Below are 64,882 nucleotides of genomic sequence, written 5' to 3' on the forward strand. Positions count from 1 at the left end.
AGATGCATCTCCACCTAGTGAAGGAGAGAGACAACTCCACCTATTGAATGAGGGATTATTAAGGCTTCTCCGCTTACTAAAAGAGAGAGGTTTTCTCCACCCTATTGAAGGAGTACATCGTGATATCCTCAAGTGGGTTGTTTGAGGCAAGGACGTAGGCAGGGATTGCCGAACCTTGTAAAAATACAAGTTTTATTCTCTCCTCCCTAATCTTTTTAAATTAAGTACATTTATATTTATTTATATTTGTTGTGAATATTGATTGCATTTACGTAGTTAGATCACGTGCTTAAACTTTGCTTAAAATTGTTAAATATTTGCATAAATTTTTTAAACACCCAATTCACCCCCCTCTTGAGATTACACCTCTACTAACATTTATGAAGGCAAATTGACACGTTGCATCTGCATGTCTCCCCTTCTCTATTTATTTACCCAAAAAGATAAAAAAAAAAAAGAAATTCCAATAAATACGTTATGAGAATAAAATATACAACATAAATTTATCAATCATATTAACATTTTATTTCCCTTATTTATTTATTTTTATGAAATAAGTGTGAAAACTTAACAACATGAAATAAGACTAACATATTAGTCTAAATCTAATTTCTTACAAAAATATTGTTGAAAATATATTTGTGAAAGTTATCACACATCGAAAAATTAAGTAGAGGATGGGTGATTTACATACATGGACGGTTCAAAGACTTTATAACTTAAGTTTTTTGATGAAATTCGTGCACACCCACACATATCTAACATGTGCAAAGACTTTTAAGAGCTAACAATTGAAAACTTCATGCATAAAACAAAAATCATAATGTATCAGAGCAAAGTTCTCAGGGAGAGATATATAGATAATGGTTGACTTGTACACATAGATGAGTTCAAGAGCTAATAAACTATTGGGTCAATTTACTCGTGTATATCTAACTAGTGCGAAGACTTTTCGATTCGCATAATAATGGTATTAATTAAATACTTACATTCTCACTAGATTTAGCAAGATATAATCAGCATTCCCTATAAATAACACATTAATTATCCCATATCCTTGATTCCATACTAACTAATTAGAATTATGTAGATAATTAAAAAAAATTTGTTCCAAATAGCCTACAATCATTCAAATATTAAAAGCTTAATTTAGTTTTAGATTTGTTCAAAACTAATTCTTTTAAGTCAAAATTGTTTTGCAATATCTTAATTTTCACTCCATTTGATGTAGCTAGGTGTCACGATCCGACTATTTTACCGATGAGTCATACTGCCTTATTTGGCTTACAATGAAATAAATAATGGAAAATAACCCTACACTAGTATTTACATGATGGAAACCCATCCCAAACATACGAGATAAGCGGTCATAAGCAAGCATAATGTCCTGAACAAGCTTAACTCGTGACACTAGGCATAGTAAGACATTGACAAAATAAGTTGGCTCATACATGAATAATCCAATTATAAATTAAATATTGCTAAGAAAAACTCCACATTACAGCTTCTTTCAACAACCTTTAACAACCAGCGACAACATTATTTATAATTATGAGTTGCAGTTATAGATTGTGACGCCAATTATAGATTGAAAGGATAGCTTAAACGTCCATGACAAATTGTCAACTGTGATTATAATATCAAACAAGTTACAAATCCATGTCAAACTCCATTCAAGTAATTGTCATTATAATTATAAATCATATGGCTAGAATTACCATAAATGTAATTTATGATTAAATAATAAGAGTATGAATAAGCTAGTATAAACATTTGCATATACATGTTTTTGCATGAGCAAAACTGATTCATAACTGTAAATTTATTGATATAAAGATGGGCTCGGAAAGTCAATGATAAGCAAGAAGAGAATAATTTGAAAGAAGAAAAAGAACTCCCGCGAAGTGTGTCACTAAACCTTTCTCTAATAGGTCTTCCCCTCCTTCCTCACTATGCTTGACTTGAGTTGGGAAGGATCATATTAATATTCTTATTAAAAAACTCCCCGTAATGCTTGTATTGATGATCTTTATTCAATTTTATTTTTGTTTTTACCTTTTAATCAAATTACCATTTAGTGCATTCAAATTACATATTAGTAAGAGTCGATAATAGTTGAGATAATTTTACACTCAATTTATATTTGATAGTTTCGTAATTGACCCACTTTACTTGTTTGCTATTTATACATAATTGAAAACTCATGATATTACGAATATCAAATAGCTAATATTAAGATGGCATCAACAATAATTTCAAACTTTATAAATACTGATTGACATTACATCAAATTTTAGTTTACCCAAATTTAAACTTAAATTTGTAAGAATATAAAAGGAATTTAATATATTTTAATATTATATTTCCTTTAAATATACACAAATTTTAATCAAGCCGCAAAATCAATGTTGAAAATGTAAGATTAGATTTGTTAAATTTTTTCAATTTTTCCTTACCGAAGCGCTGCCGCTGCACACCTCACTCTCAACGCTTTCTCCTTACCACAGTCGCCGGAGCTCGCCAGCTTCCATCGCTGAAGGCAGGTAAAAATTCTTCCTCCGTTCTATGAGCTAGTTGAAACTCCATTATCCCATATCCATCCACCCTGCCCATCTCGACCTCCGTCTCCGTCTTCCACCGCCACCGGGAACGCCATTTTCCTAATCTCTTATTGCCTGCGAATAACCGCTGATCTCCCACTATCACCATGACATCATCCCATCTATTATCACCACAGCTAATCTCCCTCCCTTTCTCTCTCTCTCTCTCTCGCGGACATTTCACTAGATCAGTATCCGTTTTTAGCTGATATTGTTTTATAATTATACTTTTTGATTTTAAAGATTTAAGCAGTGGCATGAGACTTTTCTGCTTCCTTGTTCATGGTCATTTTGCAGTATGACAGGGGAGGAGGAATGGTGTGTTGTGACGGGGGGAAGGGGCTTTGCTGCCCGGCATTTGGTGGAAATGCTTATCCGTTCCGGGATGTTTTCAGTTCGAATTGCCGACTTGGGCTCCTCTATCAAGCTAGAACCGTACGAGGAGAATGGAGCCCTAGGTGAAGCTCTTCGGTCAGGCCGTGCTCAGTACGTGTCTGCAGATCTTCGAGACAAGGCGCAAGTACGCGAAGGTTAACATCTCAGTAAACCTGCAGCTTTCTTAGTACGCCCGCTCCGTGTTCGAAGTTGTGCTTGTATGGCTAGATTGGTATTTGGTTTGAATCTATGATGATTTTTCTCCCTAACCTTGTTGTTCCAATTCTGCAGCATTTCAGGGGTCTGAAGTTGTTTTTCACATGGCTGCTCCGGATTCATCTATTAATAGCTACCAGCTCCATCATTCTGTCAATGTAGAAGGTTAGGCCAAAGTCGTTATAACTTTGGAATGGGTTTTAACGTAAAAAAAAAACCAGATTAAAAAAAAAATCCATAGAAGGGGTGCAGGGAAGGGAAAATAAAAGCTTTCTAAGACTGTAGCTGAAATTAAACTTTGGAATGCTTGGGGACTCTCGCTTTGTTTTAACCCATCAAATGTTTGTTTTATGTTCTCTTACAACAATGGTTTCAGGAACGAAGAATGTAATTGATGCATGTATCGAGGTAAAAGTAAAGAGACTTATCTACACAAGCTCTCCTAGTGTGGTCTTTGATGGGGTTCATGGAATATTTAATGGGGATGAATCCTTGCCTTATCCGGCTAAGGTATTCTCTTTTGATTTCAAAGCATACTTCTCATTATTATTTTTAATTCATGTCTTGATTGATAGAGCTTTTTATTTTTTTGAAAAAGATATTTTTTTGTGCTCTTTGCCTCCTTCAGCAAGTCTCAATTCCTTATTTATTCGCCTGTTCTAGGAAAAGATTCACTATTTTGTTGAAAAAATAATTTCAGTATTGTTGTTACTTAGAAGCTACGATCAGTTTGAAAAATAAATTCGTATATACTTGCCTACACTGATATGAATGAACTTGCATTTGTGCATGTTTGTCTGCATTTTATTTTTATTTTGCCTTGTTAATTGTGTCATAGATTGATTTATTCACGTAGGACTTCATTTTTCAACTTATTTTGCCATCTCTAAGTTTGGATTTCTTGTTCCAATCTGTTTCAGCATAATGATTCATATTCTGCAACTAAAGCTGAAGGAGAGGCATTAGTCATCAAGTCAAATGGTACTAATGGCCTTTTAACATGCTGCATACGTCCTAGCAGCATTTTTGGCCCTGGTGATAGGTTGTTGGTGCCATCTTTAGTTACTGCTGCAAGGGCTGGGAAATCCAAGGTAATCATGTTTGTTGGCCCCATAAACTTCTATTTTGTTGCCATACATGCGTCTACTTTTCATGGCATACAAGCTCAATATGAAAAATGGTTATTTTTATCCCTTTTACGTTCTGCTAATGCTTTTTCTTTTACACATTTAGCATCAGGAAAGCTTACTTAAGCTTCATGAACTGCATTTACTGTCTTGCTGTCAACTAGTCAATTTGAAAGGCAAAAGAGTGACATACTGTCCTAAATGAAAAATCCTCAATTTTTCACAATAGTATCAACATTCATGTAGAATTAATTCATGGCATGGTAGATGTAGCTCCAGCTACCCCATCTATAGAACTGCCTCTGCTATATTTGCGGTGTATTTTGCTGACATTCCCAGTCTCTACGTCTGCTAATATATATTTTGGTTGCTGTATCATCATTCTCTTTAAACATCTAATGTTTCTTGGATGAATGATCGAGTCCATGGCTTTGAACTCTTCTTCTTTTTTGGAAGAAGCAGAAGAATATATTAGCATCAGGAAAACTTATAGAAGCAGATCAGCAGGTAGTTGCATTCAACCCCTACTTAGTGCAAAGCCTCCTATTACATTGCCACCAGATTAGATTAAGTCAAGATGACACTGTTCCATGCCAGATTTAGGTTCAGTCAAGTGCCTGTGAATGTATGAGAAATGCTGCTTATGAAATACTCACTCCTTTTTAAACAGTTTCAATTTGCTGCATAAAATGAACAGGGGTACCAACTATTTTTTGAACACCAAACTCTGTCCTCCAAAGAATAAAAGCTTGGATAGTTCACCCTACGGACTTGACATAAAAATTCTGCTCCTGAAAATTGGCTGGCTGCAAAACCAAATATAGGAATTTGTCTGAAATATTAGTAGGCAGAAACTCTGCACAGGAAAAAGGAAAATGAAGAGATCCAAGTAGGATTTGTCAAGACTTAAGACTCTTTAAGCTTCATTTCAATATTCACTTTTCCCTCGTGTCCAGGTAAAAATAGGATGAGTGAAATGGAAGTCATCCAAATCAGTTTGGGCAAGAAATCAGCAGAATTTTGCAGGCTTATAGAAGAAATGTTGCAATTAAGTTCAGTTTTAGTAACCCATTACAATCCAATTAGCAGCGCCAAATTGCTGAGAGAGATGAAGCATGCAATTTGAAGCATGAACTATAGTTACCCAGCATCACCAATCAGAATAAGCTCCTTGCAGCTAAACAGTAATTTGCTAAGAGTTAACCATGACAATTTTAACATTCAAAACACAAGATCTGGACCAATTCAAAATCCAAACCCTCCTCAATGGAGCCTTAGAACTGTAATTCTGAAGAAAAATCCAGTCTTTGTGAATAGATTTGGAGATCTGGGAAAATTTATTACTTTTAACTGTAGTCTTACACACCCCATAACTTTAATAAGATATTCCAACAAGGTATATTCATCATTGATCGGAAGTATTGGGAATTTTCTTTCTCACAAGTTGAGTAATTTGTGTCATAGCTTCCCCTTTTTCCTAATCCTTTGAGGAGCAATTTTCTGTGAGATACATTCTGAGGTTCACCCTTACTGCAATATATTGTATCAACTTTTAGGGTAGTAGAAGACGGAGAGTTTGAATCGGAGGATTTACGAGTTGAATTAGGAGAGTCAGATATATTTTAGCCAGCACATACTGACATAGACACGGACTTGTTAGCAAGAGCAGGTTGCTGCAATATCCTTCTAAGAAGTTGCATTATTGGCATGATGATTACCAACATATTTGTCTTTATTACTCAGATCATTGTACAGTACTTCAAATGAAATTGAAGTTTCCATTGCAAAATTACACACAAGTTTTTTGGATGGATTCAGCAATATCTGCACCTTTCTCAAAAACCAAAGGTTTAGAGGGAGTCTTTTGGACTGGCATAGTTGCTAAACTTTCAGCTGTCTCACTTACATGCTTTAGAGCCTTTTTTTTAATCCCATTTTGCTTTGGATGATAATCTTTGTCTAAAAAAGTGTATCCCTAGCCCCGGGCCTCAAGGCTCCCTGCTTTGCGAGGGTAGGGGGAGGGTCATTACAATGTACGCAGCTTTATCCTTGCTTTTACGTAATGAGAAAGTTTCCTTGGATTTGAACCCATGACCAATTGGTCACAAAAAGGAGCAACCTTACTGTTGATCCAAGGTGTGCCCTCATGATATCCTATGTCTAATGACCAAAAATTCCTCAAAGGCTACACCTATCAGGGTTCCAAGCATATTCCACATGTAATATAAACGAGGTGGTAGATACTTATTAGAAGGAAAAGAAAAAAAAAAGGTGATGTGACACTGAGAAAGCCTTTGATCATGTTAACTGGAACTTTCTTTTCTATACTTATAGGAAAATGGGTTTTGGGGAGCAATCGTGTAGTTGGATAGCTCATTGCATCAACAGACCAATTTTCTTAGTGTTAATCAATGGGCGCCCTACTAATTTCTTTCACTCTAGAGGATTGAGACAAGGGGACCCTTTATCCCCCTTTTTGTTCATTGTGGTGATGGAGGTGCTGAGCTTTGTGTTGGAAAAAGCTACCGAAGAAGGGCTAATCAAAGGCCTATGGCAGGTATGAAAGGTCCTTGGAGGTCACACATGTCCTGTTTGCATATGACACTTTCATATTTTTTGTGAGGATGACCCCCTCCACATTCTGAATCTGAGATGTATCTTGGTAGATTTTGAGGTGGTTTCAGGTTTGAAAATTAACCTTGGTAAAAGTGAAATCATTCCGGTTGGAGAAACTGTTGATGGGCCTCTCCTTGCTAGGCCTTCTGGGCTGCAAGGTGGGAACTTTCCCTTTTTACCTTGGGCTACCTCTCAACACCAAATTCAAAGACAAAGGAGTGTGGGACCCCCCATCATTGAAAAATTTGAAAAGAAAAGGCTGGCTGGATAGAAGAGGAATTTTAATTAAAAGGTGGTAGACTCACTCTTATCAAAAGCACCTTGGAAAATTTCTCTGTTTATTTCATGTCTCTCCTTCCCCTTTTGGATTTAGTTGCCAAGAGACTTGAAGGAATTGAAAGGAGGCTTCTTTGGGGGAGCTTTGGGGCGGAATTCAAATTTCACCTCGTCAATTGGGGCATGGTGAAGCAAGCCATTCATTTAGGAGGCTTGGCTTTGAAGTCCATCCACATTTTCAATAAATCCCTTTTAGGGAAATGGTTGTGGAGATTCTTGATTGAGAAAGATCACCTTTGGCAGGGAACCATTGCTGCAAAATATGGAACATAATGATTGGATCTCTGCTAGTAGAGGACCACATGGTGTAGGGGTGCGGAATTTCATCAATAAGGCTGGAATGATTTCTTTTCTTGTATTAGATTTCAGGTGGGAAATGGGGACAATATTCATTTTTGGCATGATGCTTGGCACGATCAGGAAGCTCTCAATATCTTATTGCCAGCCATTTACAAATTGACCTCTGACAAAGATGCCTGCTCAGTTAGCACCTGAAACCTCAGATCAGGGGCTTTTTTGGAACATCCCCTTCCTTAGAAATGTGGAAATTGGGAACTCAACCAGCTCACAGACCTCTACAGATTCTAGCACCATTATAGTACGGATCTTCCAGTTTGGGCCTTAGATGAGAAGGAGATCTTCACTATTAGATCCTTCTACCAGAAGATCTTTCCTTTGTAGTTAGTAGTCAAATAGATTTAATTTCCCTTGGATTCAGATTTTGGAGATAGCTGCCCCCACAAAAGCTGCCTTTCTTGCCTGGATGGCAACTCATGGTACGATTCTTGACTTTGGATAATTTGCAAAGAATGAGACTGTTAGTTGCCAACAGATATCCCCTTTGCATGAATGACACAGAATCAATTGAGCACATCCTCCTTCATTGCACTTGGACCAGGAATCTTTGGAATATGGCGTTAATTCTGATTGGACAATGGTGGTGTCATCTTTAACTCTGTGGGAGGGGAACTCTGGGCCTGGAAAGGGATTTTGGGCAACAAAAAAGAAGAGATAGGCCATGTCCCTCATTCCCCTTGCAATTTTATGGTGCATTTGAAAAAATAGGAATAGGAGAGTGTTCAAAAGTTCAAACTCAACACTCCAGATCTACAAAGAGCACTGGTTTATTGCCGTCAATAACAGGCATAGTGGGACTATTGTTGTGACTATAATGTAATTTTTGATTTTTGTGACACCCTTCAGGGTGCTTAACTTGCTGTATCACGGGCTGGCATCCCCTTGATGCCTTTTCAATAAATTTTCCTTTACTTACGAAGAATGAAAATATTATAGTTTCATTATCAAAAGGCTTTGAACTTTTATTGTTGTATAATATTTTTTCTTTCAACTCTCTCTCTCTCTCTCAATTGCTCTCTTGCACAATTGAGCATTCGCTGATATATCAGGTAAACTCTTGTCATGTGTTGCAATAGCAAAAACTTATTTTCCAGTTCTACACCTTTTCTAGATTTACAATGTTAATTTAACAAGCTCTTTTTTTTTTCTTAAATTTTTCGATAAGGTAGCATATATTTTAACTAGAAAGAAGTGTTTTGAGGATAAACTAGTTCTAACGTGTCTAAGTTTTTGGTGAATTCATTTGGCTAACATGTTATTTAACATGAACAGATCTGTAATAAGGTCATCATATCTGTCACGAAATTCTTTTGAGTGCTTAATTCAACTAAAAAAGATATTAATAGCATAATAGGTTTGTTATACTGTCCTTTTCCTCATCATCTAGTTATACAAGGGCCATATCTTCTATAATGTTTGTGACTAGTGGCCTTGTGTCAACCACTTAACCCCGTGGTCATTTGACAGGCATGTGGACAAATATGCCCCAAATGCCAAGGCAGCATCAAGAGATGGTTTGTCATTGGCTATCTCGTGGATTTCAGATTATTAGCTTGCTGCTTAGGGTCACATTAATTCTCATTCAATGGTTGTTGGGGTGCCTCGGTGGACACTTGGCTTGGTTAGAGATGGAAATGATTGGGGCCATGATATCAGACCACACACTATTACATTGGCAGGTTTTGGCTATAATGCAGGATGGATGGGTGGTTAATCGGGTGGCTTGTGAGATGCATCATATGTCGCGTGTCTATGTGCTCAGGTGTGAAGGGCAGCTTGATTGAAGAAAATCCTTGCATTGCATAGAGAATTGACTCATCGACCATGTGTTTTGGCACAAGACATGGGGTAGATTGTTGACATGTTGACAGAACGGTTACTTGGCAGTTTTGTGTGATGGTTGACTAGCTCTCCCCGTGTTTGTGGGAATTTCATGGGTTTCTAACACCTTGCAGTATTCCAACCATGCAACAACAATTAGATTGGGTTAGTGCCTTTTTGGCACATGTTTGTTGCATGACTTAAACACTGTGGAATTTGTGTGGGTGTTCCTGCATGCATATGGAGTGTGTTCCATTTGTCTTGATGAAGGACTAAAGGTTAGGAGACGTGCATGCTTGTTTTATTTACATGTAGGATAATAAAACAACTAGTTTGATTATGTGGAATTGGTTGAACCAAGCAGAATATAGTGCCATCATAATGTGAAAAATTTGTGGGTAATTCAGATCCTTTGAGAATTGATATCAAAGCTTGGTTTGTTTATGGCGAATTCAGGTTGGTGGGATAAATTGGATTGAGTGGAATACTTTCTTGGTTTTCTGTAGACAGATGACACGGTTCCGTTAGTAGCGCAATGTGAATGTTTGACCAATGAATTGGTTGGTTGCTAGAGTGTCATCTTGATTTCGTGGTTGTGACAAAAATGAAATATCCTCTTTGTTGAGTGATGTGACAGCCTTGACAAAAACTGTTAAATGGAAGGCTAGGAAGATTTCGTGAGACTTTATTTGGCAAACGGGTCAATTATTTGGGGCGTTCTGTCATTGTCGTAGGCCCTTCACTTTCATTCTTTTGACGTGGATTGCCCTGTGAAATAGCAATAGAGCTTTTCCAGATATTTGTAATTTGTTGTCTGATTAGACAACATCTTGCTTTGAACATAGGAATTGCTAAGAGTAAAATTTGGGGAAAAGAACCGATTGTATTCTATGGATGGGGAAAATACTCATGTGAAGACGGCCATGTTTGTAGGCTTTGGTGCAGGTGAAGTTTTCATAAGGTTTAGGTTCCCGAACTGAAATCATTTGAAGGTACTCGAAGTGCAAAGATCATAGAGAATTTGTGGTGGGACATGGAACAATATTTCAAAGTTGTGTGCATTCTTGAGAATGAAAGGGCTGTAATTACGTTGATTTATTTGAAGGCAATGCAAGTTATGGTGATACACACTCGAACAAAGGACAACACCAGTGCGGGAAGGCCTTGAATTGAAATGTGGGAAATACTAAAGGAATTAACAGATCAATTCCTCCCCTACATGTGTTGCAAGCAAGAGATGCACTGAAACCATTGAAGCATACATGCATTGTTTTTTTCATTGTCAAGGAGTTAGGTTCTTTGATGTTGGATCTTATGAACCTGTCGGAGGAAGACAAGTTGTTCACTTTCTTGTTTGGTTTATAACTGCAGGTGCAGATGGAATTGTGGAGATGGGTGAAAAACCTTGTACTAGTAGCAAGAGATGAGTTGATGGATTTTAGAAAGGTCCAAAGTCGAGCCAAAGAAAGACAAAGGCAAGGCCAAGGAAGACAAGGGAAAGAAAAAGGAAAAACGAGACAAATCCAAGGCACAAGGAGTAACTAGAATAAGGGAACGCAAGTTTTATAGAATCCCAATTCGTTGCTTCATCTGTAATGGCTCTCATCGAGCTTGTGGCTGTCCTAAGCGGCGGAAATTGAATGCTATGATACCTTTTATTTTCAAATGATGATGGTTATGATGGTGAATTCCCTCACGTGTCAATATTTGAACATTTCAATCCTTTACAGTTACTGAATCCTCTTACAGCAGAAATGTCCCTTTCAAGAAATGAACTTATGTATGTTGAGTGAATATCATGGGATTGAAGTTGATGCAATAGCGGATTTGGGTACCACTCATAAGTCATAACTGTTGTAGAGAAGAGAGTAACAAGGTTTGGCCTTAAACTCTCTCATTTGAGTCAAATCCAGGCTGTAAACTTTGAAGCCAAGCCTATTCAGGGAATGGCTAATGCTGTTTTTGTGATAGGATAGTGGAAGGAAAGTGTACTTCCATGACTATGCCCTTGGATGACTTTGATGTTATCTTATGCATCAAGTTCTTTGTGAAGGCTAACAACCTGTTTAGTTAACATTTGTAAAACTAATAAATTAAAAAACTTAATTAGAAAATGCTCATTTTCATCTTTAGATCAAATAATATTATAAAAATATGATTAACATATTAAAAATACAAACGATACACATTAAAAAAATTACTATAATAAAAATAAAATTTATTATAATTATTTTTCTTAATTGTTCTATTTTCAAAATTTACTTTGCAATAAAAATTTTATTCGACATAACAATTGAAAAATAGTAAAAGTATTTTGTGGTTGGCTTTATTATTATTTTCAATTTATGTATATTTTTATTTTAATTATATTCAAATTCATGTGATCATTTAATTTTGATTCTAGTTTGAAAATGTATAAAATGAATAATTTAATAAGAAAAAACTATTTTTGGATATTGAAATTTTTGACAACAGGTTGCTAAAACAGCCGATAACGATAAAATCTAGTTTTTAGTTTTTTGGTAAACAATTGAAAACCAACAATAGAAACAGAAAACTGACAATATAAACAAATGCATTTATATAATCTGTTTCTTCACTATGGAGAAAGAGAATAAGAAAACAGAAAACTATAAGGATACCAAACAGTCCCAAAGGTTGTTAATTTGTTTTTTTATCAGCAAAAAGAACTTTATTTACAAGGCATTAAGGAGATGCCAACTCATTAAGCAAAGAGAACAAGGATCACCCACCCTCCAGGGTGTCACAAAATTCAAGAATTGCATAATGATCATTCAAGAACTGTCTATTTTTCCAGCTGGTAACAGTAGCAAGCCACTACTCTTTTCTAATTTGAAGAGGCGTAATTGATCCTTTTGAAGGCTCTCCTTTTTCATTCCTTCCAAGTACACCAAAAGATGGCAGGGAGAAATCTGAGGTCATATTAATGCTCCATCTTGTTGGAATTTTGTTTCGGATAAGCATGCTTCTTGCTTTTTCCTTGACATGTATAACGACCCAAGCAAGAAGGTAGGCAAGCAGAAAGTTGGTATAATGTTAGCATTGCAAGTGATTGGTGGATTGAGAAAAAGGGATTTCACATTCTTGGCTGCTCTTGTGGAAGTTAAATGGGATCAATCGGTGTAACTCCTTGATGTGGTTGCAAACTTGTTGGGAGAATTCTCCATGTGATGAACTCCCAAACTCTTTTCCACTGTGACCTTGATCATCAAATTGAGCTGGTGCTGGGTGCTAGAACCCCAGCACTAGCCCCTTAGAAGATGGATCTTTGGAGTTCGCTGAACTTAGGAAGTAGTTGGATTTTTGTCAAGTTTTGGACTCATTGACCATTCCAAAGCCCCATTCAAAAGAGTGAGCCCCAAAAAAGGTCAGAACACAACTCTATCCCGTAACAAATGAGGAGAAGTTTTTTAGCCCTTGAAGTCGGGTACTAAACAAGGTTATTATCAAGAATTAGTACTCTGTTCCAAATTGGAGTTGCTATTTGATTGGCTGTTTAAGCCTCGTACATCACATAACTGGAAGGTCAAGGTATTGGCAAGTGCTAGATTGCAAGGGGGGGGGGGGGGGGGGGGGGGGCCGCCCACAACTAAAAGATAGCTTGTGTTACCAGTGGCGCTTTTGAATTCCTCGTGATGCCATTTGGTTTAACAAATTCTCCTTCTGCTTTATGTAATTTAATTAGTGATGTTTTCTATGATTACATTGATTATTTTGTCATAATTATCTATATGGCATTGTAATTTAAGGTGGTTCCTTGGAGGACCAGTAGTATTTAAAAAAGGTGCCGATCAAGTTGCAGGAAAATCAGATTCGTGTTAAGAAGGTGGGCTCTTTTGCCAAGAAATGATGTTCTTGGGGCATTGGCTAAGCAAAGGGCAAGTCAGAATGGATGGAAGGAAAGCCCAAGCATTCTTGATTAGCTTGCACCTTCAAAGATTGTTGAATTGCATTTGTCCGAGGGTTGGCCAAGCATTATCAGAATGCTTGTACAAGTAGAACCAGTGTTGCAGTTGCGTGTATTCAATTTGAGGTTGCTTCATTAACTAATTTGTCAAAAAGGATAGGAAATGAGTATGGACAGAGTCATGCCAGGGTGCCTTTGATGAATTGAAGATGGTTGTATAGGTAGAACTAGTGTTGCAGTTGTGTTCAATTTGAGGTGCATATTGATGCTTCCTAGAGCTATTGGGGGTGCCCTTATCGAAGAAAGGCATCATATAGCCAGTGAAAAGCTAAAGGATGCTGAGACAAAGTACTCTACTCATGAGGAGATGGTTGCAATCATGGTCTTAAATTTCCATGAAATTGTCGAAATTTCCGTCGAAATTTTCTATTTCTGTCACCCTCGAAATTGAAATGGCAGTCGATTTCCGTTTTGCATAATTTCCGTTGAAATCTCATTGAATCATCCGAAATTTATCGAAATCTCGTAATTTTAGTGAAACTTGTCACAATTTTAACTATACAATCAAATTTTAGTGAAATTTTTGTCTTAATTTATTTTATTGAAACAAAAGATAGTGCTTTTGAAATTATATGAAAAAATAACATACAGTAACATTTTATTTAACCATTCATATCTAAATTATCATTATTTGTATAATAAATAATAATGATTTATGAATTTCATTTGTATTAACTGAATATGTTTAATGTACATTATCTTACAAATATGTTTGGTACAACTTTTGTAATGTATTAGTCCTAAAACTTATATTATTATGTTTGTTAACCATTTCTAAAGTTTCACAAAGAATTTCACAAAGAATTCCATGCTTTACTACTAATTTCCGTTATTTTTTCAAATTGAAATCAAAATTGACATCAAAATCGAAATTTCCGTTTGGCTTCAATTTAAGACCTTGGTTGCAATGGTGCATTGTTTAGAGATATATAAACATTATCTCCTTGGGACTACGTTTACCGTGGTGATTAATAATTTGGCTAATACCTCTTAGACCAAAGCTAGCCTGTTGGCAATAGGTTTTTGGATGAATTGATTTTGAGTTGGTTCATAGACTGGAAAGGTAGAATTAGGTGGGGCTCGAATGCATTAATTAGAGGGCTATGTGGCAGCCCTTACTCGGTTGGAATGCAGCTCTGCTAATTGGATCTAGGATGCTGCGAAGATAGATGCTGAATTAATGGACTCACGGTGCAGAATGGCACTGTGCATTGTTACTGATTGGATGATGGGTTGGTGTATAACAAGGGTAGTAGAGATAATGTTCGTTGCGCTAGTGGGCTTCAAAATGAATTGTTAAGAGAAGCGCATGATGCACAGTGAGCTGGACATCTGGGAAGTGAGAGGAAACTTGCTTTGTTAGCATGATCTGTCTGTTGGCCCAAGATGGAAGAGGATGCATAATTTATATAAAAACTGTCTTGTTTGCCAACAAGATAAATTGGAGAGACAAAGGAAGCAAGATTGCTGCAACCTATACATCTTCTGAAGAAGCCATGGAGAAACTTCCTGTGCATTTCATTGTGAGATTGCCAAAGGGGAAGGACTTGCATTCTATCTTTGTTGTGGTAGTCCAATTTTCCAAATATGAATTCTTCATTGCTGCCCCACATGCTTACCCTACATATGGGATTGCAGAATTATTTATCAAGCATGTGGTGAAACACTTTAAGATGCCTGAGCATATTGTCAGTGATTGAGACGCGCGGTTCAATGGGAAATTCTGGATTCACTTGTTCAATTAGATGGAGACTGGATTGAAATTCTCTACAAGCAATCACCCTTAGATAGATGGTGAGATAGAAAAAAAGAATGCTTTGCTTGGGGAATATTTGAGGCATTTTTTTAACACAAGTCAGAGAAATTGGGTTGATTTATTGGATGTATTCCAGTTTTGTTATGATCGGCATAGATCTTCTTGAATGAGCCGATTAGAGTTGGCTTGTTCAACCTCTCACTTCACATAAGTACTTGTGCAGTGTGTGGTGGGAAATGTTCTCCTGCATAAATGAGATGTTTGAAGATGCTAGAGACACTTTGTCTAAATGCATTAGTATGCAAACAAGGAAAGAAGATATGTGCAGTTTGAAAAGTGGGATTTGGTATTGTTAGAATTTGCACCATAGATATGGAAGATAATTAGCAGTAAAACAGCTGATGGGGATTGATTCCCAATTACAATGGACTGTTTGAAATGCAGTAGTGATGTTGCCACAGGTTGAAGTTACATGACAAGCTGAAAGTTGATCCCATCATGTCAGTTTCCCCAAACCTTCCCATCCGGATCTTGTTAAGTGCAGGTAGGAGACAAGCAGAATGAGCCCTGCCATTAATTATAAAAAAAGTTTGATAGGGATGTCAATAAAATTTTGGATCACAGAACTGAGGGGCATTGTAAGAAGAACGGGAGAACCTACTACTTAATGAAGTGGAAGGGCTGCAGGAGGTGGAGGTAAGGCTGCCAAGCTGGGAAAGGGATGTACCATTATGAAAATATGAGAAGATAGGGAATTACCTTGACAGTCTCTCAACAAAGATGTTGGTGTCTTTTGGTTTGTCGGCACTTAATCACTTAGCATGGCTGAAACACGTGGACAATTAGCCCTTATGCCAAGGTGGCATCAAGAGATGCTCTGTTATGGGCTACCTCCTGGGGTTCAAATTATGCTATGTTGCTTGAGAGGAGCACATAGCATTCTAATTCAATGGTTCTTGGGTGCCTTGTTGATGCATTGCTTGGTTAAAGATGGATGGTTGGGGCCATTTTCATTGACCACATGCTGCAGGATGTGTGGGCTGTTAACATGTTTGTTAAAATTGCAATCTGGATTGTGGTCAGATGACAATATCCTACATTCTTTCATATTTTAAAAATATTTATTAAAGTACTTTTCATATAGGCTGGGTTTTTGTCCTGTATAATTTATACATGAAATGGACAACTTAGAAAATGATTTAGTTTATTTATATTGACAAAATTATGACTCAAAAATTTACTTTTTGGTTCAAACTTGGTGCAAACTTTAAACATTAAGCATGAAGATAGGTAAATAACGCATTGATGCATTTAGCAATAATAAACATAATGTAGTGATGATTTTATTGATGGCCTTGATTAAGTCATTGATGATAGTCTTAGACTCTTAGTGATACCAATGAGACAAATGGTGGCTTGGATGCTGACATTTAAGGTAGAAGCTAGCTTGATAGTATATCTTTTGTTTGTCAAGAAACTTTTTTCAAAAAAGAAAAATGGATATTCATGTTCTATGGTTTGTTGGCTGATTTGTGTTAAAAATTATGTTCTTATTTTTTCAGAAGTGGTTATTTATTTTTCTTCGCAAGCTTGTTTGATTGAGTTAGAAATGCAACAATTTGAACACTTCATTGTTTCTTCTTTTGTAATATGAGGGCCCTATCGTAGATACTTGTAATTTTTGAGTCTTCAACACTTACTAGCCAATTTTGTAGGTTTGTATCATATAAGCTGATGAAAAAACAACAAAAAATGCATTTTATATATTTACTTATGGCATTAGTAGAATCTTACGATCCTCGATCCAATTACTGTCTTATCCTGCAAATCATCCTAGCAATTCTATGTAGGATCCTGATTTTAATAACCTTGGCTGTTAATCTGATGGCTTGTCAAATGCATCATATGTTTTGAGGCTACGTGTTCATGTGTGGAGGGCGGTATGATTGAAAGGATCTATGCACAACATAGAGAGTTGACTTGTAGATCATGTGCTCTGACCAAAGGCATGAGCATTTTATTTACATGTTGACGACACTAGGCTGTTTTATGTGATGGATGACCAGCACTCCCCTTGTTTGAGGGAATTTTGTGGGTTTTCAGTTCCTGGCAGTATTCTAGCCATGCAAAAACAATTAGAGTGGGTGAACATCTTGTTGGCACAGGCTGGTTGCATCTAGCACAATCTATGTTGTTTGGGTTCCCAACTACAATCCCTTTGATAGTTGGGGGTTGCCTGAAACACCACGGAATTCGTGCATGGGTGTTCCTACATGTATGTAGAGTGTGTGCCCTGCATCTTAATGACAGACTAAAGGTTGGGAGATGTTTCTCCTGTAGATTCTGTGTTCTCTGTGTGCTTGTTTGCCTCTCTACTTGTAGGATAAGAAACCAATGAATTTGATTATGGAGAATTGGCTGAACCAAGAGGGACTTGGTGCATTGTAGTTGGGAAGACTTTGTGGGTAATGGAGACCTTGTGAGTTGTGACACCTTAGCACATGCTCTTTGTTGCAAATGGCTGAACCATCCTTACCCAGCCTTCAAGTAAGACTTTCTTTCAATTTATGCTTTCCTCTTCTGCTTTTTTTGTACATTGATTACCAAATTACTTCATCTGCTATCGTTCTTTTTCAGTAGTCTCTTTCTGTTTGTATTTGTTATTGGTATTATAGTCTTGCTGTTTGTAAGCAATTCTCTTAGGTGTCTTTTGCTTGTGATGTTCTCCCTGCAAGTTGTGTTTATTTGTCAGAGGAAGTTGAATATTTTGACTTAGATTTTCTATGCTATTCTCTCATATACTGTATGTTAGAAAGTTGGACCTTGTGACCTGGGTCATGGAGTCGAGCAAAACAAAGACACTTAAATCACTCAGGACTATATTTTTCTAGCTTATCTTACCATTTAAATGACTTCTATCTAAAAATGTACAGAAAAATCTCATGTATAATCTCTTGGATTGTAAGTCTAGAATACTTTGACTGCCTAAATATGTGTCAGCCAATCAAATCACACAATTTTTTCCCTTCTATTGCCGAGATGTGTTTGCTCGGACCTATCAATGGTTGGTCAAAAGATATTTCTTGATCATATAAAATTTTGGCTGTGGATAATTGAAGAGGGCTGTACTTTCATTTTCTCCCCTCTAATGAAATTTCTTCTCTATGAATAATTGTTTGTGTGTGTGCGTATACACACTTCAGTGAGCAAAATCTAATGCTTTTATTTTATCTTTTCATGTCCAGTTCATAATTGGTGATGGCAATAACATGTATGATTTCACTTATGTTGAAAATGTGGCACATGGCCACATATGTGCTGAGCGAGCATTAGCATCAGGAGGGGTTGTTGCAGAAAGAGCTGCAGGGCAGGTACTGTTTTTCCACTGTTTCCAAGTTCTACTTTTTTTGAAAAAAAAAAAAGTAAAAATTTCAGTTGCTTAAACTCTTTTGTAGCTTGCATTACTGCTGTCCAGAAGCCACAGCATTTTAGGGTGTATCCAGGCTTCTGGGTTTGCCTTCATTTTGCTAGCATTAAGCAAAGTGAGGTGGGAACTTTAGGGTTTCTCTCAATTGATGCTGGTGTTAAGCAAAAAGTGTAGTACGTTCATCTAAAGATTCCTCTTAGATTGTGCTGAGGTTGTAATTGCTAATTGCCATGGCATATTTTCCACTTGGATGCAAGCATTCCTTTTGTTAGAATGTGGAGATGGTGAGGTTCAAGCTGTTGGTGGAAATTCGAATGCAGAAGTCCTTATGAAATCACATGAAATAGCAGTATGGCACCATCTACATGCAGTACAAGGGTTGTATTAATATTTAGCATGAGTTAAACAAAACCTTCCACTGGACAAGGTAGATGCATATGGGTAGATATATGGGTGCACACCCTAACTATTGGTTCTTGTGTTATGGTGAATAAATGCATATAACCTCAATAGGAAGAGTGCCTATTTGGCATTTTCCCTTGGAGAGGTATATTTAGCCAATCCTTATAAACAGTAACAACGAGGTTCTTGGTGGTAGACTGGTGGGTGCCAAAATGCTATATAGTTCTAACTGTGGGTTGACATTGTACATGACATACAGGTGCTGGATACCTTGTGGCTGGGTTCTCAATTAGGTGCCCTGTCACCTAGAATTAGTAATAAACCATTGCAGATTCTTACTGTGTCTTGTGTTGTATTTTTGTCAGGCTGGAGAGTTTGGGAACTGGTTTTGCATTCTTTGATCTGGCATGGGTGCCTTCGGTTTGTTGGCACTAACATATGATAATTTTGCAGGCCTATTTTTTAACTAATATGGAGCCGATCAAATTTTGGGTGTTTGTCTCGCTTATTCTCGAGGGTCTTGGCTATGAAAGGTACCTTCCCCTTTTCTTTCAGTAGACATGTTTAGTTGTTGCTAAGTTGGTGTTCTTCTTCTAGGTTGTTTTCGGAAAATGTACCTAGCTCTTGGTAATTGAGTATCTTTTAATTCCAAAATTCCAACATTTAAGGTCAAAGTAAGTCGTTCCTTTGAATCTTCGCTAGTTATGCCTTTATCTATCAACTTACCATGAGGTCCTAGACTACTTTACTGTTGCAAGTTAATCAAGGGCTATTGATTGCGGAAAGCTGTTAAACATTGAAGACTTTAATATGCTTCTTGTAATATCCTGCAGGGAGTAAAATATTGTTAGGGATTCCCAAATCAGTTTGGATTTTTAATTAATGTGGTAGGATTCACAAATCAATTAAGATTTCTTTTAATGTTATGATTCCCAAATCAATTAGGACTTCTATTTAATGTGCTAGGATTCCCAAATCAATTTGGATTGAGTTCATTAAGGACTTGGATTGGGATTTTTACATTCCTAATAGGAGTAGGGTTCCCTACCCTATATTTAACTCTATGGGGCTTTTTCATTCTAGCAATAGCATAATTTAGAGCCTTTGGCTAATTTGGAGGATCCCCTCAAAGTGATCAATCCTATTTTCTCTTTCTATTTTCCATCCTTTAAGTTTCCCCAATTTCTCCATAAAAAAACTCTAGTCTTATCAAATATTCTAAACTGTTATAATTGTTTATATATTGCCCCCAGCTATTAAGAAATCTGAGTTAACGACAAAGATGAATTTCATGATATTGCCTACGATTTTTCACGAGGAGTGAGTCTTTTCAGATCTTTGTTGTTGGTTGTGCTTTTACTTGTACTCTTATGAACAAGTGTCATTTTATTTATTTTTTATTATTAGGTAATGCCACGTAGATTTAATTGCTGGGTATGAGTTGATAACAGTTTGGGGACTAATTTGTCTTATGTTCTTGTACTGAAAGTCATTCTATATTTTCATGTCTGCTAGCCATGTTTGGGAAAGGAATCTCTTTCTATCCGAGTCAAATTACAGTGTGAATTTTGAATTCTAATAATAATTAGCTTAGTTTTGGAAGTTGGAACAATAGACATGGAGTACTACTTGTTTGCAAGTCTAGAGTCCAAAGGTGGACTGGTATGTATTACAGTCTGATAAAACATGCATAATCCTCACTTTGCAAACTCTTGTCTGATTGTGAATAGGCATATTGCTAAGTTCCTTTTAAAATATAGTTTTAATGCCGTCCTTGCTGAACCACTGAGGGTTGTCACGTTATTTGAATGCCCTAGGAGTCAATTCCCTCTTTTGTTGGATTTGTTTTTACAATTATCCTAATCTTTTTGATTATCGCAGAACCACCCCACATATATGTCTAATCCACCTCACAAATATCCTTAATTATTGTAATATCTTCAGAGTCAAAGACATTAAATATATGAAGACGTATTATTTCAAAGTTCATTGCATGTTGTGTTGTTAATTCTCAAGTTTGGGGAACAAAAAGAGAAACTGTGCAAGTCTCTTGTCTATATATTGATTATCATACCTTTGTAAGTGCACAAAGGTATTGAATCTTCGGGTTTTGTTTCCTCTTAAGTCTTTTCTCATTCATCTATTGAGACTTTCAACCTTAATTCTTTTCCTTTGTATCATGCCACTTGAAAGGCTAGGGTTCCTTTTAAGATCTGGGCTTTCATCTGAAGTTTGACCCTTAACAGGATTCAATACTAATAACTTGTTACAGGTAAGAAGATCCTATAAAGTCATCCGCCCACATATTTGTATGTTGAGTGAGAAATTAATGAGACTGATGCACACCTCTTTTTTCATTTTCAGGTGGCAAACCAAGTCGGGAATGTTCCTTTCTATTGTTTTGCTGAAGTGTGGGTGGTTCCTCAAAGTGTGAAATTGATTTCTTGATTGTGAGATTCAGGGGTTTTAGGAAAAGTAGAAAAGGGGATTTTGCTGTTCAATCTTTAAAGGGATTGGAGGGCAGCCTTATTGTGGTTAGATGATTCCTGGAAGATGTCTTATCCTTCACATATTGCACTTATGTTTCGTTTTGTTTATTGGGGTTCCATTTTGTCAATTTTTTATTTGTCTTCTTCTCTCTTGGGTCATTGCTTTATGCGTTCTTGCTGAAGTAGGAACATAATCTTCCTTCATCATAGAAACTTCTCTTACCATTTCTTCACGTTTTTGTTCTTTTAACAGAAAGTAGTTTAGTGACAAATCATCATGAATTCATGATATAATAGAAACTTCTCTGACCGTTTCTTCACATTTTTGTTCTTTTAACAGAAAGTAGTTTAGTGACAAATCATCATGAATTCATGATATATATATAAGTATCAATGCTTAATTCCTTTTTTTGACTGATATCATGTAGTTTGCAGGCCAAGGATAAAGATTCCTGCTTTTGTCATGATGCCGATTGCACATGTAGTGGAATGGACCTATAAGATGTTAGCTACATATGGGATGAAGGTTCCGCAACTGACTCCTTCAAGAATTAGACTCCTCTCCTGCAGTAGGACTTTTAATTGTTCAAAAGCAAAAGAGCGTCTTGGCTACATTCCCATTGTACCACTTGAGGTTTGTCAGTGTTCCATAGCAATGAGAATGATGCATTTGATTTTTGTGCCATGGAATGAGAACAACATGTTTAGGGTCTTCATATACATTTAAACTCTAGTTACGGTACTGTAGATGTTTGGTGTACTTGAATAGAGAAGAGTTCGAAATTCTTCGAACTCTTAATAGATCATATTTTTATTTTTTTATAGCAACCCCAACTTTTTTTTTTCCTCCCCCGCAGAAAATTTTTTTGGAACCTTCTATTGGTTTCAGTTGCTGCTGGTGTCCATTAACCTGCAATTGATAATAATATGGGAGGTGCCAATACCCAATAGCTGCAATGGTCCACAAACTTGATCCTTCTAACTAGAAACTTAATTATTCCAATGCATGTAAAGGGTTTTCTCAGATTAATTTTTGTGTAATATTTTTAATACACAATGTAGCCTTATGTTGGATTAGCGTATTTGCCAGGCAATGCATACAGAGAGGGCCAGCACTATTTATAATTGTACATTATAGTAAATTTTAGGTAGTTAATGATAATGTTTACAATGTGATTCTAATTTTCCCTGCAGGATGGTTTAAAGAAGACAATTGAGTCGTACTCACATCTGAGGGCTGAAATTAGGCCCAAAAAGGATGGGCCATCTAAAGCTTATATATATTTAGGAAGCGGAAGGGGTATGAGTTTTCAATTCTTATTCATTGCATGAGTACTTGACGTCCATTCCAGCTGTACTAATGTCCAAATTCTGGTTATGCCTGGTGCATTCTTGCAGTTACTTTTGCCATGATGAGCCATGCACCATTCAAGTGGTGGCTAATCCATGGCTGCCATACATGGTTGATATATTGGTTGGATGCTTTTGCTTACCCAATTAAGTCACTGATTTGAACTATGTAATTAGGTGAATAAGATTCCAAATTCATGAAGAATGTTTAGCTGCATTCTAAAACAGCCACCAACATAGCAGAATCCTGTCATCTGAATTTTTAGACCTGCACAGTGACATGACGTGAGGCAGAAATAGTGTGACCCAATGTTTTAAAAAGCTCAATTGAGGCTGGCTTGAGGCTCACCTCGAGACAAGGCATGCCTAAAGTGCCTTAAGGCTTAGTCTAAAATACTGAACCCAAAAATGGGTAACACATTTGGACAAAAGGCATGCCTTTTGTGCCTTTTTAGTTGAGACTCTATGCATTTTGGGTGGGTATCTCAAATTAGATTTGGCTAAAAAAGTTTAATTACATGTTTATATAAAAAGGATGTAATTTGATTTGATTGCTGAAACTCTTGAACCACAATCTTTCCAAAATGATTGAGGGTTGTATCTTAGATCTGAACTTTATAATTTTGTAGCTATCTCTTATCATGATTTACGTAATGAATTCAAGTTTGCATTTTTTGAATGGTGAACAAGTAGTTTACAATATATATTTGATTTTTTTTTTTTACATTTTTACTCGTCATTTTCTTAATTTTTATTTATTTTATAAAATATATGTAATTTATGTACATATTTTTATCTAATAATAAAATTCTCAAAGTCTTACACCTTAAAGCCTTAATGCTTACACCTTGTCTTAGGTTAAAATGCCTCGCCTTATGCCTTCACCTTTTAAAACATTGGTGTAATCAAAAGCTTTTAGGATGGGAGTAGAAGGTTGTCGTGCTCATTTAGTGACTAGAGCATTAAGATTTTGTACATACGAGGCAGACTTGTAATGTGCATGACAGTCAAAATAGAGTTACTGTTGATGAGCTACATAATTGGACATTTTATTTTGAATTATTAAATAATATTTATGCATGTAAGACAGCATCTGAGGTCTGCACTGATACCACCTCCTTGTTGGCCACCATGTCAAAGAGCTCATTTTGGTGCTGGACAACAGCTCCAATATGTAAAATACATTTACATTTTAATGTTGGATGTTTGAATGGTTCATTGTTGGGAGATACAATTTTTTAGCTGCGTACATTTTTGTTGAACTAGGATATAACAATTCTTCCTCAATGATTAATGTCTATGATGCAAGTAAAATGTGATCAAAGTTCTAGCATTGTGAAAGCTTAAGACGATATAATTAAAGTACTGCCATACTTCTCTTAGTCTATGTATTGATATATCAACACATTTCCTGCTGTTTCTTCTTGCAGTTGCTGATATGCTTCTCTGGAAGGATAAAAGGCAGACACTTGCCATGGTTCTAGTATTGATTGCATTTTACTACAGCTTCATTGCATCCAGATATACAGTTGTTGCTGGAATTTCTAAGCTTTTGTTGGTTGCGGCAATATTCCTGTTCATCCATGGCAATTTACCTGAGAAAATGTATGGATGCCTATTTTCATTTTATATGCCACTCTGCTGTTGCTGGAACTTGACCAGATCTTGTGGAATCATGATAAATATTTGATGATACATTCTGTACCTGGCTATAGATGTAATTACTGGATTGTCAGCATTATCCCTTGTGTTTTGGTTGGCCATATATAGATATGTACATATATATGCATACATTCATGACACGTGTGCAAACACAGATACATATATATATATATATATATATATTAAAACTGAGTGGAATCCTAACTGCCTGTGAAAATTCTCTACTGTTCCAGTTTGGGATATACAGTTGAGAAAATTCCTTCGTCAAATTTCCACTTCTCAGAGGAGATGTCAGGCCAAGTTGCTACCTCGGTTGCCTCATCATGGAACACTACAGTTCACATTCTTAAAACCATTTGCAGAGGGGATGATTGGATGCTGTTCCTCAAGGTATTTTCCATCTTCTTTATGCTTTCTATGTTTGTATTTTTGTATTTCTTCTAATTCTGCAGAAGCATTTATCCCTTGCTTTTGTTTTATTTTTTATTTTTTAAATTTGAAAAATAAGCAGTTAGCTGTGCCTCAATGTAGGAAGAACCTGATTTTATTATCTATAAATTTATATGTGTGTGTCTTTGTAGGATGGACCTTAATGGCCAGCAAGACTTGGTGTTACTGAAATTAGGGGCTTAGTTTGGGGAATCAGATGCCTGGCAACCTCATGGCTTTCCCAAGGGAATGCAGATTACCAAAGAATTAGATGGCCTTGTTTTGTGGTCATAATGAATTAGGGGAATCCCAGCCCTAGATGCTCACCACCTGTGTTTCTCGTGATGAATCAAATGCGAACATCAAGGATTCCCAGCTCATGTTCCCAGGAATCCTCAAAAATTTCCTAAACCAAACAGTTAGATGTCCACTACACATCATTGTGCGTATAAATATGGGCATTAATAGCATTTAGATATGTTTGAATTAGTATATGATCTATGCTGTTGCCAAACACGTGAAAAATATTGCCCCTTTCACTGATTAGTTTTATCATTGAGTTTATATTCCAGGAAAGCCATTAATATAATTTATATTTTTTGATGAAAAAACAATGCATTTGCAGCTTTTCTTTCGTTCAATAAGCCACAGAAAAATGGATAATTTTCTGATAGAGCCCCTCCATTTGGCATTTGGAAGTCTTCTGAGGTGAGATTGAACAGAGCTCCATGCCTAATTCACATGCATGTGATCACATCATGCGTAGGTGCTTCCTAAGTGGACCTTGTGTATGCTGACCGCATAGGGTCAGCCCCAATGACTTGCTACAAGTCAGGGCATATAACAAGGCATTATCTTCTGATGTCCACGTTAAATGTTTTAACTAGTAACAGAAATGAGTATCACACTCATCATTTTACATTGATCTGTGCATGGTTAATTTAGATTTGACTGGTGTTTTTAAGAAGATTAGTTAACTGTGATGTTTTTGAGGAGCATTGAGCTTGTCCTGCAAGTTTGGAAAATTTATTACTTATGCAATTTAGTGTCTTTGGAGAGCAAAAGGAGGCACAAAGGTTATGGTGTTGTGCTATATTTGCTGTGACTTGGTGTATCCAGTTGGAGATAAATGCTGGGATTTTCAAGGATCAAGCTCTGCGGTTGCAGTTATTGTAAATTTGCATTTATGGTTTCTACTTGAGTTTCATTTCCTGGGGCTAGGGCTTTTTAGGATTGCCTCTTTCCTGCATTCATGTGTGTGTTGGTGGGCTCTACTTTGTTTATTTTTATTACTTATTTTCAGTTAGAGGGGGATATCCTAGCCTCCTGTTCTAATTATGACTCCCCTCCTTGTCGGATTTCTAGGGAATAAATTAGGAAATTCTATTTTTTAAAATCTGAAATTACTATTTCAGTTTCTAGTAGTTTCAGTTTCCTGCTTTCTAGCCTAGAGATCTGCTGATTTGATTTGCTGATTTTGTGGTGATTTGATTTTATGATTTTGTGGCCTTCCTAATTTGGTGGCCTTACTCTACTATTTAACTTGTAATCGTGTCTCTTAAAATAATAAGAATGGTTATTCTTCTTCTAAAAAATCCTTCATGGTATCAGAGCCTCGTGCTCTTTCTCTATTTTGTTCTTTCTTCTGATGATGTCTATAAGTCGGCGATGACCCGCGCCCAAAGAAATCCTACCGGCTCTTCCAGTACTTCCGAAACCATTCCGCCCAATCCCACTATTCCTCCCAGGTCTGTATCTGCTGATTACTATTCTCAGAATTCAGCCCTTTATCTCACGGTTACAAAACTCAATGGGCGCAACTATCTTGAGTGGGCTCAGTCCGTAAAATTGGTGATTGATGCAGAGGCAAAATAAGGTATTTGACTGGCAAAATATCGAAACCTGCTGCTGGTGACCCTGATCTAAAAAAGTAGAAGTCCGAAAATTCTCTTATTATTGCTTGGCTAATTAATTCCATGGAACTTGCCACTGGAAAACCTCACCTATTTCTTCCCACTGCTAAATACGTCCGGGAGGCCTTTCGAGATCTTTATTCGGACCTAGAGAATTCTTCTCAAATATTTGAGTTGAAAACTCGACTCTAGAGATCCAAGCAGAATGATCGTGATGTTACTACTTATTACAACGAATTGGTAACGTTATGGCAGGAACTTGATCAGTGTAATGATGATGTTTAGGAGAATTTGAATGACCACGCTCGCCCCAAGAAGAGAGAGGAAAATGACAGGGTTTACATGTTTTTAGCCGGCCTTAATCGGAGTTTGGATGGGGTCTGAGGCCGCATTCTTGGCAGGAAGCCATTGCCCTCTATTCGGGAAGTTTTTTTTGAAGTTAGACGTGTGGAGTCAAGGAGAAAAATCATGCTGCGCAACACCGAACCTGGTTTTAACCTGGAATCTGAGAGCTCTGCTCTTGTGTCAAGGGTGTAAATTATGACAACGATGGGCGTAAGAAACCGTGGTGCGAGCATTGCAAAAAACCATGGCATACGAAGGAGACGTGTTGGAAGCTTCATGGTAAACCAGCAAATTGGAAGTCAAAATCCAAGCAAAACAGTCACGCCTACCAAGCCACTGGTGAAGAGACTCAGGAGCTTTCTACCAACTCAGATGCAGTCCCTTTTACCAAGGAGCAATTAGAGCACCTGTAAAAATTGTTTCAATCTCCAAAACTGTCCTTAACTCCATCTTGTTCTTTGGTACAGAAGGGTAACTCTCTTGCTACTGTGTTTTTAGGTGTTATTCCTAATTTTGTTCATTCTTGGATTATTGATTCTGGTGCAACTGATCATATGATTGGTTGCTCCAAATTGTTCTCATCTTATAGTCTGTGCGCAGGCAATAAAAAGGTCAAAATTGCAGATGGTTCACTCTCGGTAATTGCCGGGTTAGGAACTATCAAACTCACTTCATTGTTAACTCTCCATGATGTGCTCCACGTTCCAAATTTGTCTTGCAATTTGTTGTCCTTAAGTAAAATTACCTCTAATCATCAATGTCAAGCTAATTTCTACTCTTCTTATTGGGAATTCTAGGAATTGACCACGGGGAGGATGATTGGCAATGCTAAGAAAAAAGATGGACTCTATTATTTTGACGATGGACCTAACTCGAGTAGACAATGTCAAATTACTTTCTTAAATTCTGTTTTTATTTTCAAAGATAATGATATCATGTTATGGCATTATAGGTTAGGCCATCCTAGTTTTCAATATTTAAAATACTTGTTTCCCAATTTATTTCAGAATAAAAGCCCATCTTCTTTTCAATTTGAAGTTTGTCAGTTTGCTAAACATCATCGTGCATCCTTTTCCACCCAACCCTACAAACCAACTATACCATTTACTATGATTCACAGTGATATCTGGGGCCCATGTAGAACATCTACGTATTCTGGCAAAAAATGGTTTGTGACCTTTATTGATGATCACATGAGATTAAGTTGGTTTTATTTGATAAAGGAAAAATCTAAAGTGGAAACAATTTTCAAAAATTTTTACACCATGGTGCAAACACAATTTCAAAAAATTATTCAAATATTGTGGAGTGATAATGGTCAAGAATATTTCAAAAACATTTTGGGCCAATTTTTTCTTGAAAAAGGAATTGTTCATCAAAGTTCTTGTGTCGACACTCCTTAACAAAATGGTGGCTGAAAGAAAAAACAAACATTTATTGAAAGCAGCTCGGGCATTGCTTTTTACCAATCAGGTACCTAAATATCTTTGGGTAAAGTCGTTCTTACTGCTACATATCTCATAAATAGAATGCCTAATAAGGTTTTAAGCTTTGAAACACCTTTTGATGTTTTTCATAAGTTTTATCCAACAAATCGGCTGTCTTTTTCTTTACCAACTAAAGATATTTGGTTGTACTGCTTCTGTTCATATTCATAGACATAATCGAGGAAAACTTGAACCCCGAGCCGCAAAATGTGTGTTTGTTGGTAATGCTCCCACTCAAAAGGGGTATAAATGTTTTGATCCCATTTCTAAAAAAATGTTTGTTACCATGGATGTTTCATTCTTTGAATTACATCCCTATTTTATGCCTCATCTTCAGGGGGGAACCAAAACAAAGATTCGGTTGTGTTTCATGATTTTTTCCAAATTGAAGACTTGCAAAATGATCCTTCTCCATCTTTGATTATTCAACTTGAAAACCCAAGCTTTATTATACCAGGAGAAAGTGAGTCGAGTTTTTTAAATACTGAAAAGGCAGGTCTTCCTACATTGCCATCTCATGATGTTCATGATCCTATAATAACTAACAAAGGAAAAGCATTGGTACCATTTGACATTGTCTACTCGCGATAGAGGACAACTCAAAAGAAAGGGTCTTCCAATCCTTTACATTGTCCAGAATCCGTAAACCCTCTAGGTAATGTCCTCATCGAGCCATTACCTCATGTTCAGTCCATTTCATCTTCGAGTTCTGAGTCCTTTAGTTCTAAACCGGAGTCTGGTTCCAATCCTGAGTTCGATGGTTCTGAACTTCCCATTGCTGTCTGGAAGGGTGTGAGGTCTTGCACCCAACATCCATTGTCCAATTATGCGTCATATGAAAATCTCTCACCTGTTTTTCGTGCTTTTACCTCACAATTGTCTTGTATGGAGATTCCTAATACTGTGCAGGATGCTCTGAAAGTTCTTGAGTGGAAGGAGGCTGTCTTCGAGGAGATGAAAGCTCTTGAAAAAAATGGCACGTGGGAGTTAGTTGATCTACCAATAGGAAAGACAACTGTAGGGTGCAAATGGGTGTTTACAGTTAAGTATAAATTTGATGGTTCTCTAGAACGGTATAAAGCTCGATTGGTCGCCAAAGGATTCACTCAGACCTATGGCATTGATTACTTGGAGACATTCGCCCCAGTCACGAAGCTAACTCTGTAAGAGTTCTTTTGTCACTTTAAGCTAATCGTGACTGGCCTCTGCAACAGTGGACGTAAAAAATGCATTTCTTAATGGAGACCTAGAGGAAGAAGTGTACATGGATGCACCTCTAGGATTTGGTGAAAAGTTCGGCACAAAGGTGTGTAAACTGAAGAAGTCCTTATATGGGTTAAAACAATCGCCAAGAGCCTGGTTTGAGAAATTCACTCAGTTTGTTAAAAGTCAGGGGTATACTTAAGGGCAAGGTGATCATACGATGTTTATAAGACATTCATAGGATGGGAAGACAGCAATACTGATTGTTTATGTAGACGATATAATTGTCACTGGAGATGACGTACTTGAGATGAACTGATTGAAGACTTCCCTCTCATCAACATTTGAGATCAAGGACTTAGGATCTCTGAGGTATTTCCTTATAATGGAGGTTTCTCGGTCAAAGAAAGGGATTGTTGTCTCCCAACGGAAGTATGTCCTTGACCTCTTTAAGGAGACTGGGATGAGCGGTTGTAGGCCAACAGACACTCCAATAGATCCCAATCAAAAACTTGGAGATGACAAGGAAGGTGATCCAGTGAATACAACTCGGTATCAAAAGTTGGTGGGAAAGTTAATTTACTTATCACATACACGGCCCAATATTGCTTTTGCTGTGAGTTTGGTAAGCCAATTTATGCATTCACCCTACGATAAACATCTTGAAGCAGTTTATCGGATTCTCAGATACTTGAAAAGTACACCAGGCAAGGGTTTACTCTTCCAAAAGACCACATAGCAGAACATAGAGGCATACACTGATGCAAATTGGGCTGGCTCAGTTATTGATAGGAGATCCACGTCAAGATACTGTACTTATGTCTGGGGAAATATGGTCACATGGCGAAGCAAGAAACGAATGTGGTTGCAAGGAGCAGTGCCAAGGCATAATATAGGGCTATGGCTAATGGAATTTGTGAGATGCTATGGCTGAAGAGAATTCTTGAAGAGCTGTGGATGCCGGTGAACAAGCCAATGAAGTTGTATTGTGACAACAAAGCTACCATAACTATTGCTCAAAATCCAGTACAACATGATCACACGAAGCATGTTGAGATTGACAGACACTTCATAAAAGAGAAGATTGATAGTGGAGCGGTTTGCATGCCTTTTGTTCCTACTTCTCAACAAATAGCCGATATCTTCACCAAAGGACTTTTCAGACCTAATTTTGAGCTCTTTGTAAGCAAGTTGGGCATGATAGATATCTACGCTCCGACTTGAAAGGGGGGGGGGGGGTGGTGTCATATTTCTAGGGATTAAATTAGGAAATTCTATTTTTTAAAATCTGAAATTACTATTTCAATTTCTAGTAGTTTCAATTTTTTGTTTTCTAGCCTAGAGATCTGCTGATTTGATTTGCTGATTTTGTGGTGATTTGATTTTCTTATTTTGTGGCCTTCCTAATTTGGTGGCCTTCCTCTACTATTTAACTTGTAATTGTGTCTCTTTAAATAATAAGAATGGTTATTCTTCTTCTTAAAAATCCTTCAGTCATCTATGCATAAATTCTTCTTTTATAAAAGAGAACTTGATTTGACATCTAGGTTGTTTCGAGGTTTCGTGGTTCCATTTGAAAGAGGAGAAAAATGGTGAGCCCCCTCAAAACTTGTTTGCTCTCCACTTCTGAGTTAACCAGTCTTGTGAATTGAGGAGAATTTATTTATTTATTTAAAGTGATATCCACGAGTATCTAGGGATGATTGATCCCATCTTTGACCAACTTCATAAAATTTACCTAAACATTGATTATAATCAGCACATTTTCAATTTTAGAGTTTAAGTTGTCTTACCAAAGTTGAGCAAGAGGCTTGGTGTTGCATCAGTTGCCCCCGTCTTTTGTCCTTGGAAATGCAAATATGATGTCACTTTTGTTGTTCTTGGGATTTTCCAATACTTGGCTGACATGAACCCTTTTGCAAACCTGTCTATATTGGAACTATTGTCAATGTAGATTCACCAAAGATAGGGAAACCCAAGGACCGGGTCTTGAAATGTATCAGAAACATGATTAAACTTGATTTTGGAACCCAATTAAGTTAGCATGATAATACCTATATGCATACATGTGTGAAGAGAATTTGTTATTTTAGTAATTAGCTAGTCCTGAAAGATAATGTAGTAGATGTTAAAAGAATAGGGGATATGATCATTAAAATCCAAGATAGCTCTAGGCCTAGAGATAATAAATGTCATTAGTAGGTATGCTCCCCAAACAAGCTTAGTGTTCGGGCTTGACAGTGTGACCTCGGTTAAATGGGGAGGAGAGATGTTTTCACTCGTCTTCGTTAGGGATTCTTTTATTGGATGTTGAATTACTCGGATGATGGCTTGTATGGTTGTCTTGTTGATTGAATATAACAACTAGTTCCACGTATCATTGAGTATGAAGGTTGCTTGTCTTCATGAATTCATTATTGTTGGAATTGATATTTCATAACTATGAATGGCTTCCGAAAACCTCTCGAGTGTTCATGACAGCTGAATTGAATGTGTAATTATTGGCCGACTCTGTCGAGGGAGAGCCTAGACAAGTGCCGTGCAGCTCGTTAATTGGGTTTAAATTAGGGGTCCGTGACAGTTGGTATCAGAGCATGGTGTGCATGAGTTCAGTGTGTGTGAACTTTATGAGTTGTAAAATGAGAATTTAAAATTTTGTAAAACTGAACAATGTGGAGGCATGTAAGGCGAGGGATGACTCAAGAGAAAGGCGTGTCAATAGAGTTTGAGGCCGCCAAAGAGAAAATTGATTTTGAAAATAGAATTGTGGAACTTGAGTACCTCACTCCATGTATAAGAACCCTGATATTGAGTAGCTAAAAGCCTCGAGAATAGGTTGAAATACATTGAGGGCAGGATGCCATCTCCCAACTCATGAAGGAGAAAGACAAACAGAGCTTGTGGTATTCGAAAGGAGGATTGAGCAGTCGGAATCGCATCGAGGGCGTGATGCCATACATAATCCCAAGGGGTAGTGCCAATAGAGCTTGAGGCCTCCCTACGGGAAGCAGACCAATAGAGCTTAAGGTCTGCCAGAAAGTATTGAGCTGTCGCCGTGAGTAGGCTGAAACACATCGAGGTCGTGATGGTGCCGTCCATCATCCCAAGGGGTAGTTCCGATAGAGCTTGAGGCCTCGCTACGGGAAGCAAACCAATAGAGCTTGAGGTCTGCTAGAGAATATTGAGTTATTGGAAGCTCTGAGTAGGCTGAAACATATCGAGAGCGTGATACCAATCAAAATCCCGAGGGGTAGTGCTAATAGGGCTTGAGGCCTCCCTATGGGAAACAGACTAATAGAGCTTGAGGTCTGTCAGAGAATATTGGTGCAAATAGTCACAACACGCATGGTCTCTAGGATTACTCAACTAGGCCCGAATATGTGTGCACTCACGCTAGAGCTTTAGGATTTATAATATACAATTACCCAAAGATGATAGAAGGGGAAAAAAAAAAAGATATCCATCAAAGACTATTACTTGATGATGAAGAGAATAACTATGGAAGAAAGAGAAGAGTTATGTTTCTTTGGTTGTGTTTTGGAAAGGGTTGGATGTAGCCTTTTTATAAGCTGCATAGAGAAGTAACTTCCAGCTGGTTATTGCAGCACATTAATGGTAGTTGACTGTTCAAATACCACCATTAATATCTAGCTGTTGGAGGAAATTAAACAAAATAAAAACAACTGAAAATAACAGCGAGAAAAAGCTGCTACCATTAATCCAAAAAATAAAGAAACAAAAAACTGCTAGAATTTAAAACATCTTCAACAAGTGGTACATTAAAACATATGGTATTGATTATTCTGAGACTTACACTTTTGTTGCTTAGTTAAATTCTTTTTGTGTTCCAATCATGTTTGTTTTTAATTTTGATTGGTCTTTGTACCGATTTTTGATGTGAAGAATGCCTTTGGTATGGTGATTTGTAGGAAGGGGTGTACATGGAGCAACTTCTTGAGTATGTTGCTCAGGGGGAGAGTGATAAGGTATGTAGGTTGAATAAGGTCATTTATGGACTTAAGAACTCTCATCGAGCTTGGTTTAGCAAATTTAGTATGGTGATTTTTGCATTTGGTTTTATTTAGTGCTATTCTAATCATTTAATCTTTGTTAGGAAAAGGAGATAGGTTTGGTGCTTTTAGTAGTTCATGTTAATGATATCATCATCACCAGTAGTGATTAGAATGGGATTGCATTTATTAAGCAGTGGCTTCAAGTGAAATTTTAAGTCAAGGGCTTAGAGTAATCTGCGTTATTTTCTTGGCATTGAGATTGTATGGTGTAAGTATCTTGAGGAAAATACACCGTGGAGATTCCAAGAGATTGGTATATTGGGAGCTAAACCAATTGATACTCCTATGGATCCTAAGTTGTTTTTAGGATGTTGGATTGGACTTTGAAGATAAATGTTGATATATGCAGTTAGACAAGTTGATCTATTGGGGAAGAATCAACGTGAATCAGATTTTTTGAGGAACGTATCGAGAGCGAATTGGATTTGGTTAGAAAATGTGTGGTTGGTAAACAAGGATTGATTTTTTAGCAAGGTATAGAATGTATCGTCAAATATTTAATATGATTGCACAAGATCTAGATTTGCTCAAGTATTAAATTCTAGCCAATTGAAAGGATCTTTCTGATCAATCCAAAGATCATTTGGATTCCATTAGTAATGAGAATTTAATATCACACATTGATCAATCGAAGATAGATTCAACAACTATAAGAAAGATAAATTCTTTGGGATCCTTCCTTTCTTCAAAAAGAACAAACAAAGATAGAGTTAGACCAGTTCTCGAAATGCCTTTCTGGATATTCCTCAATGTCCCGACTTATCATTAGACTTATCATTTGCTTGGGATGGGGGGTGGGGATCAATTTTTTATGGAAAATCCCAAGTAACCATATTGGGATTAGGGTTCTATAGTAACTCAAGGGCTCCCCTAGAAGATATATAAATTTAATAGAAATTGTTAGACCATGGGATACTTCGAGGCAGATTGGGCTGGCTCTGTCAAAGGTTTACTATTGAATATTGTACATTTGTGGGTAGTAATCATGTTGGTGTCGCAAGAAACAAATTGTTTAAGAAAGATCCAGTGTTGAAGTAGAATATCAAGCTATGGTTCATATCCCTAATGAGCTTGCATGGTCGAAATCTTCTTATCTCACAATTGGGATTCGTGGTAACAAAGGCTGATTGACATTCTGTGAGGGATGTTGTGTCGAAGAAGGTTTTGAAGATTTTGTTGACATCAAAACCCAATCTTTACATCCACAACACATTGTTGATCACTTGCAACCAAGGAAATGGAAACTTGGGAGACCCCAGTGGCCTTGGAAGGGACCTTTTTGATGCTTAAATCAATGTCAGAAATGAAGGAAGGTCTTAGTCAATGTGAAGGAATAGGATAAAATCAATCTTACATAGATATTGCTTCGGTAAAAAAATGCTTATTAGTTACAGGCATTACCTATGGCCCATTACGTATGGCCTATATTGCTATATTGTACGGCCTATATTGTACATGGCCTATGTTGTATATGGCCTATATTGTATAGCTTCTATTAACAACAACAACAACAACAAAACCAAGCCTTAGTCCCACTAAGTGGAGTCGGCTATATGAATCCTTTTTCGCCAATTTATGCGATCATGGATCATTTCTTTTGATAGATTCAAGGATATTAAATCCTTACTCACTATCTCCTCCCAAGTTATTTTAGGTCCACCCCTACCCCTTTTACTGCCCCCCACAGTAACTAAGTCATTTTTCCTTGCAGGTGCACTATGTGGCCTACGTTGCAAGTGTCCATACCATCTGAGTCGTCCCTCCCTTATCTTATCTTCTATAGGAGCTACACCTAACTTACCACTAATATGTTCATTCCTTAATTTATCTTTCAATGTTATACCACTCATTCATTTAAGCATTCTCATCTCGGCAACTTTTACTTTTTGGATATTATGTTTCTTCGTTGCCCAACATTCCGATCCATATAGCATAACTGGTCTTATAGCTGTCCTATAAAACTTTCTTTTCAATTTTAAGGGCATTCTACAATCACATAGTACACTTGAAGCACTTCTCTATTTTACCCAACTTGCTTTAACTCTATGCATTACATTATCTTCAATTTCTCCTTCAGCTTGCATAATAGATCCAAGGTATTGAAATCTACAAGTACTATTTATTTCTTCATCATCAAGTTTAACTTTGTTTCCAATATTCCTCCTATCATTTCTAAAATTACATTTCATATATTCTATTTTATTTCTACTAATCCTAAAGCCTTTAGATTCCAAAGCTTTTCTCCATAATTCTAACTCGACCTCTACTCCGTCCCCAGTTTCGTCAATTAATACAATATCATCTACACCATGGAACCTCCTTTTGAATACTCTTAGTCAATTGGTCCATCACTAAAGTAAAAAGATAAGGACTCAAAGCAGATCCTTGATGTACACCTATGGTAATTGGAAATTTCCTAGTTTCTCCATCTATAGTCCTTACCCTAGTCATTACTCCATCGTACATATCCTTAATGACATCGGTATACCTACAACATACACCATTTTTTTCTAAAACCCACTATAGAACTTCCCTAGGTATCCTATCATATGTTCTCTCAAGGTCAATAGATATCATATGCAAGTCCCTCTTCTTTTTCCTAAACTTTTCCATTAATCTTTTTAAAAGATAAATAGCTTCTGTGGTAGATCTCTCAGGCATAAAACCAAATTGATTTTCTGAGATTTTAGTTTCTAACCTTAATCTTTGTTCAACTACCCTTTCCCATAGTTTCATTATATGACTCATAAGTTTAATTCCACGATAGTTATTACAATTTTGAACATCTCCTTTGTTTTTGTATATAGGTATTAAAGTGTTTTTCCTCCATTCATCTGACATTTTCTTAGTTTTTACAATTGTATTAAATAAATTAGTTAACCATATAATTCCGTTATCACCCAAGCATTTCCAAACATCAATTGGGATGTTATCTGGTCCCATAGCTTTCCCATTTTTCATCTTTTTTAGTGCAAACTTAACTTTGTTTACTCTAATTTTGCAAATAAATCTCATATTTTTAGTCTTTTCCTCATTTGACAATTCTAAGTTTAAGCCTTTTATTTGGTTTTCGTTAAACAACTTACTAAAATAACTTTGCCATCTTTCTTTAATATCTTCGTCCTTAACCAAGACAATATCATCCTCACTTTTTATACATTTTACATTTCCTAAGTCCTTGCTCTTCCTTTCTCTAGCTTTAGTAAGTTTAAATATATCTCTTTTCCCTTCTTTTGTACTTAATTTATCATACAAACTATTAAAAGATATATATTTAGCTTCACTAACAGCCCTTTTTGCATCTTTTCTTGCCTCCTTATATTTTTTAAAGTTCTCTGTTTCTACATTTTTGCCACGTTTTATACCAAATTTTTCTTGTCTTTATGATTTTTTGTATATCTTTATCCCACCGCCAACTCTCTTTACTATGCGAGAATCTCCCCCTTGATTCACCTAAAATCTCTTTTGCTATCTTTTTAATAGAGTTAGCTAATCTATTCCAAAGAGTATTTGTATCTATCTCATCCTTTATAGTCCAGTCCCCATCTTTGATCATTTTATCTTTAAATTTTATTATATTTTCTCCTTTTAGGTTCCACCATCTAGTTTTCCTACACTGGTTTATTTTATCATTTTTCTTCAATTTTTTAATACATATATTTAACACTAAGACTCTATGTTGTGTGGTTAGGCTTTCGCCTGGAATAACTTTACAATCCTTGCATGATAAACGATCTACCCTCCTAATTAAAATAAAATCTATTTGATTTCTATTTTGTCCACTTTTAAAGGTTGTTAAGTGTTCTTCTCTCTTCTTAAAGCAAGTATTCATTATACTAAAATCATATGACATAGCAAAGTCTAAGATCATCTCCGCAGACTCATTTTTGTCTCCATATCCATATCCTGTATGTATCCTCTCATAATTTTTATTATCTCTTCCAACGTGTCCATTCAAATCTCTTCCTATAAATATTTTCTTAGTCCTTGGTATGCCTTGTATAATACTATCCATATCTTCCCAAAATTGTCTCTTAAGATTTTTTGCTAAGCCAACTTGAGGAGCATAAGCACTAATGATATTTATTATCTCTTGTCCTAATACCATCTTGATTTTTATAATTCTATCCCTTACTCTAGTTACATCCACAACGCTATCTTTTAAGTTTTTGTCTATAATAATGCTACTCCATTCTTATGTTTTTCTTTTCCAGTGTACCAAAGTTTAAATGATGATTTATCGATTTCTCTAGCTTTCTCCCCCACCCACTTAGTTTTTTGAAGGCAAATTATATTAATTCTTCTTCTAATCATTGTATCAATAATTTTCATGCTTTTACCCGTAAGTGTCCCTATATTCCAAGTTACTAATCTAATCCTAGTTTCTTGAACTAACGTCTTTACTTGCCCACGTCCAGAATGATGCAAGAATCCTCACATATTTGACACCGTACCCGGGTGCCGATATGGCGCGTCACTTCGGGGGGACGACCTAGACCACCCTCGCCCACTTTTCGTTACACCCGGGTGGTTCAAGTGCAACGCGTCTCTCATAGGGGACGCCTCAACAAATATTCGGTAAGGATTCATATTATAGTGATTTGACAAATTTTACGCTGGCTGTCAGCTACCGAACGCAACCCTCCTCCTTTACCCGGGCTTGGGACCGGCTGTGTGTGAACAAAATAGGACGTGCATCACTGGCGGAGTTATTGTACAGCCTCTATTCTATTTCCAATATTTTATATGGTCTATATTGTGTGGCTTCTATAGTATGTCCTATGTTGTATGTGGCCAATATTATATGGCCTCTATTATATGCCTTATCTTGTATCTTTTATTGGCTTCCGCAAGGGGTTAAATGCCTCATATTGATATGGGGGATGATCTTTGGCATTATGGGGGGTTACACCAATATATCAAATATTGATGGGGAGGTCCCCGCCGCCCCCAAAATAAATAAATAATAATAATGTGCTCCACTAAATGGTATTCATGAGTTGTTGGATGCCCCTTGGAGTCCCTAACCAATTTTTATGACAAGGACCAATTTTTCCATTTTCAGTGAAACTTGCAATCAGTTGGGAGGTGTTCAGTTTTGTTTAAACTTGTCTTGTCTAATTGTCGTGACAAGCTGGTTTAGGTGATATCTATACACCTATGAGGGGCAGGGTTAGAAGAATGTTACTTCAGTAGTCAAGTGGTGTGAGTGGGGGGCCATCTTATTATTTATTAATATATAAATAAGGCAGACCTGGAGCTGTACTTAAGTTCTAAGGGATTGCAGATTGGTATTCTCCCTCTAATCTCTTCTTCTCTCTTCTCCCTCTCGTATCTAAATGTTGTACTAATAATTTATTCTAGATTGCTCAAACAGAATATACAACAACAAGAAGAAGCCTTAAGTCCCTCTAGGTGAGGTCGGCTACATGAATCCTTTCCTGTCAATTCACCCAATCCAAAGCGTTTTCCTCTATTACACTCAAACAGAATATGAGAGGAATAATTTAACAAATAATCAAGGAGAGAAATAATCTAACAATTCAATCAAATATGCATGAGAAAGACAATCATCTGATAAATTTCAAGAATAGCTCATTATCACACACTCATCGGTCACTCAAAGGGGAAAATCAGAAATGGTCTTTGAAGCAGCAGCAACAGCAGCCATGGCTAATACTTACTAGTTACTTCCCATCTCTTTTCTTCTTCCTCTTCTCTAGTATCTTCTATTTAACTGCTGAAATTTGGATGGAGGACTGGCAAATGACACTAGAGAAGTAACAAAAATAGACCATCAAATGGTAACAGTTTTGTGTGTGTGTGTTGAAGGGGGAGGGGGGGGTTGTCTTGGCCAGAATGAGTTTTTTTTTTTTAATATGTGTGTGTGTTAAAGGGGGGGGGGGGGGGGGGGGGTGGGTTCTTGGCCAGAATGAGTGATCTGTGACACCAGGTAGCCAGCATTGAGACAGTGATCTGTGAGCGCTCATTGCGTTGCTGCCAGAGATAGAATAGTGACTAGTGATGGGTTAGGGTTATGGCTCGAATCATCAAAATTGGGGAAGGGGGGGGGGTGTTGGGAGAGCTGATTTCAGTTATGTGTGGGTGACTCTGGTTTTTCTCTTCATGGCTGTCTTCTAAATAGCTGAGTGAACCAGCTTTTGAGCCTGGTTTTGGCTGGAGGTTGACTGGATCAAGCTCAGGTTGCTATTTTTTTTATCTGTTAGGGCCTAACTAGTTCAGTTGGACCTGGCTGGCTGGCTGGGTTGGCCAGTCCAGTTCAGGTTTCAAAATTATACTCAGAAAAGCTAACACACTCCTCTCCTGTGTCCAAATTACCGAAGTCCTGGGCATCCTCTACGTAACTGCTTTCAACACCACCACCACCAATAAAAACAAACCAAGCCTTAAGTCCCATTAGAGGGGGTACACATCTGCTTTCAATTAATTATAATTGAATAATGTGTAGAAAATTAGGGATAATCATGTGGTTACTCATAATGGATAGTTATTATAGTCTTGGGTAGGATTTATATTTACTAAATTACCTACTGGGTGAAAATTTTTTGTTTTCAATGTAACTTTGTAAAAGTAGGATGCTTTTGGAACATAATGGGCAAAAAATGCTGATTGAAAACTTTCATATATTCCTTTAATTAATAGGATACTATGGATGCAATCATGGTTTTTTCTTTTCCTCCTCTTTGGTGTTTTACTCGGCTGATGCTTTGCTTTAATCTGGCAATGGAACAGGTTGTTTTCACTCTATTGGTTATCAGCTTCATTGGAGCTATTTCACTTGAGAGCTTATTTTGTAAAGGTTTGTGCTCTCTCTCTCTCTCTCTCATGTGCGCATGCGCGCACACACACAAGTACACTCAATGCATTAGGAAGATCTTAATTTACAAAATCTTTGAATGGCTATTCAATTCAATTTTTTGCTATTTTAGAAATTTGCCATTTTGGAAGTCCTGAGTCCGATAAGATATTTTAAAGCATTTGTTATATTTTAAAGAAATTTAGCATTTGGGATTTCATCTTAATATTGAGGAAAAATTGATGTTAATGTTGGCAACAAAATTTAAAATATTGAGTTCTAGTGCTTATAATATATTGTGGGTTACCTACATGGAGATTGGGGATTGGATAATCCAGCCTTGCCCGAGCCAATCTCAGGGTTGCACATGATGATTGATGGGTTGGTACAAGCCTTTGCACTTCCTGCTCTTGAATTATTCTCCACCATAAATAAATCCAGTTGGACTGTCTAAAGGGTAACCATTTTTGCTAATTGTCCTCTTTTAAGTAGAATCTTTTACAGCACTAGTTCATACTTCATATAACCATTTTTCACTTGGCTGTTTTGAAGCATGATGATGAACTTCGTCATATTGTCATTTTTTTTTTTTTTAATTAATGCACACTGCTGTGGTTCATTCATTATCAGAGTGGTCTAGCACTCAGAACCAACAGTTGATTGTTCTCTTGTTGTTTTGTTGCAGGACTTCCTATTGCTTTTGTAGCTTTCTATGTGTATGAGAAAAATGAGGAAGCAATTGATGGCCTGTTTTCGGAAGCTGGCTCTCTTGGATGCAAATTTAAGTCTGAACTTGCCAGAAAATTACACTTCTCCAAAAAAGATTCATGAATGCCCAGCAATCCAGTTTTTCATCGGTGCCCATATCCAGTTTGTTTTGTATCATTATGATGATGTTGCTGTGTAGAGTTATAAGCTATTCAAATTGTTTAAGCATCGAGCTACACCTTTCACTGTTCTTTGTTTATATCTCTTCCAGTTTTTGTAACAAATGTACTAAATATCAAATTCCTAGTCGATTTTTTTATTTATGGGAAAGCAAACCCTAGCTTATTTGGATTGATTGATTTGATTTCTCACAAACAGTGATGTATTCTTTTGGGTTGATGCATTGGTTCTCTTAATTTTTTAATGGTTAGATGATTGGCAATTTTGTTTAATTTTGAAAACAAAATGGAGAGAACAAACAAGGTGTTGGACTAGGAACCAAGTTAGAGGTCATGGCTGTTTGACAAAATTGTTACTCTACATTTATTTTTGTTTAAAGACAATTTGTGAAATGGCAGTAGGGAGGATCCTAGAACTGTTGGTACTGTCACGGGTGGTCACTTTCAATTTTAAAAGTGCTGCGCTAGCAGGAAGTGCCATCCTCAAATATGTCGCGTGGGCTAGACTCTAGGCTTGGGTTATCCTAAATTACTCTTTGGGTATTTTGTATCGGCATGGGATTGTCGTTTTGGAAGAATGCTTTTGTTATTTTCATTGAGATTCTTGAGAATATAAGATTATAGTGCTTTTTTATGACCTAAAAGTTGGGGTAGCCAAAATCCTTTGGATCCTTTTCTCCTTATAAAATTCTAGGTCAACTAATCGGCTCGACATTAGGGACGTCTTGTGGGGAATTGAAGGTAGGATTTTGCATAATTTTTTGTTTGTCATTACCTAGACTGCACTCGATGGGCAAAATTTTTCATGGTCGCATAAATTGGCCGAAAATGATTTATGTATTCGATTTCACCTAGTAGGACTGAGGTAAGATTTTGTTATTGTTATCGTTTATTATGAAATATACATATTATATATTCTTGTAATGTAAGTTTGTATAATAATAATAATAATAATATTTTTTAGAGTGATGAGTTTTTAATTTAATTTTTTTTATATAAATCCAAAATATCTTAACAGACAGTTGAGTTTTACATTCTTTTGGCATAAGATTATTTCTACAATACCAGCAACCTAAATGTGAGTATTTATTATTTCGAAGGCTTCTTTCTTGAGAATTTTAATTTTTTTAGGTATGTCGAAGGGATTATTTTAAATATTATTTGCCCTTACATTAAATGTTTTTAGGCCAAATATTAAAATATTTGTTTACTTATTGGTGTTTGGTTGCAGATCATGACTCACTATTAATTTTTGTCTCATCCCAAATGAATGCCTCTTAGGTTTTTAAATTTTTTTTTAGAAATAATAATTTATTTTACACAATAACTAAATAATAAGAACCTCTAAAACTATAAATGATTCTAAATTTCCATTATGAAAAAAATTCAACAACTAATTATTCCCAAGTTGCATCAAAATAGTTAAATATATAAACTTAATAATAATTTTATTCTTCTTGAGTTTGATTTTAACATATCAATAATTTTTAAAAAATATTGTTTGTCATAGTTTCGTGATGTCACAAGTTGACATGACGAGCAAACAAAACACAGGCCCCATATGAGCCCGTGTAACCTTATGCCCTGTTTGTTTGCTAGTCAATTCGTGACGTCACATATCGCTCAAATTCTTTGCTCTCAAATCAAAACATGAACTCAGACCATTAAATAATTTATATAAAAATATATTTGGAGTGGGTCTATTTGCGCTTTGATTCAATATGACACTTTGGTTTATATGTCATTGTGCAGATGAATCTTTCAAAGTAGCCCCATAAAAAATTAAAAAAAAAAAACAAAAACAACAAAACAAAGAAAGAAAAGAATCCCATTACCATCCAATTTCTTCAGCAATTGAACTTTTCAGATTCTGTGAAGATTTTCTGGGGGTTTCCCTTTCTTCTTGAAACCACTTTGCACAGCAAAATAAATAAATACAACTTGAAGCCTATGCGAGGAGGTAGGAAGTGAAAACCAGACAAATTAGGTTTGAGTCTTGTGATCAAATAATATATTAAATAATAAATAAAGCATAGGGGGTTTGATGATGCAACAGGAACACATTTTGTCAAGATTCCTGAATCCATCTGAAGTAGAAATGAACTGTTTGAAGTCAGCTGCTTTCTATGATTCACACTGCCCTGCATCTATCATGTAACTTGACAGCTTCATTGACCTTCTCCATCCATCTCTTTCTCCCTCTTCTGCCATCATTCAATGATTTCTTCAATCTGCTCTTTTGGGCATGGATCCCACCCTTCTCCAAATTTATAATTTTGGCGCTGTCTTTGCACAAATATGGTTTTTTTTTTTTTTGGGAATTCTCACCAGTTCAAATTTCTACTTTAGCTTTCAAGTTTTGTGTCGCTGTCTGTAGATTGACTAATAAAAATATCTTAGAACTTCCATTTATCCAAATGTATCATTTGTTGTTAAATTGCTTTTTTTTTTTTCTTTTTTCTTTTTTTAAACATTTTTAATTCCTTTCCCTCCTCTTGTTGTTCAAATTGGAATGGAATGATAATCTATTGGACTATAACTTCTTCCAAGCCCAACAAATTTTATTCGATGGCTTGTGCTTAGTTTGTGGAATGAATGGAGTTTAAGAATTTTTGTTGATTCTTGGGTATTCTCATATTTTGTTTGATTAGGAATTTCATTTTCAAGAATGGTAGATGATTCCCACAGTGCTTTTCGTGTACCGACATCCTCATTGTTAATGAGATAGAATTATATGTGTAAATACTTCCATGTATACATGCCTAACTTATATAAATATTTACTTATGTGACTTAAATATCTACCTTGTTTGAATTATCGCATGTGATCCATGTATGTAAATGCCTACCTTCAATGGATTAAGTCATGTTTGACTAATATGGTATCAGAGCCACGGTTGTGAATCCTTCGCCTTGGCTAGTGCTCTCCCACGTCGTTGCTTGTCATCGCCGATCCTCCATTATTGCTGGTGCTGCACAACAACACTAGTGAGGAGCTCCCACCATTTGCATTATCTCTCTTTGTACCATCACCGTGCAGCCAACATCACCTCTCATGCACCCATCAACACTACTTCCACATGTTATTGATTATTGACTGCCTAACTCCTTGCTTACCACTTTGCGCTCATATTTGTACCTAATTCTTTGCTCCCCTCTTCTTAGTTAGATTTACTTCTAACTCCTTGCTCATCTCTCTAGGCTCAGCTACACTTTTCTCCTTATTCAGATGTTCTCCTAACTCGTTATTTGTCTCTTCGTATTTAGATATGCTCCCAACTCCTTATTTCTCTCTTTGTGTTTAGATATGCTCCTAACTCCTTGTTTCTCTCTCCTTGTTCATATTTGCTCTTAGCTCCTTATTCTCCTCTTTGGGCTCATATATGCTTTTAACTCCTTGCTTCCTTCTTCAGGATCATATTTGCTCCTAAACGGCCTAGCTCTATGTGCATCTCTCCGACTTTAAATCTATGGACTACCACAACCATGAACAATCGCGCTCCACCTTACACTGTTGTTCCTTGAGTTGTCTTCCCTCCTCTAAACAATTAGCGGACATCTAGACTAAAGTATCCTATCCTAGTCGTTTTTAGCACTTAGATTCCAAACTTAAGTTGGTCTATTTACCTCCTTGAGTTTAAGGGGTGAGGGTGTTAGTGGAATATAACTGTGTCTGTAAATACATCCATGCATACATACCTACCTTATACAAATTTAACCATGTGACATATACATGTCTTGTATGAATTAATACATTTGATCCATGTGTGTAAATACCTACCTTCCAAGGATTAAACCATGTGATCCATGAGCGAGAGTACATTCAATAACTTAATCCCTTAAGGATTAAGAGAAGACACAATCATTGAGACGAAACAATTTATTATAATGTGTGACTCGTATATTGATTGGAATGCATGTACAAAGAGAAAACATAGTGGAAAACTGAGATGTTGTCTTGCAGGAATAAACCGACAATGGTTTACCTGAAACCGTCGACAATTTTGTCCTAGTGCAGAGAAACAGTCGACGGATTTGCAGTGTTACATCGACTATTTGGTCTCAACGTTAAACCGTCAATGGTTTTACTCGGCTACACAACGTTGGTTTTTGAATTTTGAATTGGAAAGTTGTATAGGTTGGGTTTTGGGGGAAAATCTTCGGGATAGTTATATATACATGTTGTATATTGTAATTTTATGTCTGTAGATAGAAGATAGTGAAAAATCATTGTAGTTTGCTCCCGTGGATGTACGCATTGCCAAACCACGTAATTCTTTGTGTCATTGTTTTATTACTTTCATATAATCTGCATGATTGCATTTTATTTTTTATTTTATTTTTCTGTATGTTTCATTGTTGGTTGTTGCCTTGTAAGATTGTTTGTTTTCACTGTGCATTCATTTGCTCAACAAATTGGTATCAAAGCATTAGGTTATAATAACTTCTAGAATTTCTTCTACAGAGAAGGGTTAAGGATCTATTAGCACAGTAAGGTATGATGAAAGCATTGTACGGAAGTCAACCAGAACACATGGATGAAATAGGTTGGAAGGAGTTGGAGGGGAAGGCTGTGGTGACTATTAGGCTTTTTTTGGCTAATGATGTGATGTATCACATCATGGATGAAGAATCTCCTGCGACTATTTGGTAGAAACTGGAAAGCCGGTATATGTCCAAGTCTTTAACAAACAAGTTGTATCTTAAGTAGAAATTGTATTAGCTTAAGATGGCGAAAGGTTTGGATTTGAACCAACACATCAATTTATTCAATTAGATTATAAGTGATTTGATGCGGGTTGATGTGAAGTTCGAGGAAGAAGACACGGCGTTGATGCTATTGAATTCCCTACCTGCGTCTCATACATATGAAAATTTGGTTACTACTCTAACATGGGGAAAATAAATCCTGAATTCGGAAGAGGTTACAAGTGTTTTGCTAGGTTTTCAATAAAGAAATACAGTCAGTGATGAGATTTCACAAGGTGAAGGACTTGTGGTGAAGGGTAACCAGGAACATGGCAGAAGCAAGTTTTGGAATAGATCGAGTAGTATTAAGTCTCGGTCCCAGTCCAAGAAGAAGAAGGACATACGGTGTTTTAAGTGTGGGGAAAAGGGGCACATAAAATCGGAGTGTCTGGAAGGGAAGAAAGGGAATGTAGAAAATCAAGAGGGTCTTCAAAATCGGCGAATGCAGTTGAAGAAGGAGACTTAATGTAGTAACCCAGAAAAAAAAAAAACCAAATTGGAATAAAGATATATATATATATATATATATATATATATATGTAAGGTTATTATATATTATATGATTAGATAAGATTGCATTGAATGCAATTTGAATGTGAGATTTCAATTGAAATCTCATCTTCTTCTGGAGCTGCCCCCCTCTTTGCGCCTCTCATTTTTTTTTTTTCACTCTCTTAGCTTTCTCTGAGCACTCTCTCTCCTAATGCCTCTCCATATCTCTCCTCATTTTCTAGGCAAGTACTCAGTCGATTGGAAAACAGAAAATATCGCTGGGTTCCATTATCTGCCACTGTCAATTTAACCCGGGTGGATTTTTTGTAGGAGCGTCGTAGGTACCACTCCTGGGGTAAGGTAAACCCATACTTTCTCCTCAATTTTTCTCAAATCTTTAGCCTAACTAATGATCTCAAACCACTAAGTGGTTCTAGGAGCGTTTCTCTACAAGTCTAGCGGAGTAGATTTTTGAATTGGGCTTTCTAGGCACCACTCCAAGGCTAGGGTAAGATTTAAGGAATTAATAAAATTGGTTATTCTTGGGAGTTTAATTGTTTATTTGGAGTTTATGAACCTAGGAAATTTTAAAATAGTATTTTATTTCGGGTTGATTTGATTGAATCATGGTTCGGGTGAGCACCACAGGCATCGTTTTGGGGTCCCTGCTGGCATAGTTTCTGAAAACCAGGTTAGGGGAATAGATTAAGCCAATAGTTTTGTAAATTTCACCAATTAAAATGGAAATTATTTGTGTATTTATATGATTATCCTGTGAGTATTGAAAAGCCAACCGTTTAAATTGTGATTTTGAGCCCAAGGTTGTGTTATTAGTTATTATTTGCGAAAATGGAATGATTAAAGTAATGGATTTCCTAGATAAATTTTGGAGATAATTTAACGTGTATTTTTAGTAAAACATATGATGAACATTGGTTGACTTATTATTTCAGATGATATAATTATGCGTATTATTCAAATCGTGTGGCATGAGTAAAGTGAATATACTGTGTTGAATTATGATATATTTATGAGATGTTGGAAATACTGAAATGCATTGAGAATATATATATTGTGTGTGATTGTTTAAAATAAAGCTAAATTTGAATGTTAAATTACAAGTTATGGTTTGAGAACTCAGGTGGATCATAGTAGGCACAGTACTGTTACGCGTGGTGTCTGAAGAATTAGTGCACCCACACATCCTAAAGAGACTGTGGAGACGGGATGGTCGATTGTGTTGAGAAGGGTAGAGTCTGTAATGACCTCAAATTTCTTATCATTTTTCATCATTTTTTTTTTTATATCTATATACAATAAACATTCTTACGCAGCGGAAACACAAATCATAAAACCATTTATACATAAACTGTACAATACTAGATTCTAGAATATACAGACCATACAAAAATGCCACTCCAGTATCATCTATCCCAAAAACATACGCAACTCTTCCAAAAACTCACCCTACAACCCGGGGTGATCTGAGCTACAATCTATTCACGAGCCTGGTCTGCTCGCCTCACTGGCTCACCTGAAAAATGTTAGAGTAATGGGGTGAGTCGACGCTCAGTAAATGGAAATATGCTATCACTAGTGTGTGGCAACTAAGTTAAAGGTACTTTAAAATATAGCAACTGAACTGTAATGCAACAATCTGTAAAACATATCTTTCAAACATATCTATCTTTCTCAATTTAAAATACACTGTATCGTCTGTATTTTCTACTTTTCATATTGATAATATATCATACTATTCTCATCATATACTGCAAAACTATAAATATATATATATATATATATATATATATATATATAACTGTGCTTTTATCCCTGGGACTCTGTACGTCATGATTTGACCCCTCATGATAGGGTTGTGCGGCCTGTAGGCGAGACTCTATCTGGTCGGCCCTCCAGATAAGTCATTATACTCTACACTACCTCAGTCCGGCTAAACTGCATCCTCTCCTAAGCTCAGGACTGGCTACTACCTCATCAAACCGGCCCCCTCAACCCAGTGTACTGGGGAGCTGCATACTCTCCGAGCACGGCTGACGGTACCCACATTCTATCTGAGATATGTGGTTGCACTCTATCTGTATCTAGCAACGGTATCGTGCTCTGTAATCTGTATCTGTCTGTATACCTTTCCTCAGGGATCTGTTACTATACACATAAATACATATATACTCTTTTACTGTTTTCATCATGTTTCCAAAATTACCGTAACGCTGTCTTTATGTACTATATATATATATACTGTAAAACTGTATACTGCATCTGTAGCATCTTGATGCTACCTCTGTATTTCTGTCTATATATTACGGTAATAGGAAACATGGCATAACAAATTCTGTATAAAGCTGTGGTATAAATACTGATCTGAATAATACTGTATACATGTATCTGTATATATGTATATATATATATATATATATATATATATATATATATCTGTTTCCTGAACTATTCATATAAAAACTGTATATGCATGTACATTTCTCTGCGAATATAAATCTATCTCTGTATAATCTCATATGCTGGAAAACCATGTCAAATGTATATACTATCTATATCTTTGTATTTAGTATAATATGATGTTTCATAATAACTGTATAAATTCATTCTTCACATGAAAGTCTACTTAGGCCACACAAACATTTATGCTCATTTTCTATAAAAACTGTATAATAGACTGACATAAAAATATGCTTATAAAATCTCTATTAACTCTATTAAAACTCCTAGAATAGCATATTTCCCTTACCTCAACTTTGAAAAGTCCTTATTAAAATCTGGCTCTATACCCGCAGGATTCCTAGATCAACCTCTTGAAAACACAATATCCTAGAACAAAATATTATTATTTTTCCACGCCCACGTCATTATTTATGACTATCATAAAGCCAAAAACTCAATAAAAGACCTTACCCAGATTTTGGGATGAAATCCAACTTCATTTTCTCAATGATCCACTCCGACAAACTTGTAGGGAATTCTACCAGGAGCGTCGTGGTAGCCTCAGATCGTCGATCCGACGACTGGTGGGGCTGGAAACGAAGAGAGAAGGGAGAGAAAGTCGTAGAGGAGAGAGAGGAGAGAGAGAGAGACTTCTTAAAATGAATTTATTCCCAGATTCGCGTATATATAAACAGAGGATTTCGTCGACGAGACCCTGTATTCGTTGACGAGTCCTTCACAAATTTCGTCGACGAGACCCTGTATTCATCGACGAAATTCAGGATGCCTCAGAACCCTCTCGGTATTTTCTCGTCGATGAAATTCTGAAGACCTTCGTCGACGAGATCCTGTGTTCATCTACGAAGCTTGGCAATTTTTTTGAAATTATATTATCTCCAAAATGCAATGTCGTCGACGAAGTCTACGGCCTCCTTCTGTTTCTGTATCTATTTTCCTCTCTTTTTAATATTTGAATATCAATATTTTTTTCTGGGTCGTTACAGAGTCCCCCTAGAGTCTAGACCAATATGTGAACAACCAATCTGACTTACAGATTGAAGAGATTGTTATTGATTTAACTCTGGTGGGCCGACTAGGGTTAAGTCCAACCTACGGACCGCACAATCCGTCATAGGGGGAAGCATGATAATGTTTATCCATCTTACAGTGAGTTCTAAATGCATAATTGTAAACTTAACCAACGTATAACATGAGAATGATGTATGTGAAAGCATATTATGTGATGTGAAATGGAGGAACAGAATTTGCGATGCGAGATAGTATGTGATGCGACATATTATGTGATGAGAAATATTATGTGATGCGAAATACTGAGAAATGTGAAAACTAAGATTATGAAAAGATAAGTATTATAGACATAACAGGGCGTAGAGTAATGTAATAAAATAATAAAGTGTATTACATATTGTAGTATTATATGTATTTAGGGCGAGGTAAACTCTCCGCTGAGGGCTTGCCGAGAAAGGTGATTGCCCTGATAAGTATCAGATGTAGTCATACCGGGCTACATAACGTATTAGGGCAGAGGGAAGCTACTTGTATGAGTGGGTAATCTTCCATATCCTCGAGAACCTTTGCTGATAAATAATTATGTGAATGTGTGTGAATAAGATACAAACTATCCACCTGAGGGCTTACTGAGTAAGGTAAGTGCCTTGATGAGCATCAGTTGTAGCCATACCCGGTTGCATAAGGTATTAGAGCTAAGAAGTGCTACTTGTATGGGTGGGAAATCACCCAAATCGTTGGGAAACTCTCGTTAACAAAATACGCTGCATATGTATGAGTAGGGATAGAGAATGATTTCATAATTATGGATTAATTTGTAAATGATGATTATATTTTGTACACAAACCTCATGATAGCCACACATTGGTATTAATCTATTCCATTTAACTGAGATGTGTCTCACCTTATATGAATTTCATTTTTTTCAGGACCTCCGCGTGATCGAACTCAGTGAGCTCGGAGCTGGCCTAGCAGTTTAGAGAGAGAGGGAGGGTATGACTTTGGATATATTTTTGGACTATATTATATTTATGATTTTTGAGTTGTTTATTTGTGAATATTGGATGTTGGAGAATACTTTTTTGGGATATATATATATATATAGAACTCTGGTATGTTATAAAAGATGTTAGTTTATTTTTTTCGCTGCGTGATTGAAGTTATGGTATCAAACATAGGTGATTGGATCACATCACACCCCGGGCCCACTTGGCTGGTTCAGGGCGTGACGGAGTGGTATCAGAGCATTAGGCTTTTAGGTTCTGTAGACTCTAGGATGGATTAATAGCAGAGTATAGGATCCAGTTAGGATGATGATAGGAATCGGTAGATTAAGATACTATTAGGAATTCTGAGTTGTTTTTGTAGCTTGGAGGCAGAAATCTCTTGATGAACTTCTATGACTTTCTGATTCAGTCGTGAGTTTCAGAAAACCATGGTAAATTCATCGACAAATATGTTTCTAAGCATTGACCCCGGTTTTCGATGTTTATTGATTTTCCAGTTTAATATTTGTATCCCGACTAGTGCGGACATTGCCCGTGGCGCAAGAGTAGGTAATAAATTTATATTATGAGATAAACAATAATTATTTCTAGTTATAGATTAATTTAGTTATTTGTAGTTATAAAGTATACTCAAATATGTGGTATGGGGTGGTTCGTTAATAATAGAATCTAAATAGAAGTATCGGTTCACAAATTTCGAGGACGAAATTCTTTTAAGCAAGGAAGAATGTAGTAACCTGGAAAAAAAATTAATTGGAATAAATGTAAGTTTATTATATATATTATATGATTAGATAAGATTGCATTGAATGCAATCTAAATGTGAGATTTCAATTGAAATCTCATCTTCTTCTGGAGCTACCTCCCTCTCTGTGCCTCTCATTTTTTTGCTTTTCTCTCTTTCAGCTTTCTCTGAGTACTCTCTCTCCTAACGTCTCTCCATCTCTCTCCTCACTTTCTCGACAAATATTCAGTCAATTGGAAAACAGAAAATGCTGCTAGGTTCCATTCTCCGCCACCGTCAATTTAACAGGAGGCACCACTCATGGGGTAAGGTAAATCCACTCTCTCTCCTTAATTTCTCTCAAATCTTTAGCCTGACTGACGATCTAAAACCACCACGTGGTTTTAGGAGTGTTTCTCTACAAGTTTAGTAGATTAGATTTTTGAACTGGGCTTTCCAGGCACCACTCCAAGGCTAGGGTAAGATTTAGGGAATTAAAAAAATTGTTTATTCTTGGGAGTTTAATTGTTTATTTGGAGTTTATGGACCTAGGAAATGTTAAAATATTTTATTTGGGGTTGATTTGATTGAACTAGGGTTATTGAAATAGAATTCGGGTGAGCACCACAGGCATCATTTTGGGGTCTCTGCTGGTGTAATTTCTAGAAACCAAGTTAGGGGAATAGATTAAGCCAGTAGTTTTATAAATTTCACTGGTTAAAATAGAAATTATTTGTGTATTTATATGATTATCCTGAAAGTATTGAAAAGCGAATTGTTTGAACTGTGATTTTGAGCCTAGGGCTGTGTTATTTGTTATTATTTATGAAAATAGAATGATTAAAGTAATGGATTTTTTGGATAAATTGTGGAGATAATTTAACGTGTATTTTTAGTAAAACAGATGATGAACATGGGTTGACTTATTATTTCAGATGATATAATTATGTGTATTATTCAAATCGTGTGGCATGACTAAAATGAATATACTGTGTTGAATTATGATATATTTAAGAGATGTTGGAAATACTGAAATGCGTTGAGAATATATATTGTGTGTAATTGTTTAAAACAAAGTTAAATGTGAATGTTAAATTGCAAGTTATGGTTTGAGAACTTGGGTGGACCATAGTAGGTATAGTACTGTTGCGTGTGATTTCTGAAGAGCTAGTGCACCCACACGTCTTAGAGAGAGTGTGGAGACGGGATGGTCGATTGTGCTGACAAGGGTAGAGTCCCCCTGGAATCTAGACGAGTATGGGAACAGCTAATCTAACTCACAGACTAAAGAATTTGTTATTGATTTAACTCTGATGGGCCGACTAGGGTTAAGTCCAGCCTACGAGCCGCACAACCTGTCATGGGGGGAAGCATGACAGTGTTTATCCATCTTGCAATGAGTTCTAAATGCATAATTGTAAATTTAACCAACGTATAACATGAGAACGGTGTATGTGAAAACATATTATGTGATGTGAAATGTGGGAACAGATTTTGCGATGTGAGATAGTATGTGATGCGACATATTATATGATAAGAACTATTATGTGATGCGAAATATTGAGAAATGTGAAAACTGAGATTATGAAGAGATAAGTATTACAGACATAACAGGGCGCAGAGTAATGTAATAAAATAATAAGTGTATTACATATTATAGTATTATATGTATTTGGGGCGATGTAAACTTTCCGCCCGAGCACTTGTTGAGAAAGGCGAGTTCCCTGATAGGTATCAAATGTAACCATACCGGGCTGCATAACGTATTAGGGCAAAGGGAAGCTACTTGTATGAGCGGGTACTCTTCCATATTCTCGAAAACTTTCATTGATAAATAATTGTGTGAATGTGTGTGAATAGGAGACAAACTATCCACTTGAGGGCTTACTGAGTAAGGTAAGTGCCCTAATGAGCATCAGTTATAGGCATACTCGGTTGCATAAGCTATTAGAGCAGAGGGGTGCTACTTGTATGGGCTGGTAATCACCCAAATCCTTGGGAAACTCTTGTTAATAAAATACGTTGCATGTGTGTGAGTAGGCATAGAGAATGATTTCATAATTGTGGATTAATTTGTAAATGATGATTATATTTTGTACATAAACCTCATAATAGCCACACATTGGTATTAATCTATTCCGTCTTATTGAGATGTGTCTTACCCAATATGAATTTCATCCCTTTCAGGACCTCCGCGTGATTGAGCTCAGGGCTGGCCTAGCCGTTTAGAGAGAGAGAGAGAGAGAGAGGGTATAACTTTGGATATATTGTTTGGCTGTATTATATTTATGATTTATGAGTTGTATATTTGTGAATACTGGATGTTGGAGAATATTACTTTTTGGGATATATATATATATATATATATATATATATATATATATATATATATATATATATAGAACTCTTGTATATTACAAAGGATGTTAGTTTATTTTTTCACTACGTGGTTGAGGTTATGGTATCAGACACGGGTGATTGGATCACATCACACCACGGGCTCACTTGGCGGGTTCGGTGCGTGACACTTAGAGTATGATTGTTTCGTGTATGTAAAGAGTATTGATGATGGTTCTCTCATTTTTTTATTATTATTTTTTTGTTGCTTTGTGTAGACAACATTTTTTTGTTGCTTTGTGTAGATAACATGCCGATTGCTGCGAAAGATATGACAATGGTAAATCAGTTGAAAACTTTATTGAATAAATATTTTGACATGAAGATTTGGGTGTGGCTAAGAAGATTCTTGGGATGGAGATTTGCAGAGACAAAGCTACAGGGAGATTGTGGTTATCTTAGGGCATCTATATGGAGAAGGTGTTGGAGAGGTTTAGCATAATTAATGCAAAACCGGTATGTACACCATTGGCGAATCATTTTAAATTATTTACCTCACAGTGCTTAAGGACGGACGATGAGGTTCGTGACATGTCAAAGGTCCCCTATGCCAGTGTAGTGTTTAATGTATGTTATGGTATGTACCAGAACGGACCTGACACAAGTTGTCATTGTGGTGAGTAAGTTTCTTTCAAATCCGGATAGACAACATTGGGATGCAGTCAAGTGGACTTTCAGATACTTGAGGGGTACTTCACATTGTGGCATAATGTTCAACAGGCAATAAAGTGATCTATCAGTTGTGGGATTCGTGGATGCAGACTATGCAGGGGATCTGGATAACAGGAGGTCTACAATAGGGTATGTGTCCACCCTTGTGGGAGGGCATATTTGTTGGAGGTAAATGGTACAATCTCTAGTTGCACTATCAACAACTGAGTCGAAGTATATGGCAATTGTTGAAACTACCAAGGAAGCATTATGACTTACATGTTTAGTCAAGAAGCTAGGTATATAGTAAGGTGGAATTCAACTACGTTGTGATAGTCAGAATGCCATCTATTTGGCGAAAAAACCAAGTGTATCATGAGAGAACCAAGCATATAGATGTGAGGTTTCATAGGATCCAGGAGTTGGTTTCTTCAGGTGAACTTGTGCTTGAGAAAGTTCACACTTCTCAGAATGCAACAGATGTATTGACGAAACTTGTTACCACGAATAAGTTTAAACATTGCTTGGACTTGCTTAATGTCTCCAGTTGCTAGACGAAAGATGATCCCAACCTATTGTCCCAAGTGGAGCAGCAGGTTATGTTTTCGATTTTCTCCTAAGTGGTGTATATTCGTAAAGGTGGAGATTGTTGTAATATGTGGCTCATATATTGAGTAGAATGCATGTACAAAGAGAAAACATGGTGAAAAATAGAGATGCTGTCATGCAGGAATAAACCGGCGACGGTTTACCTGAATCGTCGATGGTTTTGTCTAGGTGCAAAGAAACAACTGACGCATTTGTAGTGTTACATCGACTATTTGGTTTTGGCTTTAAACCGTTGACGATATGTCTGAAACCATTGATGGTTTTGCTTGGTTACACAACGTTGGTTTTTAAATTTTGAATTGGCAAGTTGTATAGGTTGGATTTCAAGGGAAAAACCTCCAGAAAGGTTATATATACATGTATGTTGTAACTCTTTGTCTTTAGACAGAATAAAGTGAAAAATCACTGCCGTTTGCTCTCGTGGATGTAGGCATTGACAAACCACGTAATTTTTCGTGTCATTGTTTTGTTGCTTTCTTATAATTTGCGTGATTGTATTTTTTTTAAAATATTTTTCACTATTAGTTGCTGCGTTGTAAGATTGTTTCCGCTGCGCATTCATTTGCACAACACAATTATTCATTCATTTTTTTTTTCCAAACTATGTTTAGTTAACACTCATTTTCATTTAAATATGTGGGTATTCAAATTTTAGCCAAAGAGATCCACAAAAAATATATAGAAGATCCTAAGTATATTTTAAAAATTCAAAAATACCTTGACAAGTTTATAAATTTGTTTCATTTCCAATTTCATACTCTCTCTTTTTCCCTCTCCTTTTTTTATTACTCCTCCTTGAACCCTTATCATATTCCCCTTATCTCTTTAACTATTTTTGGCATGTTTTTAATGGGTTGAGTATTTTTTTTTTATAAAAAAAATAGTCATTCCATTCAAAGATTATTTTTCAGAAACTAAAGATTATTATATTTAAAGGACATTGTATACTTCATTACTATTATAAAAATATATTGCTAAAAGTGAGGTAAGTGTACTAATTAAAGAGAAGCTAGGCAAGTAGTCTACTTCAACAGAATACAAATATAAAAAAAAATTAGAAAATGTGTAATTAATTTGTCCTTAAATGAGTAATATAATTTAAAAAACAATATTAAAATGCTGTAAAGTCAATTATCAATATATTAATAGATTTCTTCTATGATTGTTTGAACATTACCTTTTGTCTTATTGAAAGGCCCACTTCTATATTGGGCCCCTAGAAATTGAAAAAGCCCATCACACACAAGCCTAAATTTAAAGGGGTGGGATTTAAAAAATCCTACTTATGAGTTTGACATAATACGAGCTTGACACACATGAGTGGGTATCAAAAAACTTAAATTATTAGGTCTTAAGTTCAATTATGTATATCAGCACCTATCATTCACTTAATATCTCTAATGCGAGATAAATTCACAAGTGAAATTCTGAACAATCTTTCTCTCACTTCAAAGTTCCAACCACTTCTCTTAAACAAAAGTCATTACTTTTCATGCAATCAATTTTCAACAATTGGAAATGCCACGAAACCAATGAAGTCCACTTATTTATAGGGTTAACATCTGTAGAATTCATTGTTCCTTTTTTCATGAGTTTACATCAATAGGAATGCTTGCATGAACAATCGAGTCCAATTCAAATTGTTTCCTTCTTGAGCAGAACAACCTTTCTTATGCAAGTAAGCCTAATTTTCTAGTAGTAGTTCAAGTAGGCCCTTACTTTTGGGTCTAAATTTTTTCAATTTTATTTTTTATTTTAAGTTTTAAAAAAATACAAGAAAAACTTTGATATTTTTTTACTTGTACAACATTTGTATAAGATAAATTAACAACAATAAAAAATTTTTGCACCATTTTCTTGTGAAATAATTTTTTATTTCTAATTTTTCAAATAATTTTCTAATTTCTAAATTTATATAGAAAAGTAAAAAAAATATCATTTTTATAATTTTTCTAAATTTTTATATCTTACTTTACATATGGGAGAATGAAATTCAAATAGTGGACTTTAATTGGCATTGATTATGTATGAAGTCTCTTCTAACATGGAAAGTTCTTTAAATGAGGGTTATTCTTATTTAGCCTACATGTTTTGCTTGCTGAACATTTTAATTACCTATGAATATGTAGTGAAATAAATCACGTTACTTTACTCTCCACCATTTGATTCACTTTTATCCTTCAATTTAATTAGTGTTTCTTGCTTGCTTTGTTGGATACTCGTAAATATCTTTATGCATGAGATCTGTAATTACTTTTCGATTGAGATTTTCCTACCCTTTTCGAAACTTAAATCTTAGAAACACTCCAAGAAGAGACATACTCAAGGTGGGCCCCACATCTAAGTGTGGATCCACTCCAAACCTGTTTCTTTTCGAGATGTTCCCAATTGAGATACGAGTTTTGAAGCTTTTACTATTTTCTTCAATTGGCAAGTTTACAGTTTGTACACTTGTTAAGACATATGCATCCCGACAATCAACACCTCTTAGGTCTATGTTCGAGATCTAAGGTTCAAATCGTAAGAAGCAGGTGCGAATCTTCGTATAATTGAGTGCGGGCTATAACCCCTACTCAACTCACAAAAAAAAACATTAATAATATACATGTTTTAGACTTAGAACAATATGATTTTCGGAAATTATACCCACTCAATATAAGATATAAATCCAAATAAACAAGATCTGGAGGGCTAATTCAATTTTTATTAGTTTACATATTGAGTCCTAAGTTCTTAGATAAATGATTGTTTAGTTACTTATATTAAGAGAGGTTTTTAATTGCATTATAGATGAGTTTATTATGAAGCTATTAAAGAACACAAAAAATTATTGAGGAAAAATGTTAAAGTGCGTCTTTTTTTGGAATATAGGTTATGAAAAGTGACCTTTTTTATTTATTTATTTGTACTCTAATGCTATATTAAAAGTAATAATGTAATAGTTTATAATTAAAAATAAATAATCATAAAAAACTTAAAAATCTTATAAAATAAATAAAAAATTCTGTCGCTCAAAGACACAAACAACTTAGTTCGCACTGGTTTCAGATCCTGAATCCACCACCGACAAAAAAGAAGAAGATGAGACCGGAGATAAATTATTTTTCATTGCATAACTAAAACTTAATTTGAACTTCTAATAAATTGAAAAATAGTAATAATGCATTAGAGAATATGAATTTCAGACTTTAAATTTGAAATTGAATGGACCTGAATAAATTTTAATATATTTTTATATTACATATTTTTTAAATTTAACAAAAATTCAAATTAAAAAATTCAAGTCTCATGGTAAGAGAAGTGTTTGATGGAGATTTTGACTCTTTGAAGTTTGATTTTTTAGAGGAGAAGGGAAGGGAAAAAGGCACCCAAGGAAGCATGAAATGAGCCAATGAATTTGGAATAAGGGTGTCAATTTGGTGGAGAGTGCGAGCTACACGGACCATGTTTGGCTCTACACAGACCATGTTTGGCTGGACCCTCTTTACGTATGGAATGGGTCTCCCCATTCCCAACTCTTACCCATACTCACCCACTAACTCAAACTTCAAACCCAAGCCCACCAAACGAGGCATATGCACTTGCCCCCCACCCTCCCTTCCTCCCCTTCCATTCTTCATTTTCTTCTCTCCTCTCTAGATTTTCTTAAAGGGAAGTGATGCTCATTCACTCATTTATCTATTATTAATCTGAAACTTCATATAAATTTTTTTTTTTTTGATGAAGAGAAAACTCCTACCACCACCGACGTGTCCTTCGGAACCATGCCGGTGCGGCACCAAACCCCCGAGACAGCTACCTTCCCCTTTGATGCACCGCCCGTGTAATCCGAATGCTGTCACAGTATACTCACAGTTAGGTTGGACGTTTGACTAACTCGCCTCCCAGGACTCATCTTAGGTTACCACCCACTGGACGCGGTCAGTCTCCACATTAACTGCTGACTCACTGAGTACATCTATTAGGATTCAAACTTCTGATGCTCCAACTAGATTGTTCGGCTCCTTTCCACTGCACCATGCCTGTGGGGGCGAGACTTCATATAACATACCCTGATAACTAGGGGTGAACATAATTCGGTTAAAATCAAATTAATCGAGTAAATTCAATCGGTTCGGTTCGGTTTGATTCGATTTTCATTTTCATTGAATTTCGAATTTCGAATTTCGAATTTTGGTTTGGTTTTCGATTCGGTTTTTGGGTTTGGTTAACCGAATTGTATAAAATAATAATAAATAATTATATATTATATATTAAAATATTTTATATATACTAAAATTTTATTTATTTTTTTATACATTATATATTATTTATATTATATATATATTAAAATATTAAATCAGTTAAAATCGGTTAAACGATTTAATAGAAATTCAGTTCGGTCAGTTTTGAGTTTGATTAAATATGAAATTTCAGTCGGTTCGGTTAATTAACAGAATTCATCGAACCGACCGAATGCTCACCCCTAATTATAACTACTAATGATTATTCCAAAATACTCTGTTGACTACCACAACTATTCCAAAATGTCATTAAAATTATGTCAAATTTATCTTTATAACTACTTATAATTGTTTCAAAACATTCTTATAACTATTTATAGCTATTCAAAAATGTCATTAAACTATTTAATTTTTAAATATTCTTTTTATAAGTTTTGAATTTTTTTTTTAAAAATGGAGTCGTAAAGCATGTGCCTATGGCTACTTATATTACGTTGATATTGACACTGATATTATTTTTATATTTGATAATAATCTTTTTTGACTAGTACTTTTGAATACGTCAAACTTTTTGGATATTTGTTTGAAGAATTAATTCAATAGTAGAGTAGATCATATGATATGAATAAGACGCGCATATTTATTTGTTTGAAGGATTAATCTAGGCCTTATTTATTTTTCCTACTAATATATTACAATTTAAGCTTAAATAATATTTGCTGTGAAATATATATACATATATATATATATAATTGTGCATTTAAAGTTCTAATTTTTCAATTTTCCCATAATAAATAATGATACAAAGTAATACTTTATATATATAAAAGAATTTTTTTTAATATTTTAAAAATTACTTAGAATGATAAAAATAATTACATAAAATCAGTAAATATAACTCATTATTTATATTGATTAAAAGTATAAAAAGTAAATTAAATTTCAATAGAAAATAAATATGAACTTATAATTTCACTCTTATTTATTTATTTCAATTGATACCTTTTTTTTTATTAGGCACATAAATACTAATCCTTATTTATTCATAAATATTATTATTTTTATTCTAAAAAATATTTTAGTTCAATTTTAGCCCTCTGTGGTATCTCATTCCCCAAGGAAAGGTAAGGAGAGAAGACATCGCATCAGTGGCAAGAATTGAAAATAGAAGGAAGCTATAGGGGCATTTATGGTAAAAATTAATTCGAAAATAAAATCTAGATCATTTTCGTGGGAAAGAAAAAGAAAAGGAACTACCCTTGCTTTTTTGCTAGGCCCCCCTGCCACACTCGCCCTGTGCGATCTCTCTCTCTCTCTCTCTCTCTCTCTCTCCTCTCTCTGAATTCTCTCCGCTTCGAAAAAGAGATCACAAAAGCCGTGACTACTGTGACAGAGGCGGCAGCGAGGGAGAGACCACTCCTTCCCGTCCTTCGAAAAATTCGCTCTGTCAGAAGAATTCTTCAAAATCCTCAATTTGTCTGGAACGGACGAGTATAATTATTGCGAAATGGAGTCGAATTCGTTCATCGCTTTTGTTCTGAGCCGTTTCTTGTTTTAGTTGTTTGCGTGATCGATTGCGGTCCGTTTGAACGTTTCCGCGACTATGCTGGTGTGCTCTGAGCCTGCTGTTTTCCATTTTGGAGTCTGTCGCTTTTGTCGTGATTCGTCTCTCTGCGCTTGCGCTGTTCTCTGCTTCAACAAGAACGTCGGTTCGCCCATCGCTGTCTTTACGGTATGAACCTTTATAGAATCTCTCTGCATTTTGAGTCGGGTTTATTCCGAATCTCTGATACTCGTCTTTCTTCGATTCCTTTTCCCGCGCATTTGTTTCTTTCTTTCTAGTTTTCCTTTTTATTGTGTTTTGTTCTTCTTTTGTGTTACCATTTGATGATTTTCCTGGAAAGTTTCTTTTGTTTTCGTATTTTGGGCGGGGGAAAAAAAAAACCAATCCTTTATTGTTTTGAAACTTTCCTTTCCGAGTTGGGAAAATTCTAAATAATATACTGAAAGTTTTGTTCAGGGTATTGGCGGACCTTTGAGAGGTGAGAATGGGTGGTGGGGGCGGTAAAGTAGAGGTGGTAAGCACTAAAGGGTGTTCAAAGCTGTTCTTGGGGTTTTCATCCTCTCTTGCTTCCTTGAGGGGTCTGCAACCGACGGAACCCATGTCTCCTTCTTCCTCCACTGTTGTCTCCCGGCCCCTGGTCCGCGCGAGCGGCCCCTTCTCTGGTCTTGTTATATGCGTTACTGGTCTATCCAAAGGTATCATTGCCCTCATTACGATACTGTGTTTTTTTATATTTATTTATTTGTTTGCTGTTCCTTTGGTAATGATGTGGTTGCATTCTTCAATCGCCTCTCCTTTATTTTATTTTGTTTTCTTTTCTGTATTTGAATTCTTAATTTTTCTGTACATATCCTCCTCCATTTTCAGTTGATCAATGTCTAAGAAGCAATATGTTGATACACTAGCTAGCATAAGCCGTAGCAATGTTGCAATAGAGTTGTTTTTCTGTTTTCTTGAGTCATTTAGACAAGAATTACATTTTTATATGGTAGTTTCCGAATGATGCAGTGAATTGCGCAGCTTTAATCTTAAAAGTCAACAGGTTGAGAGTGTAGCAGTTTGAAATTTTATTAATTTTTTCTTTTGTACTATTGTTGTACTACACATCAAGCTGAAACCAGCTGAAGTAAAATAGAGGCATGGAAGAGTTTATTCGGTTCAAATGGGCAGTTGAATTTTTTATTCCCAGAGGCAGCGAGGATTTTTTCCTCAGTTCTAGCTTTATTTTTTCTGTTCCACTTTTTTGTTACTGCCATTGTGACACTATCAATGCCTAAAACTCCGATGGATTTCATTTGTATTTAATGTACTCTTGTGGACACATCTCTGTAATGATATCTTGCTTCATGTGCTTATTTTCTTTTCTAAGTGGTTAATATAAACTTTATGCTTCATAATTTGACAGAGGCGAGGAAACAAGTCATGGATGCAACAGAGAGATTAGGTGGTCAATACAGCCCTAATTTGCATCCTCAATGTTCCCATTTGGTGGTCCAGATATCCTTTGTTCATTTTTTATTTTAATTTAAATTTAAAATGATATTTATATTAAGCTTGTATTGTAAGACTTGAAGCTATTTTATTTTCTTTCTGCTTTATGTAAGGACCCAGATTTCTCAACCATTTTTGGTCAAGCTAGCATTTGAAAACAAAATTTTTTTGGAAAACAAACCTAATTTTTGCTGATGACATATCGAATTTGGTTGTATTTAGTCTCAATGACCATCCTTTTTGGGACTTGATCTATTTCTCGTCAATTCTAGCACAAATATTCCCTTATTATTTGGTTTCCATATTGCTATTTATGCAAAAGTGTGGTGTGCTATAAACAGGTCTGTGTCCCTTAATTCTTTTCACAGTTTTGCTGGACATAAATTTGAGCATGCTTTGAAGCATGGATCAAAAAACGGTCTCTTCATTGTCACACTCGGCTGGTTTGTGGATAGCGTTAGGAGGAACAGTAAGTTTTGCTTGTTTGTTTCTTGTGGCAGCTAGTTTTAAAAATATTTTAAATTGTAGATGTTGGGAATTGAATTTGGCTATGTCATGACAATGTAGCTTGCCAACAATTGAACCCCAAGTTTGACCTTGATATACTTGCAAATGTTTTTTTTTAACTATGTAAAACATAGATATTTCTTGTATTATCTACCCATATTTACAATTATTCGTCATAATATTATCAATATACTCATTACACAACCATTTATTCATGCAATTGGCCTCTTATAAATAATATTCGTAATGGACAGAAAGTTTATTGATAATAAACAAATATATTCTATAAGCATGCTATTTTATAGATGTCAGAATTATTTTCTTTTATTTTTATGTATCTATATCTTTCATATATCATTTACAAATCCATCTATAGTTTCCCTGAATCAATTGTCTTAATTAATATTCGAAATAAGTATTGACATCAATGCATGACACAGACAAGTCATGTTACAAACGTGGTGATTCAACAACATCAAAAGAACTGGGATATGACATGGTGTGGACATGCTACTAATTAATTATAAAAATACATTTATGCATATTTTATAATAGTACAAAGTTTCCTTTTGGGTGTAGAACACATTTGTAACAGTTGTAGGCATGATACTTTGCACATCATACAAATTAATCATCATCTATGTGCACTTATATTTTAATACTAAATGCTCATAATTTTATTCAATGATGCTACAAGCACATGGAGATTCCCATAGATATTGAAGTTTTTGGGAGGTCTAGTTGTACACATGCACGTGGAGATTTGATGGAGGTCAAACATCATTTTTTAGCTTAAATGAGTTTCATATTCTAGTAGGATTCCAAACTTTGGATCTAGAACAATGAATATCATCTTGCTAAAAAGTGTCCCAATGTGTTTGAAATGTGTCTCTGAGTTTCAATCATGTGAAGAAGTGCTAGAAACTTGTATATATGTTGAAGAAGTGCCAATTAGGATAAGTTTTGGATGACCACCCATGGATTTTTGAAGTATTTCTACTTGATGCTTCTTAGTTGAGTTTTTGTTCTCTATTTGCCTTAATAGCTGAATGGTAATATCACGATTTGAATATTTACTTTCAATTCCAGCTATAAAATTTGGGGCTTAAAATTCTTTAGCAGATTTTTTCTCTTTCAATGTGTTTTAGCTTTATTTTTACATGATAAACAACTATGTTAATGTATGAAACAGAGTGTATGATGCATGGCTTAATAATTACCGTCGACATTCAGTTTTAACAGAAAAATGTACTTCTTAATATTATTTAGGGACTAATGTTCTCTTTCTTGATGGGTTTCCCTTT

The 64,882-nt window shown here is 35.9% G+C and overlaps 2 protein-coding genes across 6 annotated transcripts in view; both read left to right on the top strand.

Annotated features, from left to right (window-relative positions):
• The first annotated feature begins 2,416 nt into the window (after positions 1-2,416).
• Positions 2,417-41,856, top strand: LOC131150798 (3beta-hydroxysteroid-dehydrogenase/decarboxylase). Of its 5 annotated transcripts, none has more exons than XM_058101768.1 (13): positions 2,417-2,543; positions 2,898-3,130; positions 3,267-3,356; positions 3,568-3,701; positions 4,112-4,282; positions 18,438-18,563; positions 19,475-19,554; positions 21,946-22,144; positions 22,705-22,810; positions 24,291-24,465; positions 24,756-24,912; positions 40,726-40,792; positions 41,475-41,856. In XM_058101768.1, exons 2-13 carry the CDS (start codon positions 2,899-2,901, stop codon positions 41,618-41,620), a joined length of 1,683 nt encoding a protein of 560 aa, XP_057957751.1. In that variant the 5' UTR covers positions 2,417-2,543; position 2,898; the 3' UTR covers positions 41,621-41,856. The 5 variants fall into 5 exon arrangements, 4 of the variants coding, with proteins under 4 accessions (XP_057957751.1, XP_057957749.1, XP_057957750.1 ...); XM_058101766.1 differs by having other exon boundaries at positions 2,417-2,539; XM_058101765.1 differs by having other exon boundaries at positions 2,530-2,736.
• A 19,410-nt stretch (positions 41,857-61,266) lies between these two features.
• The window catches only part of LOC131150799 (uncharacterized), a 9,721-nt gene continuing 6,105 nt past the window's right edge, over positions 61,267-64,882 (top strand). Inside the window, exons 1-4 of the mRNA XM_058101769.1 lie at positions 61,267-61,748; positions 62,037-62,275; positions 62,986-63,077; positions 63,438-63,540. Of these exons, the coding sequence (XP_057957752.1) occupies positions 62,065-62,275; positions 62,986-63,077; positions 63,438-63,540 (406 nt within the window). The 5' untranslated portion in view covers positions 61,267-61,748; positions 62,037-62,064. The remainder of the gene's footprint in view (positions 61,749-62,036; positions 62,276-62,985; positions 63,078-63,437; positions 63,541-64,882) is intronic.

This window comes from Malania oleifera, chromosome 3, assembly GCF_029873635.1.
Source record: "Malania oleifera isolate guangnan ecotype guangnan chromosome 3, ASM2987363v1, whole genome shotgun sequence".
NCBI lineage: Eukaryota > Viridiplantae > Streptophyta > Magnoliopsida > Santalales > Ximeniaceae > Malania > Malania oleifera.

Excerpts from the sequence above, each read along its gene's own strand:
- LOC131150798 (XM_058101765.1), top strand. The coding sequence starts at position 2,708 with ATGACATCATCCCATCTATTATCACCACA. Across the intron at positions 22,145-22,704 it reads TTCCCATTGTACCACTTGAG|GATGGTTTAAAGAAGACAAT; the intron begins GTTTGTCAGTGT and ends TTTTCCCTGCAG. Across the intron at positions 40,793-41,474 it reads TGAGAGCTTATTTTGTAAAG|GACTTCCTATTGCTTTTGTA; the intron begins GTTTGTGCTCTC and ends GTTTTGTTGCAG.